We start from the raw sequence: 66076 nt of genomic DNA on the forward strand, positions 1-66076 counted from the left end.
CTTTCCCGGCCTCAGTTTCCTCATCCGTACAATGGGGCTAATGACACCAATCATCTTTATAAACAGGCCTTGGTGCAACTTGGTTTTTATTTTTTATGTCGGAAAATATCCGTGTTTGTTTTATTTTCAATTCTTCCCATTGAAATTATGGGGTTTACATGTTTTCCCCCATTTTTATCTATTTAAATTTTCATAGTTGCAGAGACTTATAGGGGAAGGATGAAATGATCCTTATTTAAGACAGCAGAGGTTTGATTGAAAGCGTTAAAGCTTTATAAACCATCAAAACAAATTGTCAGTGACATATGTCAAAGTCTGCAGAGTAAATATTTTTAAATCAAACTCTAATACATCCAAAACCAGCATTTTACTCGTTTTGCTTAGCTGTACATTTTGATTATTCTTGATGGAAATATTTTTCCTCGGTTGGTGTGTGTTTGGTGAAACTGACATGTACCAGCATTCACCGATAACAATGTAATATATGAAACATTTTGATTTTACTTTGAAACTTATTTCATTTTGTGTGATTAAATTATAATAGCAAATTTTAAATAGTCAAAATTGAAATGAAATGATTTTATGTAAATGAAACATTTTCGATTGGCCTAAAATGAAATGTTCTCAAAAATTGCTTTTCATGGGAAATGTATTTTTTTTTATTTTGTTTTTACTGATTTGGAATGAAAAAAAATTCCCAAATCACAGATTTTTCCACAAAACAGTTTATTCGGGTTCCCACACATCGTCCCGCAAACCTGCAGACCTCATTGCCAACAGAAATTGCCAACTAGAGTTTAATAGGCATCATAGGGGGGAAATAAATAAATAAATAAATAAAAATCAAACTAGCCAGAGTTAGACAGGAAAGGATTAAAATGACTGGCAGTGGTTTAACACTCATGCTTCAGAGCTCAGAATAACCGATAGCTGAGGGAGGTCAGGAGCCAATTTTTCCTGGCATATTATGCCAGAGCTGTCCACTAGGGGGGCCCATTGTACATTCCTCTGAAGCAGCTGGGACTGGCTACTGTGAGAAACCAGATACGGGGCTAGATGGGCCCATGGGTCTGATCCCGGGGGACAGGGAGGAGGTGGGATACCAGCATAAATGGCCCTTGGTTTTTTAGCCCATGAGAGTCGCAACTGATGAAAGAAAGAAAGAAAGAAAGAAAGAGATTTGGGATGTCAGTTATCCATTGGGGGAACACATGGCAAAGTGGTGCTATGAAAGGGTCGAAAGAAAGGCCAAAAAGTGTGTGTGGGGAGCTTTCACCCCCAAAATTTTAGAACAAAATGACAAGAACTAGGAGGTTTGCCACACACAAAAACAAGAGCGAAATGACCACAATAGATTTGCTTCCGGCAACATTTATAAAGAAAAGACAAAAACTGGATATTTCTCCCTCATTTTTTTTTTTTTTTTTGTAGAAAGAATGACAAAAATCAGCCTTTCCCACAAAAAAAGTAGAAAAGATTGACAACAACTGGTGTTCGTCCCCCAAATTGTATTTAGAAAGAAATGACAAAAAATGGATATCCCCCCTCCCCCCGAAAAATGTGGTTAGAAAGAATGGCCCAAATCAATTTTTTCCTGCAAAAAAAAAGAAAATAAATTAGCAAGCTTTCCACAAAAAATTTTTAGAAGGAAATTAACAAAGTAGGTTTGTTCCCTCCAAAATTTAGAAAGTAATGGTTCGTTTTTAGCCACTGGATGGCGCTATGACCACATGCATTATGGGTGGGAGCCAACGTCCACTGAAGCCAATGGGAATGCTCCTGCAGCTCGTCTGCCCCTACCCACAATCCCCTGGGTGAGGTGGCCTCTCACGCCTACCCCCAGTCTCCCAGCAGGAGGAAAACGGACTCACTGCTGAAGATTGGTGTGAATCGTGTCAACTGCTCTCCCAAGATGGCTTCCTTGTCCGCTCGCAATATGGCTGCCTTTGCCGTCTCCTAACCCTTACCATCTCCGACCCCCAGGCTGCTATAAGCCTCGGTGCTCAAGGTTGGCGTGAGTGGCATCAACTGCTCTTCCAAGATGGTCGCCCTGCCTGTGCCCAAGATGGCCGCCTTCACCGTCCCATAACCCTTGACGTCTCCAGCCTGCTGTAGGCCTTGGTGCCGAGGGTTGGCATGAGCCATCCCACATGATCTCTCAAGATGGCTGTCTTACCCTCACCCAATATGGCCGCCTTCACCTTCCCATGATTCTTGTTGTGTCTGGCCTCCAGGCTGCTGTAGGCCTGGCTGCTGAGAGTCACATCAACTGCTCTCCCAAGATGGCCGCCTTCGCCTTCCCATAATGCTCAGCACGGCCGGCCTCCAGGACGCTGGAGGCCTTGGCGCCAAAGGTTAGCGTGAGTCACGACAAGCTCCCCTCAGGGTGACAGGCAGGTGCGAGCCAGACGGGGCCCTGGTGCTGTCTCCTGGCCGATGTCCCGTCTCCCCTCTCACATTGGGTCTGCGGAACCTTCTGCCACTGGACCTCCCAGCACCGGGGCGTCTCCTCAGGCTGGGTCCGCCGTGGGGCTGCCCAGGGCAGGCCCTCCGCCGCCAGCAGGGCCAGCCTATCCCAGGGGTGGCGTCTCCGGCGCGGCTCTCATCTTGTCATGTACCTCGGGAACGTCCTTCCCAGCCCCTGGGGATTGTGGGTGACTCCCTGGAGGAGGAACTGGGGGACCCTGCTGGAGAAAGGTGGGAGAGATTAGAGGGTTGTGGAAATGTGAGCAGGACACCCCAGAATGAGCCCAGGGCCCCCCCAAGTACCACCCCATTCCACAGTTTTTAGCCTCAGCCCCCTACCTCCATCCAGCTCCTCAGAACTGGGAAAGAACCCAGGAGTCCTGACTGCCAGGCCCCCCAACCGCTAGACACCGCTCCCCTCCCAGAGGCAGAGAAAGAACCCAGGAGTCCTGGCTCCAAGCCCCGCCTGCCCCAAGGCCCACTCTGTTCACACTCTCTCATTAAGCGCTGTCTCTCTGGTGCCAGCCCGACAGGTCGGAGTTGCCCAACCGGTTCCTGGTGCCGGCGGGGTGAGGGTGGGATCATCGAAAGCCCCCACACAACCTCCTCCCACCATGCACTCTTCCCCTGGCCCCACCCCCACACCAAATTCCAGCTCCCCTCCTGCTCCCAGAGCCACGGAGAGAACCCAGGAGTCCTGGCTCTCAGCCCCTCTGCTCTAACCACTGGACCCCACTCCCCTCCCAGAGCTGGGGAGAGAACCCAGGAGTCTGGACTCCCAGCCCCCCTGCCCTAGCCCACCAGCCCCCCTCCCCTTCCAGAGCTGGGGAGAGAACCCAGGAGTCCTGGCTCCCAGCCCCCGTGCTCTGACTCACTAGACCCCACTCCCCTCCCAGAGCTGGGGAGAGAACCCAGGAGTCTGGGCTCCCAGCCCCCCTGCCCTAGCCCACCAGCCCCCACTTCCCTCCCAGAGCTGGGGAGAGAACCCAGGAGTTCTGGTCAGCACTGACTGCGAGGGGAGAGCACCCCCTCCCCTCCTGCGACCTCAGCCCTGGGTTCCCCACAGCCTGAAGGAAATTGGGTTTGGCTCCCAGCCCCCCCGTACACTGAAGAATGATCACCCTCATTTCTGAGGGGGTAAATGCCGCTGGTCACAGAGGCTGGGGCCACTGACAGGCGGTTATTTGGTGTGACCCTCAGATGCCGGAGGCCGGTGACCCCCAGCGACATTCCCCCAGGAGTCAGACCCCGGAGTCAGACCGGGGCAGGGCGGTGGCTTTCTGCATCCTTCCCGCCGACAGACCCTGGCCCGTGGGCACTGAGAACCTACTGGGCCCGTCTCCCCGGCGAGCCAGGACCCCGGGGCTGGGCGCTCCCGGGTCTCGGCCTGCAGGGCTCCCGAACCGCCGCGTGGACGGGATCTCCGGAGCCGCGACACGGCCTCTGTGTGGACGCACCCCTGGAGCCCATCGGCGACAAGACAAGGGAGTGGCGCCCAGCCGAGGGGCGCGCCTGGTTCACCCTGATCCCAAGGAGACGGGCACTGGCTGGGGGGATCTGACATCCTCCTTTCTGGGACTAGGATGGCCACAGCCCATCTTTGATCCTGGTTATTTCTCAGCAGTTCCTCTACGGACATGTGGGGTAAGCGGTGAGATCCCCCCAGCAACCCGACCGAACAGCCCCCCGCCCCTCTCACCTCACGGCACTGCCTGGCGTGCGACGCCCCGGGGGGGGGGGGGCGGGGATCACCCTCCGGCTCCCAGAACCAGAGGGGAAAATGTCTCAGATGGGCTTGGGCCCAGCAGCTGGCTTTGTGGCTGCTCAAGGCCCCGCTGCTCTGACCCACCTGACCCCACGCCCCTCCCAGAGCCCGGAGAGAACCCAGGAGTCCTGGCTCCCAGCCCGCCCTGCTCTGACCCACCTGACCCCACTCCCCTCCCAGAGCCAGGGAGAGAACCCAGGAGTCCTGGCTCCCAGCCCCCCCTGCTCTGACCCACCTGACCCCACTCCCCTCCCAGAGCCAGGGAGAGAACCCAGGAGTCCTGGCTCCCAGTCCCCCCTGCTCTAACCCGCCAGCCCCCACTCCCCTCCCAGAGTTGGGGAGAGAACGGCCTCCTCGGAGCCTATTCTGTGGGCTCCGAGGCCTGGGAATTAAGTCGCAACGTCGCTCGGGGGTGTGAGCCCCTCTCCCCCCCCCCAGAAGACATAGATTTACCGACCTGAGCCCCGGTGCGGACGGCGCTCGGTGGACACCAGACCCAGCCGCTGCTTGCCGACGAGGCGGATTCACTCCACCAAGCAGCCCGGCCGGCCCCAGGTGCGTCTACATGGGGCTGGAGCGTTTTGTGTGTAGACAAGGCTGGCGGCGGATCGGAGACATCTCCGGGGGGGTGGCATGGCTGGCGTGGGGTGGGATGGCCAGGCGGTGGGTGCCCGCAGCCGGCAGGGGGCAGCAGCAGTGAGGTTGGGGGGATGGGTATGAGATTGTGGGGAGTGGGGGCTAGTGGTTAGAGCTGGGTGGGGGATGGGCTGGGAGCCAGGACTCCTGGGCTCTCTCCTGGGGGTTTGTGGTTGACTCTCCCTTCATCGCTCTCCCAGCTCCCACCTGCAACCCCCACCCCTCACCCCACCCTGCCCCAAGGGATTCTGGGGCCTCCATTCCCAGAACAGGTTCCCGCAGGCCCTGACTCCCAGCCACTCTGTTCTCCCTGCGCGGAAACCCCCGGACACCGATCGCTCAGACAGGGACGCCCCGGCCCTCCCCCATCCCCCCGTCCCCCAACCGCCCAGCCCTGCCGGTGCCCCTCACTCCCGACCCGCAGCCCCTGCTAGCCCAGCCCTGCCCCCCCCTCCAGCTCTGCCGGTGCCCCTCACTCCCGACCCGCAGCCCCCCGCTAGCCCAGCCCTGCCCCCCCCAGCTCTGCCGGTGCCCCTCACTCCCGACCCACAGCCCCCTGCCAGCCCAGCCCTGCCCCCCCTAGCCCTGCCGATGCCCCTCACTCCCGACCCGCAGCCCCTGCCAGCCCAGCCCTGCCCCCCCCCAGCCCTGCCGGTGCCCCCACTCCCGACCCGCAGCCCCTGCTAGCCCAGCTCTGCCCCCCACAGCTCTGCCGGTGCCCCTCACTCCCGACCCGCAGCCCCTGCTAGCCCAGCCCTGCCCCCCCCCCCAGCTCTGCCAGTGCCCCTCACTCCCGACCCGCAGCCCCTGCTAGCCCAGCCCTGCCCTGCCCCCCGCAGCTCTGCCAGTGCCCCTCACTCCCGACCCGCAGCCCCTGCTAGCCCAGCCCTGCCCTGCCCCCCCAGCTCTGCCAGTGCCCCTCACTCCCGACCCGCAGCCCCTGCTAGCCCAGCCCTGCCCCCCCACAGTTCTGCTGGTGCCCCTCACTCCCGACCTGCAGCCCCCTGCTAGCCCAGACGGGATCCGACCAGGGTCTAGTGGGTTAGAGCAGGACGGCTGGGAGCCAGGACTCCTGGGTTCTCTCCCCGGGCTCAGAGGGAAGTAGGCTCTAGTGGGTTGGGGGGGCAGGACTCCTGGGTTCTCTCCCCAGCGCTGGGAGGGCAGTGTGGTCTAGTGGGTTTGGGGGGGGCAGGACGCCTGGGTTCTCTCCCTGGGCTCGGAGGGAAGTGGGGTCTGGTGAGTTAGAGGGGGGGCAGGACGCCTGGGTTCTCTCCCCGGGCTCGGAGGGAAGTGGGGTCTAGTGGGTTAGAGCGGCGGGGGGGGGGCAGGACGCCTGGGTTCTCTCCCCGGGATCGGAGGGAAGTGGGGTCTAGTGGGTTGCGGGGGGCAGGACGCCTGGGTTCTCTCCCCGGGCTCGGAGGGAAGTGGGGTCTAGTGAGTTGGGGGGGGGGCAGGACGCCTGGGTTCTCTCCCCGGGCTCGGAGGGAAGTGGGGTCTAGTGGGTTGGGGGGGGCAGGACGCCTGGGTTCTCTCCCCGGGCTCGGAGGGAAGTGCGGTCTAGTGGGTTGGGGGGGGGGCAGGACGCCTGGGTTCTCTCTCCCCGGGCTCGGGCCGGGCGGATGGCTGCCGCTCCCAGCCGCCTGGCCGGCATCCCAGGCAGGGCTCGGGTTTCAAGGGCTGCGGGAGATGTGAGGCGGCCTGGGCCCTCCCCGTGGGGGCGGAGGGGGGGAGCTGGGACGTCCCGGGGGGGCGGGGAGACTCCGTGTCCCAGGACCGGGGCTGGAGACGGGCGAATGGAGCAGGCAGAGCCCAGCGGGGAGCTGCGCGCCCCTAGTGCGGGGCATCGGACCCTGCCCGCCCCCTAGCCCGGCACTCGCCACCCCCCCGCTCCCCCATCGCGGGGCAGGGCAGGTGGGGCAGGGGCTCCGGAGCGGAGCCGGCGCGGAGACCGTTTCCACGGGGCTCCGGACCAGAACCAGCCTCTCCGCATCCACGGGGCCGGGATCCGAGCCGCGGGGGCTGAACCGGACCGGACCGGACCCAGCACAGGATCCAGTGGGTCCCCGACCCGCTCAGTGGCTGGGAAACCACAAGGACCCGAGCTCCGATCAGCACGTAGCCCCGGGGCCAGGCTCACCAGGAGTGGGATCCCCGGACGGGATCCACTGGGATCCACTCATGAAAGGATCCACCTGGGACCCGAGCCCACCTTCCCTTCAGCTCCCACCTGGGGCTTGATCAGTCCGGTCACGGGATCCACTGGGACCGCAGCCTGGCCAGGACTCGGGATCCACTGGGATCCTGGATCTCCCAGGACCGGCCCCGGGGGAAGTAGATCCCACTCCTCCCCCAGCTACGGGATCTGCCCTGGGAATCTGCTTCCTCCCCCCCCTGCACTGACCTGGGAGAGGCTCCCCGGGGTCACCGGATCTGTTGGGATCCCAGGAGCACTGGATCCACCCTGCCCCCGCCCTGGCGGCCCCATTGGATAAGGGGGCAGATCCCTGCGCTGGCTCCCCCTTCTGGCGGGGCCGCCTGGAGTCGAGATGTTCTGGATTCGTGGATTCCTTCTTCTGGTCCTCCGGAGCTCGGCTGGGCTCCAGGGAGAAGGTGAGTCCCTGCCTCTGAGCCCAGGACTCCTGGGTTCTCTCCCCGGCTCTGGGAGGGGAGTGGGGTCTGGTGGTTAGAGGGGGAGAGGCTGGGAACCAAGACTCCTGGGTTCTGGCTCTGGGAGGGGAGTGGGGTCTGATGGTTAGAGCAGGGTGGGTGGGAGCCAGGACCCCTGGGTTCTGGCTCTGGGAGGGGAGGGGGGGTCTGGTGGTTAGAGGGGGGGAGGCTGGGAGCCAGGACTCCTGGGTTCTCTCCCCGGCTCTGGGAGGGGAGTGGGGTCTGGTGGTTAGAGCAGTGTGGGTGGGAGCCAGGACCCCTGGGTTCTTTCCCCAGCTCTAGGAGGGGAGTGGGGTCTGGTGGTTAGAGCAGGGGGGGCTGGGAACCAGGACTCCTGGGTTCTCTCCCTGGAGATCTCTGTGCGTCAGTTCCCATCCAGGGGTTGACCTGGGGGCATAGATGAAGGGCAGGGGGGTAGCGTTACACCCTGCAGGGGGGCATTGGGAGGTGAGGGCCGTAACCCCCAAAGTCCCCGCTCCCCAGAGATCCCCTCCTGCGTGGGCGCCCCTGGAGGAGGAGGAGGGCAGGGCTGGGCAGAGGGCTGTCAGCTGTGGAAGGAGGATCCCCGGCCTGCCAACCTCCCACCAGCCAGAGACTGGCCAATTTCCCCTCCTCCCCACACGGCTGCCAGGCCCCCCAGAGGGGACAGGCCCCAGCCCCCTGAGACAGCCAGCCCCTGCCTTGGGGCCCGACGGGACCAGACAATACAGGCTCTGCAGAGGGTGTAGCCGAGGGCCAAGGCACCATGTGCGGAGCGAAAGAAACAGGCTAAGCAGGGCTGGGTGGGGTCACGACTTGGCAGGCAGATGGGGTAACACACAGTGCTGTGGGGCTGGGAAGGGGGCGCCGTGCTGCAGGGAGCAGGGGAGGGGTCCCCCCCCGCTCTCTGTGTGAGTGGCAGCTCCGGCCTGCCGAGTATCCCGAGGGAGTGGGGGCTGCCAGCCCCTGGCGGCGTTTGGGGAGTCCCCACAAATCGATTTGTCAGGCAGCCCAGGCAACGGAAACTCAGACCCCATCCGCCCCGGGGAGAGGGCAGCCCAGGATCCAGGAGATGCCACATTTTATAACCCAGAACCAATGTCTGGAAACGGTGCCCAGTTTGGGGAATCTCTGCTTGGCACAGACCAGAGCTGGCTGCTCTAACCCATTAACTGGGGAGAGAACCCAGGAGTCCTGCCTCCCAGCCCCCCTGCTTTAACCACGAGCCCCCACTCCCCTCCCAGAGCTGGGGAGAGAACCCAGGAGTCCTGCCTCCCAGACCCCCCCTGCTTTAACCACAAGCCCCCACTCTCCTCCCAGAGCCAGGGAGAGAACCCAGGAGTTCTGGCTCCCAGCCCCCCCTGCTCTAACCACTAGACCCCACTCCCCTCCCAGAGCCAGGGAGAGAACCCAGGAGTCCTGGCTCCCAGCCCCCCCCTGCTCTAACCCACTTGACCCCACTCCCCTCCCTTCCCAGATCTGGGGATAGAACCCAGGAGTCCTGCCTCCCAGCCCCCCCCTGCTTTAACCACGAGCCTCCCCTCCCAGAGCCAGGGAGAGAACCCAGGAGTTCTGGCTCCCAGCCCCCCCCCTGTTCTAACCACTAGACCCCACTCCCCTCCCAGAGCCAGGGAGAGAACCCAGGAGTTCTGGCTCCCAGCCCCCCCTGCTCTAACCACTAGACCCCACTCCCCTCCCAGAGCCAGGGAGAGAACCCAGGAGTCCTGGCTCCCAGCCCCCCTTGCTCTAACCACTAGACCCCACTCCCCTCCCAGAGCCAGGGAGAGAACCCAGGAGTCCTGGCTCCCAGCCCCCCCTGCTCTAACCCACTTGACCCCACTCCCCTCCCTTCCCAGAGCTGGGGATAGAACCCAGGAGTCCTGGCTCTCAGCCCCCCCCTGCTCTAACCACTAGACCCCACTTCCCTCCCAGAGCCAGGGAAGGAACCCAGGAGTCCTGGCTCCCCCTTCCTCTTTTTCCCTCCCCTTCAGGGTGAACCCCATTTCTTACCACTGCCCTGCTCCCTGATGGGAGTTAAGGCTGCAGACAGCTGCCTGGACCAGCTGCCAGGCGCCAGGAAACCTATCGCCTCCTGCGGCAGGCTCCGCGCCCGCCCCACAAAGCCCCTTGTGAGGGATCCGAGCCCCCCATGGCGCCGCCCCCCCAACCACCTGTCCATCATAACGCCGGCTATTTTCATGCATGACAACAGGTGGGACGGGTCCCCAGAGCCCTGTGTCTGCTGCGGAGGCGCTGAAACGGGGAGGTGTGTGGGGGGGGTCTGGTTACAGGACTAGGGGGGCTGATCCTGCCCCAGAGGGGAGGAGGAATGGGCTAGATGGGCCCCAGTGGGGCATCTCCATCTTTGCTGGGGAATAGATTGTTGATAGAACCCAGGAGTCCTGGCTCCCAGCCCCCCACCTCTCCCTGTTCAAACTCCCTAGACCCTACTCCCCTCCCAGAGCAGAGGACAGGATTCCCAGCTCTGGGAGGGGTGGGAGGCTGGGGGGTCAGAGCGGGGGGACTGGGAGCCAGGACTCCTGGGTTCTCTTCCCGGCTCTGGGAGGGCAGTGGGGTCTGGTGGGTCAGAGCAGGAGGGGCTGGGAGCCAGGATTCCTGGGTTCTCTCCCCAGCTCTGGGAGGGCAGTGGGGTCTGGTGGGTTAGAGCAGGGGGGGCTGGGAGCCAGGACTCCTGGGTTCTCTCCCGGCTCTGGGAGGGCAGTGGGGTCTGGTGGGTTAGAGCAGGAGGGGCTGGGAGCCAGGATTCCTGGGTTCTCTCCCCGGCTCTGGGAGGGCAGTGGGGTCTTCTTCACCTTGTGCTCTAAGGGCTGTCATGGCCCCCACATCCTGTTTCCTGTGCTGTTGACGTGGTGTGTGGCAGGGCTGCCCGCCCCCACGCCCTCCCAGACCAGCATCTCTCGGGAAGGGAGGCACTCCAGCTGTTCCAGCAGCAGCTGTCGCAGCCCTTCCAGATGTGGCAGGCCATGAAATGGGCCTGGATCCCTCCCCGCCCTGCCACAGCTCTGCTGTCAGACACCTGCCCTGCTCTAGCCACCAGACCCCACTCCCCTCCCTGAGCCAGAGATGGAACCCAGGAGTCCTGACTCCCCCTGCTCTAGCCACCAGACCCCACTCCCCTCCCTGAGCCAGAGATGGAACCCAGGAGTCCTGGCTCCCCCCTGCTCAAACCAGTAGATCCCACTCCCCCCCAGAGCTGGGGAGAGAACCCAGGAGTCCTGGCTCCCAGCCCCCTCTGCTCTAACCATTACCTGGTAATCACCTGCTGTTCATATGCTGATCTACCTGTTCGCTATCAGGACAGGATCATCCAGACTGTCTGTTCTCCCAGCGGAGATGGAGCCAACCCATCGGGGCCTATCTCACCCGGGGCTGGATCCTCCCTGACAAAGCGCTCTGTAATCCGGTCCCGGCACACCTAACTCCGCCACCGCCCCACAGCTAGATGCGTCTTCTGATTCATCTTGGGGCAAGCCGGAGCCCTGAGCCCTGGCTCTCTGCTGGGCAGCGTCGTCACGCCCAGTCGTTAATTATAACCCCCCTGGGAAGGTCTCCCCCCAACTTCTCGCGCCTTTGAAGGGCTCCGGCGCTGATGCCAGGTCCTCGGCTGGGTTTTCCAGAAGCGCCGTCCGGAGACGGGAGCATGTCTCCAGCTTGCCCGTCCCTCCACTCCCCAGACCTCTGAGGTGTCCTCTCTGGGATGAACCTCTTCACCGATGGTCCATCCTTCCCTCCAACTTCTAACATCTTTCATCTCAGGGGGAGGGAGAGCTCAGTGGTTTGAGCATTACCCTGCTAAACCCAGGGTTGTGAGTTCAATCCTTGAGGGGGCCACTTAGGGATCTGGGGCAAAATCAGTACTTGGTTCTGCTAGTGAAGGCAGGGGGCTGGACTTGATGACCTTTCAAGGTCCCTTCCAGTTCTAGGAGATGGGATATCTCCATTAATTTAATTTAATTTTTAATTTAATCTTCATCTCCTGCTCCATCCCCCCATCTTCCCCATCGTCCATTCTCCATGCAAACCCTCATCTTCCATTGATTTCAAACGTCTTAAAGCCAGAAGGCACCATCTCATCTGACCTCCCAGATAACCCAGGCAGGAGACGTTCGCCCAGTGACCCCCTGTATTGAACCTAATAACGTGTGTATTGACTAAAGTATCATCCACCAGGAAGACCTCCAGTCTTGAGTGGAGTCTGGTGGGTCAGAGCAGGGGGGGCTGAGAGCCAGGACTCCTGGGTTCTCTCCCTAGCTCTGGGAGGAGTGTGGGTAGAGTGGGAGGGCTGGGAGTCAGGACTCCTGGGTTCGCTAACCCCTCTCTCTTTCCTCCCCCAGCGCCCTCCGAGTGCTTCACGGTGAACGGCGCCGATTACCGGGGGGCCCAGAACCACACATCCCCTGACGGCCGGGGCCAGCCCTGCCTCTACTGGAACCAGACCCAGAAGCACGCCTACAACACGGCCAAGTACCCCAACGGGGAGTGGGGCCTGGGCAGCCACAACGCCTGCCGGAACCCGGACGGGGATGTCCAGCCCTGGTGCTACGTCCTTGAAACCGAGGAGGGGATCTACTGGAAATACTGTGACATCCCCAGCTGCCACAGTGAGCGGCGGGGGGGCGCCGGGCCCTGCCGTGGCAGGGAGGGAATGGCAGGGGTGCCGGGCTGCAGCGGGGGTGGGGGGGGGCTCGTTACACCCTAACCCCGTCTCTCCTTCCCTCAGTGCCTGGATATATCGGCTGCTTCCTGGACTCAGGCAACCCCCCGGCACTGAGCGGCAGCAGCGGCACCTCCAGCAAACTGACCATCCAAGTCTGCATCCGATACTGCCGGAAGCGAGGGTACAAGGTAACCCCCCCTCCGGCCCTCCCCGAGCCAGCCAGGCCCCTGCCCCGGGGTCGGGTGGCAGCCGGCGCCCCCTAGAGGGGCGGTGGCCGGGCAGGTGGATGTAACCCTTTGTTCCCTGCAGTTCGCCGGCGTGGAGGCCGGATGCGCCTGCTTCTGTGGCAGCGAGGGGGACCTGCGGTGGGCCCAGCCCGTGGGGGCCGTGGAATGCGACCAGGTCTGCTTCGGCAAGGCCAGCGAGCTGTGCGGGGGGGACGGCCGCATCGGGGTCTACGACGGTGAGCGGGGTCTGGGGAGGAGGGAGAAGGGGGGGAATCTAGGGAAGATGGGGCTGTGCTGCAGGGAGCGGCATGGGATCAGCAGGGGGCGCTCTCCCCTGGCGGTCAGGGCTGGCCCCGATGCCCCAGTGCGGCGCTAGGGGGCGCTGTGCTGCAGGGAGTGGGGGATCAGCAGGGGGCGCTCTCCCCTGGCAGTCAGGGCTGGCCCCGATGCCCCAGTGCGGCGCTAGGGGGCACTGTGCTGCAGGGAGCGGGGGATCAGCAGGGGGCGCTCTCCCCTGGCGGTCAGGGCTGGCCCCAATGCCCCAGTGCGGCGCTAGGGGGCGCTGTGCTGAAGATCACCATCCTCCCAGATCATTAACCTTTTCTGCACCTCAGCCCGGTTGGCCTCCCCTCCACGGCTCACCCCTGCTCTCCCCCCCTCCAGTGTCTGTGGGGGCCTGCCAGGGGAACTTCAGTGCCCCCTCCGGGGTCATCTACTCCCCGGATTTCCCAGACGACTACGGCCCCGACAGTAATTGTTCCTGGGTCCTGCGCCCGCCGGGCTCCAGCGCCGTGGAGCTCCGCTTCCAGATCTTCGAGATCCGGGACCCCAACGACCGGCTGGAGCTGCGGGATGGGCGCAGCCACCGACTCCTGGCTCAGTTTGACGGGCATCACCGCCCCGGCCCCGCCCTCCTCCTCCCCACCGACGTCCTCTTCCTCAGCTTCCGCTCCGACCAGCTCCTGCACGCCCAGGGGTTCGCCGTGGCCTACCGGGGTGAGTGGGAGCTGTTCCTACGGGGACCCCTCGCCCGGCGCTGAGATGCGGCCCCTCTGGGGTGGGGCGGCTGGGTTCATAAGCTGTAGCCACCTCAGGCTCTTGGATTGGGGGGCGGGGGAGAGCTGCCTTTGAACTCGGATCCTCAGCCCAGGTGCTGTTAATGATGCCCTGGGGGCTGGAGCCGGGGTCTGTAATTAGGCGCTTGAACACCTGCATGGGAAGGGGGGCTGGGGCGCGGATGTCACTGCTTGGCAGCAGATATGCGGGAAAATTCCCTCCAGGGAATCCCCTCCCGTCTAATCCCCCCGGAGAGCGCCAGGGCGGGGGGCTCCCTAGGGGGCGCTCTCTCCTGGCCGTAAGGGCTGGCCCCGGTGCCTCGGTGCGGTGCTAGGGGGCGCTGTGCGGCAGGGTGTGGGGCAGGGGGGCTCCGTAGGAGGCGCTCTCCCCTCGCAGGGACTGCTGGTCCCCGGGGGGCGCTAGGGGGCGCTGTGCGGCAGGGAGTGGGGCAGGGGGGCTCCGTAGGAAGCGCTCTCCCCTGGTGTCCCTACCTGCTGGTCCCCGGGGGGCGCTAGGGGGCGCTGTGGGGCAGGGGGGCTCCGTAGGAGACGCTCTCCCCTCGCAGGGACTGCTGGTCCCCGGGGTGGCACTAGGGGGCGCTGTGCGGCAGGGTGTGGGGCAGGGGGGCTCCGTAGGAGGCGCTCTCCCCTCGCAGGGACTGCTGGTCCCCAGGGCGGCGCTAGGGGGCGCTGTGCGGCAGGGAGTGGGGCAGGGGGGCTCCGTAGGAGGCGCTCTCCCCTCGCAGGGGCTGCTGGTCCCCAGTGCGGCGCTAGGGGCCGCTGTGCGGCAGGGAGTGGGGCAGGGGGGCTCCGTAGGAGGCGCTCTCCCCTCGCAGGGACTGCTGGTCCCCGGGGGGCGCTAGGGGGCGCTGTGCGGCAGGGAGTGGGGCAGGGGGGCTCCGTAGGAGGCGCTCTCCCCTGGTAGGGACTGCTGGTGCCCAGGGCGGTGCTAGGGGGCGCTGTGCGGCAGGGAGTGGGGCAGGGGGGCTCCGTAGGAGATGCTCTCCCCTCGCAGGGGCTGCTGGTCCCCGGGGCGGCGCTAGGGGGCGCTGTGCGGCAGGGAGTGGGGCAGGGGGGCTCCGTAGGAGGCGCTCTCCCCTCGCAGGGACTGCTGGACCCTGGGGGGCGCTAGGGGGCGCTGTGCGGCAGGGAGTGGGGCAGGGGGGCTCCGTAGGAGGAGCTCTCCCCTCGCAGGGACTGCTGGTCCCCGGGGGGCGCTAGGGGGCGCTGTGCGGCAGGGAGTGGGGCAGGGGGGCTCCGTAGGAGGCGCTCTCCCCTCGCAGGGACTGCTGGTCCCCGGGGGGCGCTAGGGGGCGCTGTGCGGCAGGGAGTGGGGCAGGGGGGCTCCGTAGGAGGCGCTCTCCCCTGGTAGGGACTGCTGGTCCCCAGGGCGGTGCTAGGGGGCGCTGTGCGGCAGGGAGTGGGGCAGGAGGGCTCCGTAGGAGATGCTCTCCCCTCGCAGGGGCTGCTGGTCCCCGGGGCGGCGCTAGGGGGCGCTGTGCGGCAGGGAGTGGGGCAGGGGGGCTCCGTAGGAGGCGCTCTCCCCTCACAGGGGCTGCTGGCCCCCGGGGCGGCGCTAGGGGGCGCTGTGCGGCAGGGAGTGGGGCAGGGGGGCTCCGTAGGAGGCGCTCTCCCCTCGCAGGGACTGCTGGCCCCAGGGCGGCGCTAGGGGGCGCTGTGCGGCAGGGAGTGGGGCAGGGGGGCTCCGTAGGAGGCGCTCTCCCCTCGCAGGGACTGCTGGTCCCCAGGGCGGCGCTAGGGGGCGCTGTGCGGCAGGGAGTGGGGCAGGGGGGCTCCGTAGGAGGCGCTCTCCCCTCGCAGGGACTGCTGGTCCCCAGGGCGGCGCTAGGGGGCGCTGTGCGGCAGGGTGTGGGGCAGGGGAGCTCCGTAGGAGGCGCTCTTCCCTCGCAGGGGCTGCTGGTCCCCAGGGCGGCGCTAGGGGGCGCTGTGCGGCAGGGTGTGGGGCAGGGGGGCTCCGTAGGAGGCGCTCTCCCCTCGCAGGGGCTGCTGGTCCCCAGGGCGGCGCTAGGGGGCGCTGTGCGGCAGGGTGTGGGGCAGGGGAGCTCCGTAGGAGGCGCTCTCCCCTCGCAGGGGCTGCTGGTCCCCAGGGCGGTGCTAGGGGGCGCTGTGCAGCAGGGAGTGGGGCAGGGGGGCTCCGTAGGAGGCGCTCTCCCCTCACAGGGGCTGCTGGTCCCCAGGGCGGTGCTAGGGGGCGCTGTGCGGCAGGGTGTGGGGCAGGGGGGCTCCGTAGGAGGCGCTCTCCCCTCACAGGGACTGCTGGCCCCCGGGGCGGCGCTAGGGGGCTCACGGCTGACTCTCTCTGTCCAGGGGTGAAGGGCCCCGTGTTGGAGACCTCGGAGGGTGACTCCCAGACGTTGCCCAGTGACCTGCTGCATCCAGCCTTCACGGACCAAGTCAACTCCAGCTGGACCCGCAGCGCCGACGACATGGCCATCGGGGCAGGAGGTGGGGAATGGGACCCGGGTCTCTCCCCTCCAGGGGGCGCTGGCTCCCATCCCACCCCAGGGCTGGAGACTGACTGGCTCCGGGGGCAGGGAATGGGGCGGGGTCCTCTCCCCTCCAGGGGGCGCTGGCTCCGATCCGGACCCAGGGTCGGGGACTGGCTGGCTCTGGGGGCAGGGGAATGGGACACGGGGCCTCTCCCCTCCACTGACCCTTATTCCGGCCCTGCTGCACTTCCATACCCTGCCAAGGGTCTCCCCCACCAGCTAGCATTCAACTGCCCGTACTCACAAACACTGTGCTTTGTCAGCCATTTTTGTAGGTCCTACATAATCTCTACCTATTCCTTCTCTCCCAGGCTGGATGATGTACACAGCTTCAGGGGCCTTCCTCCTCATGCTCCTCATCATCTCATACCACCTGCGGAAGAGGTGAGATCCTGGGACGGGCATGGTGGGTCAGAGCAGGGGCGACTGGGAGCCAGGACTCCTGGGTTCTCTCCTGGTTCTGGGAGGGGAGTGGGGTCTGGTGGGTTAGAGCAGGGGGGACTGGGAGCCCGGACTCCTGGGTTCTCTCCCAGCTCTGGGAGGGGAGTGGGGTCTGGTGGGTTAGAGCAGGGGGGACTGGGAGCCCGGACTCCTGGGTTCTCTCCCAGCTCTGGGAGGGGAGTGGGGGCTGGTGGGTGAGAGCAGGGGGGACTGGGAGCCAGGACTCCTGGGTTCTCTCCTGGTTCTGGGAGGGGAGTGGGGTCTGGTGGGTTAGAGCAGGGGGGACTGGGAGCCCGGACTCCTGGGTTCTCTCCTGGTTCTGGGAGGGGAGTGGGGTCTGGTGGGTTAGAGCAGGGGGGACTGGGAGCCCGGACTCCTGGGTTCTCTCCCAGCTCTGGGAGGGGAGTGGGGGCTGGTGGGTGAGAGCAGGGGGGACTGGGAGCCAGGACTCCTGGGTTCTCTCCCAGCTCTGGGAGGGGAGTGGGGGCTGGTGGGTTAGAGCATGGGGGGCTGGGAGCCAGGACTCCTGGGTTCTCTCCCGGCTCTGGGAGGGGAATGGGGGCTGATGGGTTAGAGCAGGGGGGACTGGGAGCCAGGACTCCTGGGTTCCCTCCCGGCTCTGGGAGGGGAGAGGGGTCTAGTGGGTTAGAGCAGGGGGGGCTGGGAGCCAGGACTCCTGGGTTCTCTCCCTGTCTCTGGGAGGGGAGTGGGGCTTGTGGGTAGAGTAGGGGGGCTGGGAGCCAGGACTCCTGGGTTCTCTCCTTGGCTCTGGGAGGGGAGTGGGGCTGGTGGGTAGAGTAGGGGGGCTGGGCACCAGGACTCCTGGGTTCTCTCCCCAGCTCTGGGAGGGGAGTGGGGTCTGGTGGGTCAGAGCAGAGGGGGCTGGGAGCCAGGACTCCTGGGTTCTCTCCCGGCTCTGGGAGGGGAGTGGGGTCTGGTGGGTCAGAGCGCGGGACTGGGCACCAGGACGCCTGGGTTCTCTCCCGGCTCTGGGAGGGGAGGGGGGCTGGTGGTTAGAGCAGGGGGGCTGGGCACCGGGACGCCTGGGTTCTCTCCCTGGCTCTGGGAGGGGAGGGGAGGGGAGTGGGGGCTAGTGCTTGCTGCACTGCTCCCTAGTGGCAGCCGCCAGCACTGCAGCACCCTGTCCCACCTGCGCCCGGTCTCTCTCCGCAGGACCTGCCTGTTTGTGCAGAAGAAGAGCGGGGGGCTGCCCGGCTCCTTCTCCTCCGCTGCGGGCCCCCGGTGCCGATGCCAGTGCCTGGGCGGGGAGGCCTGGGCTGTGGCCTATCGGCACACGGGGGTGCTGATCTGCTCCCGCCACCCCCGTCCGCTCCCCGGCTCCGACGACGAGACTGTGTCCGACTGCACCTGCCTGTGTCACAGCTACGAGAACCTGGCGCCCAGCAGCCAGTCCTCCCTCAAGTCGCTCCTGTCCCCCAGCTGAGCTGGGTGGGCGGGCGGACCCCCGCAGGACTCCCCTCCAGAGCCGGGGGCAACCGCAGAACCACTGCTTCGGAGGAGAGCTGGGGGGACCCCGGAAACGAGCATTCGTGCCCCCAGTGTCTGCTGCCCCCTGCAGCCCCCAACTCCACAGAGACCCCAGAACTGGGGGTTCATGCCCCTCCCACTGTCTGCTGCCCCCTGCTGTCCGTGAGCCCCACAGAGAGACCCCCCAGAAATGGGGATCACAATTCCCAGCGTCTCATGCTGCCCTGGAGCTACGCAGCCCTACGAATGGACCCCGCCCCCCAAAATGGGGTGTCTGCTTCAGGGTCTGAAACAACCACTGCCTCGCCATACCACCGGAGACGGCATCTTAGGTGGGGTGGGTGGCCCTGTCTAATGCTGTGCCCTGGGCCCCACAGATGTACCCCAAAATGGGGTTTGTGCCCTCCCAGTGCCTAACGCGACGGCCACCCCTTGACGATGATGCTGGTTTGAGCCCCTGAAAGAAGTGGCTCCAATCCAGCCCCAGGGCAGGGGACTGGCTGGGTCGGGGGGCACGGGGTGGGACACGGGGCCTTTCCCTCCAGCAGATGGCGAAGAGCAGCTCTGTGCCATGGGGCACCTATGGACACGTGGGGAGTAGGGGGCAGGGATCTGTGGATGGGGTGTAGCTCCCCTGCAGGGGGTGCTGTGTCCCATATGGGGTGCACGAATGCCCCCCCGGGGGACCCGCAGCAACATGCCCTGAACCAGGAAGAAAGATGATATGAGAATGATCCAGATTAAATTATTTTACATATGGGAATGTCTCTTCATTAGCATCGCGGGGAGGGGGCTGGGAGCCAGGATGCCTGGGTTCTCTCCTGGCTCTAGGCAGGAGGTAGGCACGGGGCTGGGAGCCAGGACGCCTGGGTTCTCTCCTGGCTCTAGGCAGGAGGTAGGCACGGGGCTGGGAGCCAGGACGCCTGGGTTCTCTCCTGGCTCTAGGCAGGGGGTAGGCACGGGGCTGGGAGCCAGGGTGCCTGGGTTCTCTCCTGGCTCTAGGCAGGGGGTAGGCACGGGGCTGGGAGCCAGGACGCCTGGGTTCTCTCCTGGCTCTAGGCAGGGGGTAGGCACGGGGCTGGGAGCCAGGGTGCCTGGGTTCTCTCCTGGCTCTAGGCAGGGGGTAGGCACGGGGCTGGGAGCCAGGACGCCTGGGTTCTCTCCTGGCTCTAGGCAGGGGGTAGGCACGGGGCTGGGAGCCAGGACGCCTGGGTTCTCTCCTGGCTCTAGGAGAGGGGTGGGCGTGAGGCTGGGAGCCAGGACGCCTGGGTTCTCGCCTGGCTCTAGGAGGGGGGTGGGGTTGGCTGGTTGGGCGAGGGCGGCGGGCTGGGAGCCAGAACTCCTGGGTCCCGACCCTGATGGCATGTTGAGGGAGGTTTAGGCTGGGCACAATTCAGTGTGGGCTGAGTCGGGTCCAGGAGGTCTTATGCTAATGAACTGCTTTGCGTGACTATTTTATGCTAATGAGGTGAGCAGAGGCAGTTGGCTGTATAATCTGTTCTTCCGCTGGGAGGGGCATTTATGATGCTATTGAGCCAGTTGTTACATCAGAACATGAGAACGGCCAGACAGCGTCAGACCAAGGGTCCATCCAGCCCAGCGGCCTGTCTGCCGACCGCGGCCAAGGCCAGGTGCCCCCAAGGGAATGAACAGACCAGGGAATCATCAAGTGATCCATCCCCTGTCGCCCATTCCCAGCTCCTGGCAAACAGAGGCTGGGACACCATCCCCGCCCAGCCTGGCTAATAGCCATTGATGGACCTGTCTCCCATGAATTTATCTAGTTCTTTTTTGACCCCCGTTATGGTCTTGGCCGTCACAACACCCTCTGGCAAGGAGTTCCACAGGTTGACTCTGTGTTGTGTGAAGAAATACGTCCTTTGGTTTGTTTTAATCCTGCTGCCTGTTACTTTCATTGGGTGACCCCTAGTTCTTGTGTTATGAGAAGTAATAAACAACACTTCCTTAACTACTTTCTCCACACCAGTCATGATTTTATAGACCTCAATCATATCTCCCCTTTGCCGTCTCTTTTCCAAGCTGAAAAGTCCCAGACTCATTCATCTCTCCTCATACGGAAGCCGTTCCAGACCCCTCATCATTTTTGTTGCCCTTTTCTGAACCTTTTCCAATTCCACTAGATCTTTTTTGAGATGGGGCGACCACATCTGCACGCAGTATTCAAGGTGTGGGCGTCCCATGGGTTTATACAGAGGCAATATGATATTTTCTGTCTTATTCTCTATCCCTTTCTTAATGATTCCCAACATGCTGTTCGCTTTTTTGACACCACTGCACATTGAGGGGATGTTTTCAGAGAACTCTCCACAGTGACGCCGAGACCTCTCTCTCGAGTGGGAACACTTCCTTTAGACCCCATCGTCGTAGATGTATAGTTGGGATCATGCTTTCCAATGGGCATCACTTTGCATTGATCAATGCTGAATTGCATCTGCCATTGTGTTGCCCGGTCACCCCATTTAATGAGATCCCTTTGTAGCTCTTCGCAGTCTGCCTCGTCAGCAGTTTTCTATCAGCTGCAAAATTCGCCCCCCCCCCAATGTTGACCCCTTTTTCCATCTCATTTATGAATAGATTGAAGGACTGGGCCCAGTACAGACCCCTGGGGAACCCCACTATCTATTGCTCCCCATTCTGAAAATGGACCTACCCTTCGTTCCCTGTCTCTTAACCAGTTCCCGACCAGTGGGAGCATCTTCCCCTTATCCCATGGCAGCGCCCTTTGCTTCAGAGCCTCTGGGCAGGGACCTTGTCAAAGGCTTTCTGAAGATCTAAGTACATTATATCTGCATGATAGATTTGCATATGATATGCTAATAAGGGGCGTGGCCTGCTGCTGAAATGCCCGGGTGAGCAGGTTTTACCCAGGGGGCAGCAGGGGGCATGAGGCTAATTAGGCGAGCCTATTTGCGGCAAGGTTCTGGGCTGGCTCTTGGGGCGTGGCCTTTACGTATTATGCAAATGATGCAAAAGGCAGCAAATGAAGCTGTGGGCGTGGCCTGTATAAATAATCGAACTCTTGGTTTCTGGGGCCGGCATCCAGTGAGGGGGCGGGGCATATATTATGCTAATACAGGGGAATTCCGTCGCGCCCCTGCGGAACTTCGTGGGCGTGATCCGCATATATTATTCAAATTATGGAATTCCGGCGATCCTGCCGCTACGACCCCGCTGGCAGTATCAAGCAAAAGAGGGCGCCGCTGTTGTCCAATAGGCAGCGGCCGGCAGGCTTTATGCTAATGAGGAAGGACTCTATTTGGCCGGAAAGGCTGTGGGGCGGAGGATGTGGGCGCGGCCTGCATATGTTATGCAAATAAGGGCACTCGGGGACTTGACAAGCTGCGCGCGCGGCCACTTCCCTGCTACTGAGGAAGGCGGGGCGGGCCTGTTTTATGGAAATGAGGGGGCGTGTATTTATTATGTAAATAAAAAAGCTCCCGGGAGTCCTTGCAGCCCGAGCTCGGCCACTTTCCCTGCCGCTGAACGGCGGCGGCGGCGGCGGGGGGGTATGCAAAATGTATGCACATGAAGGGGCGGTGCACCACCATGCAAATCGAGAGTGAGCATTTCTCATGCAAATAAAGGCACCTTCACGTCCCTGCTCCGGGGAAGGCGGGGAAGCCCAGAGGCAAGCGAGGGGGCGGGGCAGCGGCATGCTAATGAGGGCGGTGGGCGGGGCGAGTGAGCTCACAGCGGGCGGGGGCGGGGCGCGGCTGCCGCTGGCCGGGCGGGCGGAGGGAGGCGGCGGCGCCGGGATGCGGCGGAGCTGACCGCGGGGGGGGGGCCCCGGGCCATGGCCTACCTGGGGGGGCCCCGGCTGCTGGACTGGGCCAGCTCCCCCCCCCACCTGCAGTTCAACCGCTTCGTGCTGACGGGCTACCGGCCGGCGAGCTCGGGCTCGGGCTGCCTGCGGAGCCTCTTCTACCTGCACAACGAGCTGGGCAACATCTACACGCACGGTGAGCCCGGGCCCCGATCCCCCCCGGGCAGTGCCCGATCCCTCCCCTGTACCCCGATCCCCCCCGGCCCCGGGTACCCCGATCCCCCCCGGCCCCGGGTACCCCGATCCCCCCCGGGCCCGGCCCCCACCGACACCCCGATCCCCCCCCGGGCAGTGCCCGAACCCCCCCGGGTACCCCGATCCCCCCCGGGTACCCCGATCCCCCCCGGGTACCCCGATCCCCCCTGTACCCCGATCCCCCCCGGGCAGTGCCCGATCCCCCCCGGGTACCCCGATCCCCCCTGTACCCCGATCCCCCCCGGGTACCCCGATCCCCCCCGGGCAGTGCCCGACCCCCCCTGTACCCCGATCCCCCCCGGGCCCGGCCCCCACCGACACCCCGATCCCCCCCGGGCAGTGCCCGATCCCCCCCCGTACTCCGATCCCTCCCGGCCCCCCGATCCCCCGTACCCCGATCCCCCCCAACACCCCGATCCCCCTGGCCCCGGGCCCCCGATCCCCCCCCCGTACCCTGATCCCCCCCCCCGGACCCCCTGATCCCCCAGGCCCGGGCACCCCGATCCCCCCCGGCACCCTGATCCCTCCCCAGGCAGTGTCCCATCACCCCCATGTACCCCTGGCCCCCCCGATCCCGCCCCGGGCACCCATATCCCCACGGCCCGGCCCCCCCAATCCCCTCCGGCACCCCGATCCCACCCCAGGCCCAACCCCTGGCAGTGCCCGCATGACCCAATCCCCCCCGCCCGAGCCCCCCAGCAGTGCTCCAATGCACCCTGATCCCTCCCGGCACCCCGATCCCGCACCCTGATTTCCCCCCGGGCCTGATCCCCCCCCCCCCCCCCCCAGGCAGTGGCCGCATCGTCCTATCCCCCCAGGCCCGATTCCCCCGGCAGTGCTCCAATGCGCCCTGATCCGCCCCCCCGCCCGATCCCCCCAGGCACCCCTATCCCATCCCCTGGTAGTGTCCGCATGTCCTCATCCCCCTTGGCCTGACCCCCCGGGCAGTGCCCCAATGCACCCCAATTCCCCTGGCCCCAGGCACCCCAATCCCCCCGGGCAGTGCCCCAATGCGCCCTGATCCACCCCGGCCCCGATCTCCCTGGGTATCCTGATTTCCCCCCCCCTGAGCACTGCGCCCTGATCCCCCCTGGCCCAATCCCCCCCGACCCCCAGGCACTCTGATTTCCCCCCCTCCTGCACCAGCCACCTACACCCACTGCGCCCCAGTTCCCCTGCACCTTGATCCCTCCTGCACCGGCCCTCTACATGCCCTGCAGGTTCATCCGCCCACATGCGCTGGCACCCTGCCCCCCGACCCCGCTGCACTGACTCCATACCCACTCCCCGACCCGTTGAGCATGCCACGGTCCTATATACCCCAGTCCCTGAGCCCCATGGACTCAACCCCAATCCCCCAGCTCCTACAACCCACAGCACCAAGACTCCCTGCCCATGCACTGAGACCCGCCCTGGACCGCTGTCCCCAATTCCCCACCGATGCACCGGGCCCCTGAACTGGTCGGTTCCCTCTCCTGGGCTCCCCAGCAGCCAGTCCCCACATCGGGCTCCTATGCCCACGGGGGATCTGGAGAGCATGGGGGTTCCCCCCAGCAGGAGAAGAACCCGGGAGATTGGCTCTGCTGGGGCTGGGAGCCAGGACTCCTGGGTTCTATCCCAGCTCCGGGTGGGCAGGGCCTCTCTGACGTGTGATAAGGCCCTTGACTGCAACCATGCCAAGTGAGGCCTAAGTTCATGAGCAGAAACTGCTTCCTGGGTCCCCACCCAGCCTGCGCAGGAATGTGCCACCTGGCTCCCCTGGGAGCCCAGCTGACGTCAGTTCCCCCTCGATCTGCTGAGCGGAGCACAAAATCAGCCCCAAGGTGCCATTGGGATCCAGGAGGCCTGGCTCCTACCCAGCCCCCGCGCTCTGCCCCACCAGACCCCACTCCCCTCCCAGAGCCAGGGATGGAACCCAGGAGTCCTGGCTCCCAGCCCCCGGGGAATGGGATGTGGGTGGGGCATCCCTGGTCCTAGGAGATGGGTTTGGGCAGTTCCATCCTGTTACCCCGCAACCCCACCTAATGGTCGGTGGCAGAGGAATGCGCTGGGGATGCCCCAGATCAAGTTAATAGCTTCCTAGGACTCCTGGGTTCCATCTGTGCCTCTGGGAGGGGAGGGGAGTGGGGGCTGGTGGGTTAGAGCAGGGCGGGCAGGGAGCCAGGACTCCTGGGTTCTATGCCCAGCAGGGTCTCTGTGTTCTGCATCCCCTGCTGAGCTCACCCCTGGCCTTCAGGGACCTTGGTCCTAGAGCCTATGGGGCCAGGTGGGACCGTTGGCTGGGGCAGGAGTGACAGTGGATCCCTGTTGAGCCGTGACCTTCTCTGCCTCCTCCAGCATCCCCGCGGCCCCCCCTTCCTGGTGCCTGAGACATCTCCTGGGATTAGCTGGGATCAGCTCAGCTCAGGGGCAGATTCACCTGAAGAGGCAGAGGCAGCCGGATGGTTTAGAGGTCAGATCAGGACTCCTGGGTTCTCTCCCTGGCTCTGGGAGGGCAGTGGGGGCTAGTGGGTTAGAGCAGGGGGGGCTGGGAGCCAGGACTCCTGGGTTCTCTCCCTGGCTCTGGGAGGGCAGTGGGGGCTAGTGGGTTAGAGCAGGGGGGGCTGGGAGCCAGGACTCCTGGGTTCTCTCCCTGGCTCTGGGAGGGGAGTGGGGTCTAGTGGTTAGAGCAGGGGGCTGGGGGCCAGGACTCCTGGGTTCTCTCCCCAGCTCTGGGAGGGGAGTGGGGGCTGGTGGTTAGAGCAGGGGGGGCTGGGAGCCAGGACTCCTGGGTTCTCTCCCTGGCTCTGGGAGGGGAGTGGGGTCTAGTGGTTAGAGCAGGGGGCTGGGGGCCAGGACTTCTGGGTTCTCTCCCCAGCTCTGGGAGGGGAGTGGGGGCTGGTGGTTAGAGCAGGGGGGGCTGGGAGCCAGGACTCCTGGGTTCTCTCCCTGGCTCTGGGAGGGAGTGGGGTCTAGTGGTTAGAGCAGGGGGGCTGGGGGCCAGGACTTCTGGGTTCTCTCCCTGGCTCTGGGAGGGCAGTGGGGGCTAGTGGTTAGAGCAGGGGGGGCTGGGAGCCAGGACTCCTGGGTTCTCTCCCCAGCTCTGGGAGGGGAGTGGGGGCTGGTGGTTAGAGCAGCGGGGGCTGGGAGCCAGGACTATGCATGTGTCTGAACTGGCATAGATCATCCATTCAGCCCCCAGTTATGTCCCTGCTGGAGGATATGGGGGTCCCTATTCCTGGGTGAGGATCTGGGGCTGTGTCATTGGCCGGTTTACCAATACGCCCTGCTTAGATCCCTGCCTCGTTCATAGCCCTCAAGCCCTTTCCTCCAGAGTCAGGGCGTGAACCCTGGCGTCCGGGCCAAACCCCAGCTCCCGTCTGCATTCCTCAATCAGATTAAATTGGATACAGGCTTCTTCACGTCCTGTCCCATACCCTGTGGTGGTGTGTGTGGCTTTTACTAGTTGCCCTGCCCCAGAAGTGGCTGCGTCTCAGGTTCAGGGATCCCTTCACTGAAGGAGGTGGATGGCTCAAGGCCAGGAGCCAGTTCTCTGGCGCCAGTTCCTGCTGTTGTTCTCCGCCTGGCAGTGCCAGGATCGATGCTTCCTGCCATGTGAGGGGCCGGGGAACTGCCCCCTTGACACACAAGCTGTGGGGAGGGATGGATTGATCCTGTCAGGGCAGGTGGGTCAGGGGAGTTGTGTTTTGGGAGAGAAGGGATATCGAGGGAGGGGGCTTGGAATGTGAGGGGCAGAGACCAGGAGGATTTGGGGGAGATGTGTATGGGGGGACAGGGATATGGGGTTCTGGTAATGTGGGGAGACATGGGGGGATCAGAGGAAAGTGCAGGCTGGGGCTATACGGAAGGGGCTGATAATTTGGGGGGGGAACTGTGGGGGGCTGGAGATTTGGGGGGCTGGGGCCCCTGCGCAGGGATGTTGGTGGGGGGAATGGGATCCTGCCTGGCGGAGCCCTGTTGGGAGTGGAGGCCAGAAGGAATTGGGGGGAGACATGCAGGAGGGGATCGTGTGAACTGAGCTGATCTCTCTCATCCCCGATGATTTTGAGAGCGGGGAGCCCAGGCGGGACATGGTTCCATGAGGGGAAATGGCCTCCCCTTCCCTGGTGCTGTGATGCGGCCCCCTCTGGGGTGGGCAGCGGGGGCTGGTTACACCGGGACCCCTTGTGTGGCACTTAGACACGGCTGTTCATACGGGGACCCTGCGCCTGGCGCTGAGATGCAGCCCCTCTGGGGTGGGGCACTCTCTGCAGCACCCTGCCCCCTGGCAGATCCTCCCTCAGCTTTTAGCTCGCTGCTCCTGCTAACGATGATCTCGTTAAGGGCTCAGGGCTGAACCTGGGGCCCTGACGTCAGGGGCCAGTGCCTGCCTCCCCCACTTAGCTCCCTGCCTAAGTGGCTTAGACCTGGGTGCCCTACAGGTGCCCCTGGCAGGACCGAGCCCATCCTGCATCACCCATGGCTGACACAAGTTGTGTGTTTCTCTGCGTAGCACCCAGGCAGACACCTGGGCTCAAGAGACTTCCCAGTCTCCAGGACTCCTGGGTTCTGTCCAGGCTCTGGGAGGGGAGTGGGGTCTAGTGGGTCAGAGCAGGGGGGCTGGGAGCCAGGACTCCTGGGTTCTCTCCCTGGCTCTGGGAGGAGAGTGGGGGCTAGTGGGTCAGAGCAGGGGGGCTGGGAGCCAGGACTCCTGGGTTCTCTCCCTGGCTCTGGGAGGAGAGTGGGGGCTAGTGGGTCAGAGCAGGGGGGCTGGGAGCCAGGACTCCTGGGTTCTATGTGAAGTTGGCGTTGGGAAGTATCTCTGGAGTGTAAATCATGATTATTTAACGTCTCACTTGGCCTTAGATGCCGAGGTCGTTACCTGAGCTCTGGCGCCACTCATGAGAGAGCAGTGGGGATCCCGCTCTGCCCTGCCCCAGAGCTGGTTGCCTCTAAGCACCAGGCAAGCCACCCCCCTGCGGCATTGTGTGTGGCTGTTCTCCAGCTGCCCCGCCCCAGAGCTGGCTGCATCTCTGCTGGTTCATATTCCCTCTGCAGCCGCTGGCAAGCTGGTGCCATGGGCTCGGTGCTCCCACCTGTCAGCAGAACAGCTCAGCGTCTGATTTCTTTGCTGATTCTGCTCCCGGTGCCCTTGGCGCTGGGGAGGGGAGGGGAGGGAGGGGTCACCTCTAGACATCTGGGCCTGGCACTGGGGGGTCGGATAGCCCTTTCCAGCAGGATGTGGGAGACCCCTGCCCTCAGAACCAGGACACCGCAGGCCCTTCAGAGAGGCTTAAAGCAGGGGTGTGGGGTAGAAGGGCTGGAAAAGCTCAAGGGGGCTGTGAACTAGGGTGGGAATGTATTCATACACTATCGTTATCTGCAAAGGGCTTATCGATCGTAACTGTCCTGCCACGATCAGCAGGAGAGGGGGGGCTAGTGGGTTGGAGCCGGGGCCGGGGGGGGGGGGGGGGGGAATTGGGAGCCAGGACTCCTGGGTTCTCTCCCCAGCTCTGGGAGGGGAGTGGGGTGTGGTAGGTTAGAGCAGGGGGGGCCAGGAGCCAGGACTGAGAGGCACCGGCAGAGCTGGGGGGCAGGGAGCTCCGGGCTGGGACAGCAGGGGGCTGTCGGTCAGGTCACCTCACTGTCCTTGGGGCTGTCCCTACCATGCAGAGCAAATAACTGATAAAGTGATGCCAGGTGCATCTTCGCTCCTCGCTCTCTGCCCTCCAAGGACTTTTTTTGGTGGGGGGGGGGCTGTCTGCAGCTCTTCCCATCTCTGCCTGTTGTAGAGCTGGGGATAAACCCAGGAGTTCTGGCTCCCAGACCCCTCCGCTCTAACCACTAGACCCCACTCCCCTCCCAGAGCTGGGATAGAACCCAGAGATACTAAGACAATTGGGGTCATCCTGGGGGACCCTAAGATGCAGCCTGGGGGAGGAGTGCAGTGCCCGTGCAGAGGGGGGTCTGGGTCTGGGGCGACTCCAGGGGAGGGAGCTAGCTTGTGGCACTCGGGGGGGACGGGACACGCTGCCTGGATTGGGTTGCCCAAGGGGAGTGGGGTGCCCCATGGCCGATCACTGCCGCTGAGCCTCCCCGTCTCGGTCTCAGGCATCCCCCTGTTGGGCTTCATCTTCCTGCTGCCCCTGTCCATCCCGTGGGCGCGGATCTCGGTGGGCTGGCTGGCCGTGGTGCACTACCTGGCCTGCGTGGTGCCCCAGCTGGGCAGTGTGCTCTACCACCTCTTCATGAACCACGAGGGGGGCCCGGCCGTCTACCACACCCTGCTGACCCTCGACATGTGCGGGGTCTGCATGGTCAACACGCTGGGTGAGTGGGGGGCTGGGGAACTGGTTGGGCGGTTATGGAGGGGCAGAGCTGGGGGGGACTGGTTGGGGGGCGTGGCAGGACTGGTTGGGGTTATGGGGAGCAGAGCTGGGGGGGACTGGTTGAGGGCAGAGCCGGGGGTGTGGGGGGACTGGTTAGGGGTTATGGAAGGTCAGTGCTGGGGGCTAGGGTAGATCCGGTGGAAGGGCAGAGGATCCCAGGGTGGAGGGGAGGGTAGTGGCACTGTGGGGCAGTGCAGGGACAGGGTGGGTTGGATGGTGCTGAGAAAGGGCTGGTTGCCCCCCACCTCTAACCCCTTTGCTTCCCCCCCTCCCTGCAGGTGCCCTTCCCATCATCTACTGCACCCTTGCCTGCTCCCCAGTTCCCCGCAGCGCTGCCCTGCTGGCCTACACGGCGCTGTCCAGCTACGCCATCATCTGCGCGGTGACGGCCCACTCCAACGTGCGGCGCCTGCGCTCCTTCGCCTGGCAGGCCCTCTTCCGCTTCTTCTTCTTCTACCTGCGCTGGGTGGGCCTGGGCACAGGCCACCCCTCCTCGCTGCGCTCGTATCTCATCATGGATGGCCTGGCCCTGCTGGGGGGCGTCATCAACGTCTCCCGCATGCCTGAGCGCTGGCAACCCGGCCGCTTCGACTACTGGTTCAACAGCCACCAGATCATGCACGTGCTGGTGGTAGTCAGCATCCTCTACCTCCACTGGGGGGTGGTGGCCGACTTGCTGTGGGTCACCAGTTATGCCTGCCCCCAGGACTGACCGGGCCCGCCAGCCAGCGCGGAATGGTGTGGTCTTGTGGCTGCATCCCTCCAGGTCACCACACGATGGATTCCCGTTGGCCAAGGGGTCTTCTGGGTGGCCGGTGGTGGATTCTCATTGGCCAAGATGTCTTCTTGATCCACTCCCGTTGGCCAACAATGGATTCCCATTGGCCAAGGCGCCGTCTCCAGTCCTTTTGGCCAAGGGGTCTTCTGGATGGCCAATGATGGATTTCTGGTGGTTTTGGTGACTTCTGGATCAACTCCCATTAGCTAAGGGGTCTTCTGGCTCAGCAGAGCAGGGCTCCCACTGGCTGAGAGTCATTGTGGATCACCAGGGTTGGATTTCCATGGTCGAGGGCTCTTCTCAGTGCCAGCAATGACTTCCATTGGCTAGACTCTGGATAGACTCCCTTTGGCTGATGAGGGTGCTTCTGGGTCACTAGCCACAGACTTCCATTAACGAAGCTCCAGCCAGATGCCCACTGTCCGTGGGTCATGCTGGACCACCAGGGATGGATTTCTATTGGCTGCGATCCTTTGGATCCTTCTGGATCACCAGCAGTGCTCGCCCGTAGGGACTGGGGGCAGGGTGGGGGGCTGCGAGGGGGCACTATTTTGAGGAGCTAGGGGGTGGAGAAGCCCCTCTCCCCCTTTTATCCAGGTATCCTACAGACTTTGAGACACCATGCAATACTTTCTACTTTTTAAAGGGCTGACGCGGTGCCTGGATGCTGGGGTCTGCACTGACTAGGGGCTCGGGGGAGGCAGCCCAGGAGAAACTGTGTGCATGGGGGGAGGTGGGGGGGGGGGCGGGGGAAGGAGGCAGTGGAATCTAAGAGCTACAGTGGGACTCCTGGGTTCTCTCCTCAGTTGTTGCCATCATCCTTGGGCCAAGCGGCTTCAGCTGCTTGTGCCTCAGTTTCCTGTTGCTCCCTGCTCTGGGCGTGGGGTGGGGTGGGGGGGTGTTTCCTGTTACTGAGCCCTGGTCTGCACTCTCCCCCTGCAGAGGAACAGGTATTCCCCTTTCTGCAGCAGTCACGGCTCCTGGTGCAGTAACAGCCAGCAGGGGACTGTGTCCCCATCAGCCTGTTTTTATACTACACGTCCCATCTGCTGCTAATCCTATGGTGCTCACCGGGAGCCCCGGGTGTTGAGTGCCAGGGCTCTCCTTCCACCCTCTGCTGGCATTGGGGTGTACCTACTGTTCCCCTTCCCCTTACGTAACTTAGGGCCACTCAACACAGAGGCAGCGCTGGATCATTGTTTTCCAATCCCTGTTCACTGGGCCCTGGATAGCTAATCTGGATCCTGAGCAGGGAGGTGTGTGTATGAATGAAGCTAAACTGGATTCAGAAGCCACAGGTGTGGGAGTAGCTGAACTGGTTCTCAATCTGGATTCCAGTTAGCCGCATGCATACATAGCTAAACTCGTTCTCAGTCTAGATTCCTGTCCAGAGGCCAGGTGTGAATGTAGCTAAACTTGTTCTTAATCTGGATTCCAATTGCCCAAGTGTGAATGAAGCTACCCTGGTTCTCAATCTGGATTCCAATTGGCCATGTGTAATGTAGCTAAACTCATTCTCAGTCCTGATTCCTATCATGAGGCTGCATGTGTGAATATAGCTAAACGGTTTCTCAATCAGGATTCCAGGTGGGAGGCCGTGTGTCAATATAGCCAAATTAGATTTTTAATCCAGATTCTAAGCTGGTTTTACCAGGAAACGTATATGGGGTCAAGCTGGTTCTTAAGGTGGAAGCCAACTTACAGAAGCAGTTCTTAAATTCCATCTTGTTCTCCAATTGTTTTGCTCAGTGTAAATGGGGCCCGCTCAGCCTCATTCCTGGCGGGCAGCCACACTGGTTTAGAAACCAGATCAGTATTAGAAACTTGCTTGAATTGCCATATAGACAAACTTTTAAGGAAGCAGTACAAAGGGTAGTAGAGGTAGAGTAGGACCGTGGGTGGACAAAATGGACAATTGAGACAGCTGTGCTGTGCCAAGACAAGGAGTCAAGCATCAGCGGGTAACCAACCACACAGCATGATGTGGATTACAGGAGGGAGAGATGGGAGCAAGGACTCCTGGGTTCTATCCCTGTTCAGGGAGGCGAGCAGGTTCTAATGGTTAGTGTTGGGGTTCTGTCCCCAGCTCTAGGAAGGGGATAGGGTCTAATGGTTTGGGGACAGGGGAGAGGAGACATCAGGCTTTCTGGGTTCTGTGTCTCTGTTGTCCCACCCTGTAACTGAGGCCAAAAGGAAAGCTAAGAAGTGGGTTGCAGGCTGTGAACTGTTCTCCCACGTTGAAGGGATGGCTGTATTTCTCTGGCCTCCCTCAGAGGGGTGCTGTTGGGTGGGTTCTGCTCCCCCCCCCACCCCCCAATCCAGTCTTGTCTCCGTTATCTCAGGGCACATGAACACAGCTAGTGTTCGCGGCTTAGTACCGAAGCAACATATCTTTTTAAATTAAAAATGCAAAACTGAAAAGTAAGAGGCTAAAATCCACATTGTGCCAGGGTGGGGGGAGCAGGGGGATGGAGGTTCTTACGGGCCACTGCCTCCCTCCAGGGTCCTGTTGGATGGTAGCTCTAGGCTTCAATAAAGCAGAGACAGAGCTCATGTGCGTGTGGTTCTTAGTCCTCCGGCCATAGCTGGCTCCAGGACCTCCGTTTCCACTGGCAGAAGCGTCGCCTTGCTCCATTGAAGGCTAGGAATCTGCTGCAGAGACGGTAGAACAGAGGTGAGACCTCTGGAGGAACAAGCAAGGATGGTGCTGCTGCATGCTTCCACCCTGGGATCTCCAGCACCAGTTGGGCATGGACCTTCAACCCTCCTCTGTCCCCAATGGGCATGAGTCTTCTCCACTGATGTCCCACCTCTTCAATGTTCTTCTACCCCTGTTGGCCGTGGATTTTCTCCAATGATGTCCCACCCCTCCCTACCTTCTCCATAGCTGTCACCCCACTAGAATTAACTGGATTGTTCTGTGCTCCTCACACCTTCCACTACCTCCTCCATCCTCAACCCAAGGTCTCTAAAAGAACACATTCTTACCTCTCTTGACCACCCCCTCCTCTAAACATGAGGATTTGTCTGCATTCAGCGTCACTCCAGTTATGGAAACAAATTGAGAGGATGGCCCAGTGGCTTGAGTGTTACCCTAGGACATGAGAGGCCTGAGCCCAAGTCCCTACTCTACCACAAACTCCTTGAGCTCATACATAGTCTGTGCCTCAGTTTCCCCAGCTGTAAAATTAGATAATAGCATTTTCCCTCCTCACAGGGGTGTGTGAGGATAAGCAGAGATTGCGAGGTAGTCTGATACATAGGTGATGGGGCCCAGATAAGTACCTTAGCTAGACAGACACACCAGTGCAGACTATCTTAATTCAAATTGAAGCCTCGCATCTAGCTCTTTGTCTTAAGCAGATTCCTGGCCCCAAATTTAATGTTGATTAAGAGTGTCTACACTGATTTAACTAGATCTGGTTTTAAAGTCAGATTGGTTAAAATTGGGCAGCTTTGAAGACAGAGAGCTGCCTATTATAATCTGTGTGGCACTAGCCCTGTGGAGCCTTAGTCATTGATCACAGCTCATGGGGCCAGGCACAGTACAAACAGAACCAAGAGCAGCTCCCTGACTCAATAATTTCATTTTGGGCCCTTTGGCTTCTAGTCCCAGCTCTGGAAGGGGAATGGTGTCCAGGGGGTTAGAGGAGGGGAGCTGGCAGCCAGGACTCCTGGGTTCTGTCCTAAACTTAATGTGTGTGCTCAGAGCGCAATTATTTCCCTTCCCTGTGCCTCAGTTTACTGTGGAGGGAAGGGCAGTAGGGGAGTCAGCCCACAAAGCACACCCAGACCTCTGCATGAGAGAAACCCGCTAAGAACAGAGAAAGGTACATGACTGCCCCTCCCAATGTGTGTGTGGTAGGATACCCCACCTGCTGCAGGGCACATGGGGTGGCTGGGGAGAAGCCCCTGTGCACCCCCTGTAGGTGTTACATAATCAAGGTTTGTAGGGTGCCAAGGAAGTCCCAGCTTGTCAGCCCTGCTGAGGAGGGGGTGAGGTAGTGGTGCTAGTGGTCAAGATGGAGGTAGAGTGGCAGAGATCACCCCACACAGCCAGGGGATCCCAATTCCCTCCAGCTGGGGGCAGTGCTGCCCACACCCCAGACACAGGCTCGACCCTGACAATCTATTTCTCCCTCAGCCTCGGGATCATTTCAAAGCACTTTTTATTAACACTTCTCATAGTTGCTGCCTTCCCTTAAAAAGGGAAAAACAAAAACAAAAGATCCACAAACCCCGGTTGGTCCTGGCCTGGGGCAGAGCCACAGCGACCCCTGGTGGGAGGGGATGGCAGCACCTGTGTCCCTCCCACCAGTTCATGAAGAGGTTAAAAAGCTTAAAAAAAGGAAAAGAAACGAAAAAAAAAATAAAGTAAATTGAGAGTCAACCCCCAACTGCTCCTCCCAGCAGCCCCCCTGCTGCCAGCAACAGAAGCAGCGTCAGGGAAGGAGGGCTCTGTCCCCACCCCACCCCCAGCAGTGTGGAGAACAGAATGGGGGTGGCGAGGGCCCCCGGGGGGTCATTACCCCAGTGCGGTTCACTCACCCTCCCCACCCCAGGAACGATCAAGCGGAGGGCAGCTGATGGTTGGCGCCCGGTCACTTCTGCTCCGCCGTGGCATCCTCGAACATGCTCAGGAGGTTCCTGGGCTCGAAGGAGCCATGCTGGCCTGCATCCTGGGGGGCGCTCTCCTCCCTCTGTGCTTCCTCCTCGTCGTCCTCCTCGAAGGCCAGGGTGCGGCGGAGGTTGGGGGAGCCGGGGCTGCTGGGGGGGGAATCCGGGCTGATGCGGCTCAGGTTGGGGCTGCCCTGGACGGCTGAGGACCTAGGATGGGGGAACCAGGGCGGGATCAGGGCAGTGGGAGATGGAGACACCCCCTGGGGGTCCATCTAGACCATCCCCACCCAGGGCAAGATTGTCTCCAACTGTCTGTCCCCCAGCTAGCTTTGGGAGGGGAGTGGGGTCTAGCGGGTTAGAGGAGTGGGGGCTGGGAGCCCGGACTCCTGGGTTCTCTCCCCAGCTCCGAGAGGGGAGTGGGGTCTAGTGGGTCAGAGCAGGGGGGTGGAAGCCAGGACTCCTGGGTCCTCAAGTGTGCAGGAGCAAGGGAAGAGGCCCGCAGGACAGGTTGCAGCCCTGCCTGACACCCAATGTCTCACCTCGTCCTCCTGCTGCCAGTCTCCGGTGGAGAGAGGTGGCGCGGGGTGGAAGTGCTGCCCACGGAGGGACGCAGGTTCAGCGGCGGGGAGCTCGGGGGCCTGCCAGGGAAGCAGAGGCGTGAGGGAAGCCCCTGTGGGTGCAGGAGGGGCTGGCCCTGGGACCCAGCATTCCCCAGAGGAAGCTTGGGGAGACCACCATGTCCCCCCAGAACCTCCAAGGAGCCACCCCAGCTATCCCACCCCAGGAGTACCCCATCCCTTAGAAGGGCCTCCATGCACCTCCTTGCTCAGGTAAGCTTGGGTACTCTCCCACGCCCCATCATCCCTATTACACCCCAAAGGGAGGAGAACCATATACCCCTGCCCCCTTGCCTCCATATGGACCCTTTTGTCCACTTGCCTCCATATGGATTACCCCATATTCTTAGCCCCCAAGTGCCCCACCCTGGCTTCCTCCTGCATTCCTACCTGCCACAGATATCACCCCCCCCCCCCGCAACTCCTCCACATCTCATATTTTGTTCCCCCCACCTTCATACACTCCCAGTCGTCCCCCGCCATGTTCCTACCCCTCCCTAGTCCTAGATTCACCCCCATATCCTCCCTGCCCCCCAGAAGTCCCTTCCTGCCCTGTGTGTGAGAGCACACCTGGGCAGTGCTGCCCTCTGCTGGAATGGATTAGGAGAAACAGTGCTGCCCCTACTGGAGGGGACGAGGGCCCATGGGTAGATGTGGGTGTGTTGTCCCCCCACTCACTTGTCCTGCGATAGCAGCTCCCCGGGGCAGGTCCGGTTATGCCGCCCACAGACCCCCGATACCTCGAACACATCCTCCCCCAGGCTCCCATCTTCCTCCTCCTCCTCCTCCTCCTCCTCTTCGTCCCAGGAGAAGCTGCTATCCAGCAGGGTGGCAAGTAGTGGGGAGCAGGGCGGGGTGACGGGCACACTGCGACGCCAGCTGGAGAGCCAGCGCGCCGGCAGGCACAGGGCAGCCCACAGCCAACGCACAAAACTCCCAGCACCCTGAGTGGGGGAGGGAGAAGAGAAAGTTCAACCAACAGGGTTGAAAGGCACCAGCAGAGCTGTGGGGGGGGCAGGGCTGGGCTAGCAGGGGCTGCGGGTCGGGAGTGAGGGGCACCGGCAGAGCTGGGGGGGGGCACCCAGGGCTGGGCTAGCAGGGGCTGCGGGTCGGGAGTGAGGGGCACCGGCAGAGCTGGGGGGGGGCAGGGCTGGGCTAGCAGGGGCTGCGGGTCGGGAGTGAGGGGCACCGGCAGAGCTGGGGGGAGCCCAGGGCTGGGCTGGCAGGGGCTGCAGGTCGGGAGTGAGGGGCACCGGCAGAGCTGGGCTGGCAGGGGCTGCGGGTCGGGAGTGAGGGGCACCGGCAGAGCTGGGGGGAGCCCAGGGCTGGGCTGGCAGGGGCTGCGGGTCGGGAGTGAGGGGCACCGGCAGAGCTGTGGGGGGGCAGGGCTGGGCTGGCAGGGGCTGCGGGTCGGGAGTGAGGGGCACCGGCAGAGCTGGGGGGAGCCCAGGGCTGGGCTGGCAGGGGCTGCGGGTCGGCAGTGAGGGGCACCGGCAGAGCTGGGCTGGCAGGGGCTGCGCGTCGGGAGTGAGGGGCACCGGCAGAGCTGGGGGCTGCAGCTCAGGGCTGACGTGCTCCCCGCTCCCAGGACTCACCTGGCACAAGGAGGCAGCTCTCAGGAGTCCGTCCTGCAGCAGCAGCGTCAGCTTGCGCCACTTCTCCGTCTTGCGCATGATGCTTGAGTTGAGCAGCGCCTCCGCCGAGGGCCGGAGCCGGGGATCGGGGTCCAGCATGGCAGCCAGCAGGGCCCGCAGCTCTGAGGAGAGACCTGGGCCAGGGAGAGATGTCAGCAGCGCCCGTACTGAGTCCCACCCTCCCCTAGGGCCCTTCACTTGGGGTCCTGCCTTCTCTAGTGGTTCTCAACTCGGGGCATGCGTACCCCTCGGGGGTGCACACGTCTCCCCGGGAGTACACCAGCTCATCCAGGAATTTACCTGGTTTTACAGCAGGCTACATAAAGAGCACTAGCAAAGTCTGTCCAAACTAAAATTTCATACGAGGACTTGTTTATTCTGCTCTATCGACTAGACATGGAAACGCAAGTACAATATGGATATTCCAGTTAGGGCTGTCGATTAATCGCAGTTAACTCACACGATTAACTCAAAAAATTCATCACGCTTTTAATCGCACTGTTAAATCATTTAATACCAATTGAAATTTAATACATTTTGACATTTTTCTACGTTTTCAAATACGTTGATTTCAACACAGAATACGAAGTGTACAGGGCTCACTTTATATTATTTGTATTACAAATATTTGCACAGTAAAAATGATAAACAAAGAAATCATATTTTTCGGTTCACCTCATACCAGTACTGTAGGGCAATTTCTTTATTGTGAAAGTGCAACTTACAAATGTAGATTGTTTACAAGTCCACTCAGTCCTACTTCTTCTTCAGCCAATTGCTCAGACAAACAAGTTTGTTACATTTGCAGGAGACAATGCTGCCTGCTTCTTGTTTACAATGTCACCTGAAAGTGAGAACAGGCATTCGCATGGCACTGTTGTAGCCAACATCGCAAGATATTTACCTGCCAGATGCGCTAAAGATTCATACGTCCCTTCATGCTTCAGCCTTCCAGAGGACACGCGTCCATGCTGATGATGCTCGTTAAAAAAAATAAATGCATTAATTAAATTCGTGACTGAGAACTGAGGGAGAATTGTAGGTCTCCTGTTCTGTTTTCCCCGCATTCTGCCATATATTTCATGTTAAAGCAATCTTGGATGATGACCCAGCACATGTTGTTCGTTTTAAGAACACTTTCACTTCATATGTGACAAAACACAAAGAAGGCACCAATGTGAGATTTCTAAAGATAGCTACACCACTCGACCAAAGGTTTAAGAATCTGAAGTGCCTTCCAAATCTGAGAGGGACGAGGTGTGGCGCATGCTTTCAGAAGTCTTAAAAGAGCAACCCTCTGATGCGGAAACTACAGAACTGAACCCCCAAAAAGAAAATCAACCTTCTGCTGGTGGCATCTGACTCAAATGATGGAAATGAACATGCGTCGTTCGTACTGCTTTGGATTGTTATCAAACAGAACCCATCATCAGCATGGACGCGTGTCCTCGGGAAGGCTGGTTGAAGCATGAAGGGACCTATGAATCTTGAGCGCATCTGGCACGTAAATATCTTGCGATGTTGGCTACAACAGTGCCATGCAAACGCCTGTTCTCACTTTCAGGTGACATTGTAAACAAGAAGCGGGCAGCATTATCTCCTGCAAATGTAAACAAACTTGTTTGTCTGAGCGATTGGCTGAACAAGAAGTAGGACTGAGTGGACTTGTAGGCGCTAAAGTTTGACATTGTTTTATTTTTGAGTGGAGTTATTTTTGGTACATATTTCTATATTTGTAAGTTCAACTTTCATGATAAAGAGATTGCACTACATTATTTGTATTAGCTAAACTGAAAAATATTATTTCTTTTGTTTTTTACTGTGCAAATATTTGTAATAAAAATAATAATATAAAGTGAGCACTGTACACTTTGTATTCTGTGTGATAATTGAAATCAATATATTTGAAAACATAGAAAATATTTAAATAAATGATATTCTACTATTCTTTACCAGTGCAATAAATCACAATTAATTTTTTTACATCACTTGACATCCCTAATTCCAGTTGTTTTATAATTATATGGTAAAAATGAGAAAGTCAGCCATTTTTCAGTACTAGTGTGCTGTGACACTTCTGTATTTTTATGTCTGATTTTGTAAGTAAGTCATTTTTAAGTGAGGTGCAACTCGGGGGGAGGCAAGACAAATCAGACTCCTGAAAGGGGGACAGGCGTCTGGAAACGTTGAGAGCCACTGCACTAGACCAGTGATACTCAGACCTCAGTGGTTCAGGAGCCAAATTAGGAATCAACATTACCCTGAAGAGCCACAGTCGTGTGAATTCATGGTTTCATTTATTATAGATTCATATTTAAACAGTGTGTCAGGGGAAATATTTAGTTTTTACACATACACACACATACACACCACACCCCCCAACCTCAAGGGAATGGAAGTTGTTCGTAATTCTGAACAAAACATTATGGTTGTTCTTTCAAAAGTTTACAGCTGAACATTGACTTAATGCAGTTTGAAACTTCACTATGCCATAGAAAAATGCTACTTTCCCTTTAAGTAATTTACATTTAACACAGTACTGTATTGTATTTACTTTTTTCCATCTCTGCTGCTGCCTGAGTTGTACTTCCAGTTCCAAATGAATTGTGTGGTTTACTGATCAGTTTGTAACTCTGGTTTTCATAACTCTGAGGTTCTACTGTATTTTAGTCTCACAGCAAAATGACTGATCAAGTATTATTTTATCAACTACAATCGATTAATAACATTGTAAAAGCATCCTGATTGGTTAATAATTAAATCAGTGTTTTAATGTCATGAGCCTCAAGGAGACACATTAAAGAGCCACTTGTTGCTTGCAAGCCTCAGTCTGAGTATCACGGCACTAGACAGATACAGTGGAACCCCGCTATAACGCAATCATTGGGGTCCAAAAAATTCAATCGTGGTAAATACAGGGTCGCGTTATAGCAGGGGTTCCACTGTACTTGTGTTCAGCTTCTGCGCCCTGGCTAGGGGGAGGGAGGAAGCGGGGGGAGAAAGAGAAGGGGGGTGGCCAGGGCTTCCTTCAGCTGGGGCGCTGGCCACTCGGCCCCTCCTGCCGCCAGGGCCAGCGGGGCCCAATTCCTGGGGCGGCACTTGGGATTGCCGGCTGGGGGAGAGGCGCCACAGGGTTGGTTGCGCTCCGGCCGGAGGCCCTGCCGGGAGAGCGGGACCAGCCGCGCTCCGGCCGGGAGAGCGGGGCCGCGGGGCTGCCGCACTCTGGCCGGCGCTGTGGCCAGGGGAGCGAGGCCCCCAAAGACGACCGCCACCAGCCTGCCTGCCGCACTGACTGCCGGGAGGGCTCTGCGCCACTCTGCAGCCTGCTCCCAGGAGGGTACTCCCCTCCTCCACGCTGCCGCCCCCTACATCGGTCGGCGGGGAGGGAAGGATGCGGGCTGGAGTGGGTCTTGCCGGGGACAGAGGTGAGAACCCCAGGGGCGCGCCAGGGATGCAGGGAAAGTCGCTCCTGCTGCAGCCGCTGGGGCATGGATCCCAAACGCCACGTGCCTGCCAGACTCGCCCCGCGTTATAAATGAATTTGCGTTATCACGGGGAGAGTTATAGCGGGGTTCCAGTGTACTACTCTGTGGTGATAGAACCCAGGAGTCCTGGCTCCCAGCCCCCTCCCAGCTCGACCACCACACTGAATGCCAATTCCAGCAGGTTTCCATGTGTGAAGCAGGGTCCATGGCACACTGGGTAGCCATCAGCAGCCCCATGTGTGCCAGGAGAGGGGACCCCCACTTACCGGCAGTGAATTCAGGGGGCAAGTAGCCCTGCCGGAGCTGCTGCCAGCCCTCCCCTCCATTGGGAAGCTCCATATTGCAGGCGATTTCCAGGATAGTCATGCCAAGGCTGGAAGAGAGATGTGCACGCTGGGTCAGCCAGGAGCCGGCCTCCCAGAATCCTCTGCTCCTTGCCACATGCCAGGGTGCCCGGACTCTGAGCACATGGGGCAGTGACGGGGTGGCGGTCAAGAAACAGGGTGTGCGGACTGAAAGCCAGGGGATGGGTCTAGTGGATAGAGGGGTGGGGCTGGGAGTCAGGACTCCTGGGTTCTATCCCTGGCTCTAGTGGGCCCACCTGAAGACATCAGCCGCCTCACTGTACTCCCCCTGCAGCAGCTCGGGCGCCATGTAGCGCGGGTCGCCCTCCTGGGCGTCACTCAGGTCTCCACGGTCCAACTCCAGCACCAGGCCAAAGTCGCCCAGCTTGCAGACCCGGCGCTCGGTGAGGAAGACGTTGGCCGGCTTGACGTCCATGTGCAGCAGCCCGCAGGCGTGCAGGTGGCGCAGCGCCTGCAGCAGGTCCCAGAGGCAGGCCCGCACCTGGCCCTCGGGCAGCGTCCCGCGCCCCTCGCAATGCTGCAGCAGGCTGGCTGGGCACAGCTCCGTCTGGATGTACAGCTGCCCCCGCTCCTCCCAGGCCCGCACGAAACTCACGCAGTTGGGGTGGCGCCCCACCCGCTCGTGCTTCCGCACCTCCGCCAGCTTGCGTTGCCGGTCGCCGGCGCCCCGGAACGGCTCCACCGAGCGCTTCACTGCGTACAGCCGCCCGTCCTCCTTGCTGCGCACCTGCAGGGGACAGGTCAGATGTGGAGGGTAGGGCCAGGACCCAGCTCCCCCGACAGATTCCCTCCTTTCCCCACAACTCTGCCCCACAGAATAGCTCCACGCTCATCCTCCTTACTGCACACAGATCAGCCACCAGTGGGGGGCAGGCTCAGCTTGAGAATCACACTCATCCCCCAGCTGGGATCCCCCTAATCCCCCACACCCCACACGCTTTCCCCAGCTGGGATCTCCCACCCCAGGTGTCCCCCCCCTTACCTTATACACCTCCCCGAAGGAGCCGCGCCCCAGCCGGCCCAGCAGCTGGAAGCACTGGCTGAAGAAGGGCTCTCTGCGGGCAGGGTCGTAGAGGCGGCTGCGGGGGGCCAGCGCCCGGACCTGGGAGCCGCGGAAGGAGACGCTGCGCGGCCGGGGCTGGCTCCAGGGCTGTGGTTGGCGGCCGGTGAAGACCCGGCTGACAGTCAAGGTGCCCTTGTGGCGCGGTCGGGGCGGGAGGGTGTAGCTGAGCGGCCGGCCTGGCCTCTTCGCCGAGAAGCTGCGCTCGGCCTCCTGGAAGAAGGCCGGCACAGGCACCGGCAGGGGCGTGCGGCTCAGCTGGGACTCGGCCCCCGCGCAGTCCAGGGGCAGCGGCATGGCCGGCTCTGCCAGGGGGAGGCGCTGCAGGGAAAGGGGAAAACAGCACCCGGGGTCAGCAGCGTGGCTGGGCACCGCTGGGGGGAGCGCCCAGGGGCTGCTGATGGGGGGTCTGGGGTTTCCCGGCCAGCACCCATTGGCATGGGGGCGGGGGTCACCCCGGCACAGCTCCCGCCTCGGCTTGAACGGGAGAGTTCGGGTTGTTACCCCTTGGCGGGGCGGAGGGGTCAAGTGGGGGGCCCCTTGGTGGGGGGGAGGGGTGTGGTGAGAGGGGGTGCTGGAGTGGGGGGAGGGGTCCGGTGTGGGGGTGTTGGCGTGGGGGGCTTGGCACGAGGAGAGAGGGGTCTGGTGAGGGGGGGTTGGTGGGGGGGAGGGGGCCCCGCTGGCAGGGGGGAAAGGGGTCCAGTGATGGGGTAGCTTGGGGGGGGGCTGGTAGGGGGGAGGGGGTCTGATGGGGGTGGGGCCCGGCAGGGGGGCTGGTAGGGGGCGGGGCTGGTGGGCGGGGAAGGGGGTCCGATGGGGGTGGGGCCGCCCCTGCTCAGCCCCCCCTTGGCCTCAGCGCGGGGGACCCCGCCTGGCGCGAGCGGGGTGGGGGGGGGCCTCACCTCCTCCCCGGTCCCCACGGGGCGGGGGCGCCGCGCTCGCTCCCCTCCGGGTACCCGGATGTGACGGGCTCCCCCGCAGCCCTTTCCCGCGCGCGCGCCCCGAGCCAGCCCAACCGCCGCTCCGCCTGGCGCCAAAATCCCCACCGGCGCGGCGCGAGCCGCCAACCGCCTCCCGCCAACACCTCGGTAGCCAATCAGAGGCGAGAGGCCGGCATGGTCCCGTCTCCCCGCTCGTTCACCACGCCCACTCCAGCTCGGCTCTGCCGGGGGGAGCGCGGCCCAGTGACGTTCCCGCCCACAATGCACTGGGGCAACCAAAGTGTGGCCAACCCTTCCCCCGTCTCGCCCCCCGCCGCCTCAGGCGCAGCCCCCCCACAATGGCAGCCCCCCTCTGCCATCCAACCCCCACCCCACAGGGAGGGGACAGGCCCCAAGCCCCAGCCACTGCCCATAGGGGACAACACCCCCTGGAAACACCCAGCCCTCCACAGGGGCAGCTCCTCTCCAGCCCCTCCCCCTCCTCAAACAACCCCAATAACCTGGGAACCCCCAGCCCTCCACAGGGGCACCCCCTCTCCAGCCCCTCCCGCTCCTCAAACAGCCCCAATAACCTGGGAACCCCCAGCCCTCCACAGGGGCAGCCCCCTCCAGCCCCTCCCCCTCCTCAAACAACCCCAATAACCTGGGAACCCCCAGCCCTCCACAGGGGCACCCCCTCTCCAGCCCCTCCCGCTCCTCAAACAGCCCCAATAACCTGGAAACCCCCAGCCCTCCACAGGGGCAGCTCCTCTCCAGCCCCTCCCCCTCCTCAAACAACCCCAATAACCTGGGAACCCCCAGCCCTCCACCGGGGCACCCCCTCTCCAGCCCCTCCCGCTCCTCAAACAGCCCCAATAACCTGGGAACCCCCAGCCCTCCACAGGGGCAGCCCCAATAACTACCCCAGCCCCCATCTTTCGGTCAGGGGGAGATCCAGAACCTCCCCAGGGTGTCCCATATCCAGTTCCCCCCACTGGGCAAGCCAGCAGCCTGGGGAGTGTGGAGACGACCTGCATGGGTGGTTTGCATGTGGGGGGCTGAAAACCAAGGCCGCACATTTCATTCGGGAGGGAGGATCCCTCCCCTATGTTAAATACCCCAGAGAAAATAACCCATCATCTCCCCTTGGCCGGGGTAGGTAGGACTAGCCATGGTTGTCTGGACAGCCCCCCCTCCATTGTTCCCGGCTTTGATTTTTATTTGTAATTAAGAATCTAGCTGCTAGGATGGCAAAGGAAAGCTTCGAAACACGACTGGAGGAGAACCAACATCTGCCTGAGTCTTCTGAGAGCCTGCGCCGATTGCTGGGAGAGGTGTGAACTGCCCCCAGTGTAACCGGTACGGCATACAAAGATCTTGAGACTTCAGCTTTGTGTGGGATCTTTATTACAAACACTCCCACACCCCACCCTCCGGCTACAAACGAATATTTGCTGCCTATCCAGGGAAGGGGAGTTAATAACTGAGTCACCCCCCTCCGTGCATCCCATATTCCTGGACTGACCTACCCTTAAAATCCTTCTCACCTCACTGGCCAAGACCAAAGAGGCAGGGAGGTCGGGTAGGGTGACCAGATGTCCCGATTTTATAGGGACAGTCCAGATATTTCGGGCTTTTTCTTATATAGATGCCAATTACCCCTCACCCCCGTCCCGATTTTTCAAACTTGCTATCTGGTCACCCTTGTCCGGGGTCACCAGAAATGTTGCAGCCTCACTTTCCAAAAACAAGTTAAATTGATAGTCACCATTTGTTTTTCTTTTAAAAAGACAGATCTCGAGCCATTAAAAATAAAGAAAAATAAAAAGAAAGATGATAATTTATATCAGGAGAAATTCTTGGTTTTTTTAGCACCAGAAGTGGCCGGCTCATGCCATCCTGTGGTGTGGAGTTCCCCAGGTGACGGTCCGGCATTCAGCACTTCCCGGAAGGACAGCGACCTGGAATAAAGAGAGACATGGGGTCAGAGCTTCAAGAGAGCGTCACAGCTCCAAGAGTGAGTGGAGGCTGGTGCATCTGTAAGGGATGCCCACATACAGAGTGATAGAAGGCCATTCCCTCTGGGAGTCCCTGCCTCCCCCCTTCACTAGAGAAGAGGGCATGGATTCTGCATGGGACATACCATCATATATCTTACCTGCTGCACCCCCTTCCCTGAAATAACCCCCCTGAAATTCACACTGCTGTGACATTTGCAGCCACTTCCTGCCTCAAGCCCTTAGCCAAACTGCAGAGATTCGGCTCCTTTAGCCTATGCCCTCCCCCCAGAAAACCCCCTCCAAGACTCACACCTCTCCCCTATCTCTGAGATTCACACCCCACCGATACACATGCCTTCCCCAATTCTTACCTCTGTATCCATTCCCCAGAAAGCCGTTCAGGCCATACTTGGCCTCCTTGCCTCCTAAAAGGGGATGAGAGCAGATGAGAACCGGTCACAGGCCGTCCCGGTCTCTGCTGCCCAAAGGAGAATCGCTCTCCGTGGACAGCACTAGAGGGCATAGGACACACACGCAAGAGCAGTTTTGGTTGCATCATCAGACAATAGGATGCAATGTGAATCTCCCCCCCGCACACTCCTACCGTATGCTGTTGGGGTTAGTCCGTAGCCCCCGGGAGCTTGCCCTGCTGTGAGTGGCCCGTATGCCCCTGCAACAGAGACAAGAGTTAGCAGGGGGCGCTGAGGGGAGTGGGGCAGGAGCACTGGCTGTGGGGGAAGCTCCCGCTACTCCAGTCCCAGGGGGGGATGCTGGGGTCGGGGGGGATCTTACCAGCAGCCAGTCCGTTAGCCTGCAGGTCCCCTCCGTTCGTATATCCTGGTCCGTTCCCGTTGCCTGCAGTGGTGGAAGGAGGAAATTAGCACAGGGAAGGGGCTTTGAGCCCCTGGGGATGGGCACCCATGTGTCCAGACACAGGAGGAGAGCGGGCACCAATCTGGGCAGCCCCTGAGCATTTCTTACCATCCAGGGCACTGGGCCCAGCCAGTTGTGCCCCGTACATCAGCTGCCCCATGCCACCTGGAGGAGGAAACACAGTGGTGGCGGGAGATCAGCAGGAAAGCAGGAGATCCCACCAAGGGCTGGGAAGGAGAGTGGTGCTGAGACCCCAGGGAGCTTTTTCTAGGACTCTGGGACCCCGGCGTCCGGGTGGCCCTCATCCACTGGGGGCAGGGATGGGAATGGATATCCCAGCAGGGCTGCTGCACGGTTTCCTGCCAGCACCCAGCCCGGGGCACTGCAGGCCATAGGGGAAATGCCCGGGGTCTCCTGGTTAGTTTAGGCATGGCAGGGTTAGCGGGGGCCATTCTGGCACCCCACCCCACATCTCTGCACAGGGTGCGGGGGCTAAGATATTGGGCAGCCTAGCACAGACCCCTGTGCCCCAAATAACACTCCTGGAGGGGTGACTGCCCCCTACAATCTCCTCTATAACAACCCTCTGGACAAGTTCCACCCCCCATACGAGCCCAGAGTCCCTACCCACACCTACCGTATTTCCCAGCGCTGTAGTCTCCCCCTAGACCGGTGGGCATGGCCTGTTGGGGCTGCCCATTATATGGGAGCTGGCCCAGGCCTGCAACATAGACAGAGTGTCAGGATGGGGGGATAACTCCCCTTTGTGTCCCCCTTGAGCCAGCCAGTTCCCCACACTGGGGCTGGATTGGAGCAAAAGGCCCCATGGCCCATTTCCTATCCCCCCAAACCGGGCAGTCCCCTGCCCTGCGGTCAGGACTCACCAAATTTAGCAGCCGAGAGATCTGTGCTAGGGCCAGCGAAACGCCCTAAGTATGCGGCCTGGGCACCTGGGGATGGGATAATATAAGGCAGTTAGCTTGGCCAGTGCCCCTCACTCCCGACCCGCAGCCCCCTGCTAGCCCAGCCCTGGGCCCCCCCCAGCCCTGCCGGTGCCCCTCACTCCCGACCCGCAGCCCCTGCTAGCCCAGCCCTGGGCTCCCCCCCAGCTCTGCCGGTGCCCCTCACTCCCGACCCGCAGCCCCCTGCTAGCCCAGCCCTGGGCCCCCCCCAGCCCTGCCGGTGCCCCTCACTCCCGACCCGCAGCCCCTGCTTGCCCAGCCCTGGGCTCCCCCCCAGCTCTGCCGGTGCCCCTCACTCCCGACCCGCAGCCCCCTGCTAGCCCAGCCCTGGGCCCCCCCCCAGCCCTGCCGGTGCCCCTCACTCCCGACCCGCAGCCCCTGCTAGCCCAGCCCTGGGCCCCCCCCCCCAGCTCTGCCGGTGCCCCTCACTCCCGACCCACAGCCCCTGCTAGCCCAACCCTGGGCTCCCCCCCAGCTCTGCCGGTGCCCCTCACTCCCAACCCGCAGCCCCTGCTAGCCCAGCCCTGCCCCCCCCAGCTCTGCCGGTGCCCCTCACTCCCAACCCGCAGCCCCTGCCAGCCCAGCCCTGTCCCCCCACAGCTCTGCTGGTGCCCCTCACTCCCGACCCGCAGCCCCTGCTAGTCCATCCCTGGGCTCTCCCCCCAGCTCTGCTGGTGCCCCTCACTCCCGACCCGCAGCCCCCTGCTAACCCAGCTCTGTCCCCCCCCAGCTCTGCCAGTGCCCCTCAATCCTATCCCTCTGTCATTGGACACACCGTTGCCGTATCCTGACTGGACTCCGGCTCCAGGGTGACTGTTCCCTCCTGCACTGTAGCCTAGAAGATAGATGGGAGATCAGCCAGGCTCAGCCTTGGTGTGTGTGAAGGGGGTATATTTTGGGGTATATCCCCTTACCATTCCCATAGCCGGGCTGTGCTCCGTTGACTAGGTACCCACCGCCTACTCCGGGATAGCCTACAGAGCCAAGAGAATCCAGATCAGCCACAAATTGGGGTGCACTGCTCCAGTCCCGGCCTCTCCCAGCAGGGGGCGCTGTGGGGAGTGGGGCAGGGCGCTGGCTGTGTGGGGAGCAGCCTCTCTATTCCAGCCCTGGCCTTAGCTTATGCCCCTTACCTTGTTGAGCTGTGGGGTAGCTGCCAGCTCTGGGTCCTGCCCCAAAACCTGTGGGGAGGAGAACCCAGAATGAGATCAACCCAGACCCTGAAGAATCTGGCTTCCACACTGTGGGCTCTGGCATTTGGGGGTGGGATCATGGGGGGCGGAGAGGGATAGAGTAATGGGGGGGGGTTGGTTAGCAGGGGGTTGGGACCTGTGGGGGGAGGGCTTTCAACCCCTTCAGGGCCCCCACAGCCCAGTGAGCCCTTCTCCCCCCAGGGAGTTGGAGGGTGCTCTCCTCAAGGTGTCATTGGTGTGAGTGGTGGGATCTCCAGTGAGAAAAGAAACAGGTGGTGGGGGATGGGGAAGAGGACACAGGACGGGGCGCACATCAAGAGGGATGGAGACACTGCAGGGGACACCAATGGGGGGTGCATGGGAGGGATTCCCTGCTTTGGAGGCTTTGCCAGCCACCCCAAGGCCTGTTGGGGAGGAAAAGCAGAGGGGTCAGGGTGCGTGGGGGTGGGGGGCGTGTAGTGGAGGGCCAGGCACTGATCTCCCTGAGAAGGGGCAGTTGGAGGAGCAGAGTGGGTATGAGAATATAAGGGGCAGTGGGGTCCGACTCACCTCCCAGGGGCAGCGCAGCATGGAAGTACCCTGAAATAGACACACAGAGTACAGGGGGAACCCTCAATCCTGACCCACAGCCCCCTGCTAGCCCAGTCCTGCCACCACAGCTCTGCTGGTGCCCCTCAATGCTGACCCACAGCCCCTGCTAGCCCAGTCCTGCCCCCACAGCTCTGCTGGTGCCCCTCAATGCTGACCCACAGCCCCCTGCTAGCCCAGTCCTGCCCCCACAGCTCTGCCAGTGTCCCTCAATGCTGACCCACAGCCCCCTGCTATCCCAGTCCTGCCCCCACAGCTCTGCCGGTGCCCCTCAGTGCTGACCCACAGCCCCCTGCTAGCTCAGCCCTGCCCCCACAGCTCTGCTGGTGCCCCTCAATGCTGACCCACTGCCCCCTGCTATCCCAATCCTGCCCTCCACAGCTCTGCCGATGCCCCTCACTCCTGACCTGCAGCCCCCTGCCAGCCCAGTCCTGCCCGCCCCCCCAGCTCTGCTGGTGCCCCTCACTCCCGACCCGCAGCCACTTTGTTTACACTCACCTGGTTTTTGTTTTGCACCCTGGGGATAACCACCTAATCCTGGAAAAAGGATAATGGGAATCTATGAGGATACTGGGAGGGGTGTGGAGCCTTATGGGTTAGAGCAGGGGGGCTGGGAGCCAGGACTCCTGGGTTCTATCCCCTGCTCCGAGAGGGGAGTGGGGACTGGTGGGTTCAGCCGAGGGGTAGCACCACGGATACCCACGGCCCATTTTTGTGGCTGGCGGCTGGGCTGCGGACACAGATGTTGTACCCGCGCCGCTCACGCTCTGCACCCAGCCCTCGGGCTCCAAATCCTGCCCCGCTCTCTCCATCCCGCAGCAGCGCATGTGGCTCTGCGGGATTCTGGGAGTTGTAGTCCCAAGCTGCCTCGGCCTGAGGGGAGCGCACCAGGCGCTATTTTGAACAAGGCGTGGTTGTGCTTTAAACTCCCGGGCAGCGGGCGCTGTGAGCAGAGTACGTCTGTGCCCGGGTGTGGGGGTGTTCCAGCCACTTGGGAGGACGGTGCTGCATGCCAGGGCCCCAGAGGGGAGGCAGCCCCCAGCCCCAAGTGGGGCCGGAGGTCCATGGGGCAGGGCAGGTGGGGTGTCTGTGGGAGGCTGAGGCTTGACACAGCCCTGTCACTGCTGTGTGGTGCCCTGCAGAGCTGTTTGTGTCCGCGCAGGGCTCAGCAGTCCTCGATGTCAGGACTCCTGGGTTCTTTCCCTTGCCAAGCCCCAGCCCCGTGCCTCAGTTTCCCTCTCCATACTTGAGGTTCACTATGGCCGTTCCCTCACCAACAGCCAGATGGGGGCAGGCTGGGGGCGGACAAGTTTCCCCCCATCCGCAGTGTCCTGGGATGTCTCTAGTTGTGCGATTGCACAAGGGAGCAGGCTTCCCCAGCTCTGCGGGGAAAGCCGGGACCCCTGCGTCCAGCCTGCACCAAATCGCCGTGCTTTGGATTCCAATCAGCCGGTGAGAGAGAGCCGTGAGCTCTCCCACACACTAGAACCCCGGCCCTCTGTCGCCCAGGTTTGGGACTCGGGGCAGTGAGGACTGCAAAGGGGACATGGGGGCGCTCCTACCTGCACCATAACCAGCGGGGACCCCATAGCCTGTGCAGAAAGAAGGAGAGAGGGGTTAGAGCCAGACATGTTTGTGGGAGAGTGCACAGTGCTGCCCACTGCTGGAGGGGATCAGGACTGTGTGTGTGTCAGGTGCCCTATAGTGCTCGGAGCTAACAGGGATTCTCCTTTAGCGCCACACTCCCCAGAGAGGACTCCAGTATTTCTATGCCCAGTGGGTCAGGGATTCACCCTGCCAAGGTGGGCAGAGAAAGGAGCCTTTGCCCTCAGTGGGGCACTCGATCTCCACTCACCTGCTTTGCCCGGCTTCACCCGTACACCTGGTGCTACTCCAAACCCGTTCTGAGTTCCTGCTGGGAACAGAGAGGAAAGGGATTAGCTGGGAGGATCAGCGGATGAGATGGGCTCCATCTCTGCTGGGGGAACAGTCCCTCTCAGATGGAGCTGGCCAGGTCTCTGCCCTGGGTGGGACGGATCTGGAAGGATCTCAGGGTGTGGGGTCTCATGACTGGAGGACATGTCTTCTGGAATCCCACCACCCAACCGTCCCTGCTCCCGACCAGCACAGTTTGGGAAGGAGCTGAGACCAGACGTCACAAGCACAGTGGGCAGCCCCCAAACCACCCAGCAACTTCCGCCCCTAGCCTCCCACCCCCCCAGCCCCACACCCAGGGCTCACCCGGTCCCGGCTGCAGTCCTTGGGGTCCATAGCCGGTGTATGGTCCTGGAAGGAAGGAGCAGACACTAGGGTTGAAGGATGCAGCAAACGCACCATCACAGTTCGCTACATGGGAGTCGGACCTAGTGGGTTAGAGCAGGGGGGCCTGGAGCCAGGACTCCTGGGTTCTATCCCAGCTGTGGGAGAGAAGTGGGGTCTGGGGTAGGGGCTGGGTGTCACCCACCTGCCTTGGCTCCGGCTGGTCCCAGTCCAGCTCCAGGGTGAACTCCCCCTTCGCCTGCAACCCATATAGCACATGGGGTGAGCCAGTCCCCTGTGCGGGCCCCCCGCCCCGCTCTCCTGTTGGGAGACCATCCCCCCTCCCCTGAGAATGCTGGGTCCAGCTCAGCCAGCTAGCCAGGGACCCCCTGGGCAGCCCTGTCCCCTTTCCTCCAGCCCCTCTCTGGATCCTTCATCCAGCCTCGTACACACCCCTTCCCTCTCTCTCTCCATCCACGCCCAGTGCCCCCTCTCTTCCCCCTAACATCACGGTCTGCCCGCTCAGGAACACCTCCCCCTGTGCCCGGCTGGGGGCGCCACTTACCCCGGATCAGCGATGGCAGGTAGAGACGCCCTAGGGCTCCGTTTGCCTGCGGTTTCACTCCTGGGAGGGGGTACAGAGTGGGGGGCATAGGGGAGCTGTCAGAGATAGGGTATCCCTAGAGAAGCGCTGAGGTACAGGGTGGTCAGGGGACACCAAGAGGCTGGGATTCCTGGGAGATATGAGGGGATTGTGGGTTGAGGGTCCCTGCAAGAATGGGGTGGGGAGTTGGTGACCCTGGCAGAGGGGGGCACTGAGGACGGGGGGCGCTTTGGGGCAGGGACCCATGGGAAGGGAGGCTGGGAGCAACTCCAGAGCAACAGGTAGAACCCAGGAGTCCTGGTTCCCAGCCCCACGCATGGGCGAGGACAAGGGCGGCTGGCAGCACCTGAACTGGGACTTTGTGAACCAATCCAGGACTCCTGGGTTTTCTTCCAGCTCTGGGAGGGGAGTGGGTCTGGTGGGTGAGAGCAGGGGGAGCTGGGAGCCAGGACTCCTGGGTTCTCTCCCGGCTCTGGGAGGGGATGGGGGTCTGGTGGGTGAGAGCAGGGGGGGGCTGGGAGCCAGGACTCCTGGGTTCTCTCCTGGCTCTGGGAAGGGAATCAATCTAATCTCATCCTTAATTCGACCCCCGTCTCAGTTTCTCTCCCCTCAGCCAGGGGCTAGACACCCCTCCCCCGAACTGCAGAGCTGCCCCCAAGTGTCCCCTCTGGCCCCCAGGACCTGCTGCACCCCACAGGGGCAGTGCCATCATATGAGGCAGCCCTGGCCCCCCCCACTATCCCGTCCCGCCCCAGCCCCCCTGCCCTGCTCACCCCCCTGCAGGCTGCCCCTGGCCAGGCACAGCAACAACAGCAGCATCAAAAGCAGCCCAGCGTGCAGGGTCCCCAGCCCCATGGCGATGTGAGCTCCCCCTCAAGCCCTGGGCCCCTATATACCCATGGCCCCGCCCCCCCAGGGAACGGCTCTGCCCCTGGCCCCACCCCCAGCGACCCACTGCCGGGAGGGGGGAGCCCCTGCAAGGGAATGTGTGTGATACACCCGCACACCAATAGACACACTCCATGGCTCGCAATGAAACACACACACACTGATACCCTTGCAGCGATACACACACACATAGAGACGTACACACTGTTACACTGATACACACACACCTTGAAACACACACTGATCCACAGAGACACACTGATCCCCACACACAGGCACCCTGATCCACACACAAATATACACCCCCATCGACACACATACTGATACACCCCCACACCCTGTTCCACGCACACACTGATACAACCGTTGATAGACACCTATCCACACACACATACATTGATACATGCAAACACAACCGGAGACACACACAGTGATCCACACAACCTCACGCACCATCCACCCACGCAAACAGACACACACCCCACATTGTGCACACACCATCCGCGGATACACTAACACACACACTAACATCCCACAGGCGTGCACACAGTTGCAAACAGTCACACAACACAGCTGTGTGTGCACACGGAGCAGGGGTCAACCCCTCAAGCAGGAGGTGGCACTAGGGACGCCCCCCCACAGGCACACAAACGTTAACTGCAGCTTGTCAAAACGGGGTGTATGATTATGTAATTGTGTCTGCAATGTTGGAGTGGGGCTGCGGGTCGGGAGTGAGGGGCACCGGCAGAGCTGGGGGGGTGCAGGGCTGGGCTGGCAGGGGGCTGCGGGTCGGGAGTGAGGGGCACCGGCAGAGCTGGGGGAGGCAGGGCTGGGCTAGCAGGGGCTGCGGGTCGGGAGTGAGGGGCACCGGCAGAGCTGGGGGGACAGGGCTGGGCTGGCAGGGGCTGCGGGTCGGGAGTGAGGGGCACCGGCAGAGCTGGGGGGGGGCAGGGCTGGGCTGGCAGGGGCTGCGGGTCGGGAGTGAGGGGACCGGCAGAGCTGGAGGGGGCAGGGCTGGGCTAGCAGGGGCTGCGGGTCGGGAGTGAGGGGACCGGCAGAGCTGGAGGGGGCAGGGCTGGGCTAGCAGGGGCTGCGGGTCGGGAGTGAGGGGACCGGCAGAGCTGGAGGGGGCAGGGCTGGGCTAGCAGGGGCTGCGGGTCGGGAGTGAGGGGCACCGGCAGAGCTGTGGGAGGCAGGGCTGGGCTGGCAGGGGCTGCGGGTCAGGAGTGAGGGGCACCGGCAGAGCTGTGGGAGGCAGGGCTGGGCTGGCAGGGGCTGCGGGTCGGGAGTGAGGGGCACCGGCAGAGCTGGGGGAGGCAGGGCTGGGCTCGCAGGGGGCTGCGGGTCGGGAGTGAGGGGCACCGGCAGAGCTGGGGGGGCAGGGCTGGGCTAGCAGGGGCTGCGGGTCGGGAGTGAGGGGCACCGGCAGAGCTGGGGGGGCAGGGCTGGGCTCGCAGGGGGCTGCGGGTCGGGAGTGAGGGGCACCGGCAGAGCTGGGCTGGCAGGGGCTGCGGGTCGGGAGTGAGGGGCACCGGCAGAGCTGGGGGAGGCAGGGCTGGGCTAGCAGGGGCTGCGGGTCGGGAGTGAGGGGCACCGGCAGAGCAGGGGGGGCAGGGCTGGGCTAGCAGGGGCTGCGGGTTGGGAGTGAGGGGCACCGGCAGAGCTGGGGGGGGGGGGCAGGGCTGGGCTGGCAGGGGCTGCGGGTCGGGAGTGAGGGGCACCGGCAGAGCTGAGGGAGGCAGGGCTGGGCTGGCAGGGGCTGCGGGTCGGGAGTGAGGGGCACCGGCAGAGCTGGGGGGGGGGGGGGCAGGGCTGGGCTGGCAGGGGCTGCGGGTCGGGAGTGAGGGGCACCGGCAGAGCAGGGGGGAGGCAGGGCTGGGCTCGCAGGGGGCTGCGGGTCGGGAGTGAGGGGCACCGGCAGAGCTGGGGGGGGGGGGCAGGGCTGGGCTAGCAGGGGCTGCGGGTCGGGAGTGAGGGGCACCGGCAGAGCTGGGGGGGCAGGGGCTGCGGGTCAGGAGTGAGGGGCACCGGCAGAGCTGGGGGGGCAGGGCTGGGCTCGCAGGGGGCTGCGGCTCGGGAGTGAGGGGCACCGGCAGAGCTGGGGGGGCAGGGCTGGGCTGGCAGGGGGCTGCGGGTCGGGAGTGAGGGGCACCGGCAGAGCTGGGGAGAGGCAGGGCTGGGCTGGCAGGGGCTGCGGGTCGGGAGTGAGGGGCACCGGCAGAGCTGGCCTAAGAGCCCAGGGCTGGGCTGGCCTCAGCCTCTTGTGATACAGAATTGTTAAGGGCCTCCGGTGCTGTGGGCTTCCTCCCAGCAGTGCCCTGGCAGCTGACGGCCGTGCTGGAAGCGAACGCCAGCGCGCGCCCTGCTGAGGAAGCCATAAAGCCGCAGGATAATTCGCTCTGTCTGTTGTCACCGGCCAAGGTAAACGCTGGGCCCCCGGCCCGGCTGGTAAAACACCGATCCCTGCGGTCGGCAAACAGCCCTCCAGCCAGCTCGGCAATGAGTCCGACCCGGTTGTGTCTGAAGAGTCTGGAGGTGTGGGGGATCGTGTGTCGGGAGGGGGGGCTGACCCCCAGATCCTGCCCTATGGGGAGACCTCTGTTAGGATGGGGGGAAATGGAAGGGTCAGGGAGAGGATTGGTGTGTATGTGAGCTGCACTGCCCCCTGCTGGAGGGACCATATATAGCATGGCGCCCCCTAGCACCAGGCTGGGATATGGGGCAGGGACCCCTGGGGGCACGGCGCCCCCTAGCACCAGGCTGGGATATGGGGCAGGGACCCCTGGGGGCACGGCGCCCCCTAGCACCAGGCTGGGATATGGGGCAGGGACCCCGGGGGCACGGCGCCCCCTAGCACCAGGCTGGGATATGGGGCAGGGACCCCTGGGGGCACGGCGCCCCCTAGCACCAGGCTGGGATATGGGGCAGGGACCCCTGGGGGCACGGCGCCCCCTAGCACCAGGCTGGGATATGGGGCAGGGACCCCGGGGGCACGGCGCCCCCTAGCACCAGGCTGGGATATGGGGCAGGGACCCCTGGGGGCACGGCGCCCCCTAGCACCAGGCTGGGATATGGGGCAGGGACCCCTGGGGGCACGGCGCCCCCTAGCACCAGGCTGGGATATGGGGCAGGGACCCCTGGGGGCACGGCGCCCCCTAGCACCAGGCTGGGATATGGGGCAGGGACCCCTGGGGGCACGGCGCCCCCTAGCACCAGGCTGGGATATGGGGCAGGGACCCCTGGGGGCACGGCGCCCCCTAGCACCAGGCTGGGATATGGGGCAGGGACCCCTGGGGGCACGGCGCCCCCTAGCACCAGGCTGGGATATGGGGCAGGGACCCCTGGGGGCACGGCGCCCCCTAGCACCAGGCTGGGATATGGGGCAGGGACCCCTGGGGGCACGGCGCCCCCTAGCACCAGGCTGGGATATGGGGCAGGGACCCCTGGGGGCACGGCGCCCCCTAGCACCAGGCTGGGATATGGGGCAGGGACCCCGGGGGCACGGCGCCCCCTAGCACCAGGCTGGGATATGGGGCAGGGACCCCTGGGGGCACGGCGCCCCCTAGCACCAGGCTGGGATATGGGGCAGGGACCCCTGGGGGCACGGCGCCCCCTAGCACCAGGCTGGGATATGGGGCAGGGACCCCGGGGGCACGGCGCCCCCTAGCACCAGGCTGGGATATGGGGCAGGGACCCCGGGGGCACGGCGCCCCCTAGCACCAGGCTGGGATATGGGGCAGGGACCCCGGGGGCACGGCGCCCCCTAGCACCAGGCTGGGATATGGGGCAGGGACCCCTGGGGGCACGGCGCCCCCTAGCACCAGGCTGGGATATGGGGCAGGGACCCCTGGGGGCACGGCGCCCCCTAGCACCAGGCTGGGATATGGGGCAGGGACCCCTGGGGGCACGGCGCCCCCTAGCACCAGGCTGGGATATGGGGCAGGGACCCCTGGGGCATGATGCCTGCTGTGTAGATCTTTGGGGCTCTCACCCTGCCCCGGCACATTTTGGGTGCAAGATCCATTCCCTACCTCTGTGGGGTGGGGGGGGATCAGACGTGGGGAGGACAATGCAGCTCTGTCAGGGAATGTCACATGGGGAGGGGGACGGCGGGACTGAAAAAGCAGCGGCTCCCTCCCTGGGCGAGGGGCAAATGCCCCACTCCCCCCCTCTCCCCACCCGGCCCGGTAGAGCCCAGGGGCGCGGTCCTGCCGCCAGGGGACATGTCTCCCCCTTTTGTCCCCAGCACACAAAGGCTGGAAACTGACTCTGGAGAGCGGCCCTGACCCGGGGAGCTGGGGATGAAGGGAATAGACTGAGACTGAGGGACCCAGGAGTCCTGGCTCCCCGACCTGCCCCCACCCTCTTATCACACTGCTCTTTTTCTTTCCTTCTCCTGACACATTCCTCCCGTCTGCCCCCTGACCCCCCCTTCCTATTCCCCAACTGACCCCCTGCCCCAGACATCACGGCCCCCTGCCAAATTCTCCCCACCCAGCCACTATTTGCCTTTCCCATCAGCCTCTCCGGCTGTCTCTGAGGGGGGGTGACCCCAGGTGACCCCCGTCCCATGATTCACAGGCCCTCCTTTGAAACACTGCCCTGCAGTATTTTACACGGTGAGGATACGGGGAGGGGCAGCTGGAGAGAACCCAGGAGTCCTGGTGCCCAGCCCTCCCGCTCTAACCCACCAGAGCCCACTCCCCTCCCCGCGAACCCAGGAGTCCTGATCTAGCCCGTTCCCACGTCCCTGCTGTCTGAAAGGACGGATTGGGCCCACCCAGGATTCAGGAGCCTTCGGGGTGTGGGGGGCAATAAGCTGATGGGAGAGGAAGTGTCCCTTGGCCGGCGGTTCCGCCACCGCGCCCTGTCTGGCAACAGAGCCCTGGCTGCCGGCTGTCTGTCTGTCCTGCCAAGGGCTGGGCTCCCCCCAGCTCTGCCGGTGCCCCTCACTCCCGACCCGCTGCCCCCCCCCAGCTCTGCCGGTGCCCCTCACTCCCGACCCGCAGCCCCTGCCAGCCCAGCCCAGCCCAGCCTCCCCAGCTCTGCCGGTGCCCCTCACTCCCGACCCACAGCCCCTGCCAGCCCAGCCCTGCCCCCGCCAGCTCTGCCGGTGCCCCTCACTCCCGACCCACAGCCCCTGCCAGCCCAGCCCTGTCCCCCCAGCTCTGCCGGTGCCCCTCACTCCCGACCCGCAGCCCCTGCCAGCCCAGCCCTGCCCCCCCCAGCTCTGCCGGTGCCCCTCACTCCCGACCCGCAGCCCCTGCCAGCCCAGCCCTGTCCCCCCAGCTCTGCCGGTGTCCCTCACTCCTGACCCGCAGCCCCTGCCAGCCCAGCCCTGCCCCCCCCAGCTCTGCCGGTGCCCCTCACTCCCGACCCGCAGCCCCTGCCAGCCCTGCCCCCCCCCCCAGCTCTGCCGGTGCCCCTCACTCCCGACCCGCAGCCCCTGCCAGCCCAGCCCTGCCCCCCCCAGCTCTGCCGGTGCCCCTCACTCCCGACCCGCAGCCCCTGCTAGCCCATCCCTGGGCTCCCCCCACAGCTCTGCCGGTGCCCCTCACTCCCGACCCGCAGCCCCCCAATGGGTTAAGATCTCCCAGCTGATCTCGGCCCCTCCCCAGCTCTGAACCCCGCCGTGTGATATTGACTTTGGGTGGTTCTTGGCTTGGTGCAGTAAATTTCCCCGTCTCCTGGCTCCGTGACCGGCCCTGGGGGGACAAAGCTGCGCTGGGACGTTTGCTTGAGGGTGGGGGGCGCACGTCGGAGGAGGAATCTGGGGGCTGGAAGCGTGACGGGAACGTCTCCGAGCCCCTTTGTTCTCCTGCCAGGGGCCTTGGGCGTCTGTGGTGGGAAGAAAGGGAGAGAAGGAAGGGCTCACCCAGGTGCAGGCTAGAGTGCAGGCAGGGTTTGGGGGGTGTTGCAGCTGTGGGGGGTGCTGTGCTGCCACTAGGGTGTGGGTCCTGCCTCATGGCGCTGGCGATCTCGGCTGGCTCAGCCCCTCCTGGGAGAACCCAGGTCTGATACCAGCATCAGCTAAACCTGATCCCTGGGCAGATACACGGAGGGGGGTGGATACAAACATTGAGGGGTGCAAATGGGGGGTGGAGAGGGAGAGAGAGACAGCCATAACCACTTGCTATAACCACTAGACCCCACTCCCCTCCCAGAGCCGGGGAGAGAACCCAGGAGTCCTGGCTCCCGGCCCCCCTTGCTCTAACTACTAGACCCCACTCCCCTCCCAGAGCTGGGGAGAGAACCCAGGAGTCCTGGCTCCCAGCCCCCCTTGCTCTAACCACTAGACCCACTCCCCTCCCAGAGCCGGGGAGAGAACCCAGGAGTCCTGGCTCCCAGCCCCCCCTGCTCTAACGACTAGACCCCACTCCCCTCCCAGAGCTGGGGAGAGAACCCAGGAGTTCTGGCTCCCAGCCCCCCTTGCTCTAACGACTAGACCCCACTCCCCTCCCAGAGCTGGGGAGAGAACCCAGGAGTCCTGGCTCCCAGTCCATCCTAAGCAAAACAGGAGCCCCCCCCCCCCCCCCACACACACACACACTCTCTCTCTCCCCCTGCGGGACAGGAGTGGGGGGCACCGGCAGGGCTGGCAGGGGGCCGTGGGTAGGATCGTTTAATCCCCTGTCATACATACAGGGGTCACTCCACACTGGCCGCCCCCACCCCCCGACTCTTGAGCCATGCGGGGACCCCGGGGTTGATGCTGCCCCAGGCCGGGGGGGTCCCGCCCATTTCTGTGTCCCAGCGATCCGTGCTGTGAGGGGGAGGGGGCTGGATGATGGACGTGTGCGTTGCGGGGGGGGGCAGCCTGCTCCCTGCTGTGTGTCATGGCCCCCGCACTGCGAACAGCCCAGGAGACTCCCCCCGGCATACAGAGCCTGTCCCCCACCCCTCCTATCGGCCCAGCCGGTCTGCGCACTGCCTGGGAATGGCCAGGAGAGGGCGCCAGACACCAACCGAACATCATACAGCGCTGCCGAGTCTGCCGGTGCCCCTCACTCCCGACCCGCAGCCCCTGCCAGCCCAGCCCTGTGCCCCCCCCAGCTCTGCCGGTGCCCCTCACTCCCGACCCGCAGCCCCTGCCAGCCCAGCCCTGTGCCCCCCCCAGCTCTGCCGGTGCCCCTCACTCCCGACCCACAGCCCCTGCCAGCCCAGCCCTGCCCCCCCCAGCTCTGCCGGTGCCCCTCACTCCCGACCCGCAGCCCCCTGCTAGCCCAGCCCTGCCCCCCCCAGCTCTGCCGGTGCCCCTCACTCCCGACCCGCAGCCCCTGCCAGCCCAGCCCCGCCCCCCCCAGCTCTGCCAGTGCCCCTCACTCCCGACCCGCAGCCCCTGCTAGCCCAGCCCTGCACCCCCCCAGCTCTGCCGGTGCCCCTCACTCCTGACCCGCAGCCCCTGCTAACCCAGCCCTGGGCTCCCCCAGCTCTGCCGGTGCCCCTCACTCCCGACCCGCAGCCCCTGCTAACCCAGCCCTGGGCTCCCCCAGCTCTGCCGGTGCCCCTCACTCCCGACCCGCAGCCCCTGCCAGCCCAGCCCTGCCCACCCCCAGCTCTGCCGGTGCCCCTCACTCCCAACCCACAGCCCCTGCCAGCCCAGCCCTGTCCCCCCCAGCTCTGCCGGTGCCCCTCACTCCCGACCCGCAGCCCCTGCCAGCCCAGCCCTGCCCACCCCCAGCTCTGCCGGTGCCCCTCACTCCCGACCCGCAGCCCCTGCTAGCCCAGCCCTGCCCCCCAGCTCTGCCGGTGCCCCTCACTCCCGACCTGCAGCCCCTGATAGCCGAGCCCTGCCCCCCCAGCTCTGCCAGTGCCCCTCACTCCCGACCCACAGCCCCTGCCAGCCCAGCCCCCCCCCAGCTCTGCCGGTGCCCCTCACTCCTGCCCTGCAGCCCCTGCCAGCCCAGCCCTGCCCCGCCCCCCCCAGCTCTGCCAGTGCCCCTCACTCCCGACCCGCAGCCCCCTGCTAGTCCAGCCCTGCCCCCCCCAGCTCTGGTGGTGCCCCTCACTCCCGACCCGCAGCCCCCTGTCCTTCTCAGTGGTTTAGGCCTATTAACAGGCGGCTCCAGAGGCCTTGCTCCCCAGGGAAGTGGGAGGTCTCAGGATTCCTGCATAACATATGCACAATGCCAGCGACCCATAGAGACAGGGGCATGGTGGTGGGAGCCCAGAGCTGTGGTGGTGGGGAGCCCAGGTCTGGGCTGACTGTGGGCCGTGGGTTGGGATTGAGGAGCATCGGCAGAGCTGGGGGGTCCCAGGGCACCGATAGCAGTGGGCCGTGGGTCGGGAGTGAGGGGCACTGGCAGAGCTGGGGGGGTCCCAGGGCACCGCTAGCAGTGGGCTGTGGGTCAGGAGTGAGGGCACTGGCAGAACTGGGGGGTCCCCGGGAACCGATAGCAGTGCGCTGTGGGTCGGGAGTGAGGGCACTGGCAGAGCTGGGGGTGTCCCAGGGCACCAATAGCAGTGGGCCGTGGGTTGGGAGTGAGGGGCACTGGCAGAGCTGGGGGGGTCCCAGGGCACCGATAGCAGTGGGCCGTGGGTCGGGAGTGAGGGGCACCGGCAGAGCTGGGGGGTCCCAGGGCACTGATAGCAGTGGGCCGTGGGTCGGGAGTGAGGGGCACCGGCAGAGCTGGGGGGTCCCAGGGCACTGATAGCAGTGGGCCGTGGGTCGGGAGTGAGGGGCACCGGCAGGGCTGGGCTACCAGGGGGCTGCAGGTCGGGAGTGAGGGGCACCGGCAGAGCTGGGAGGGGGGGCAGGGCTGGGCTAGCAGGGGGCTGCGGGTCGGGAGTGAGGGGCACCGGCAGAGCTGGGGGGGGGGGCAGGGCTGGGTTAGCAGGGGGCTGCGGGTCGGGAGTGAGGGGCACCGGCAGAGCTGGGAGGGGGGGCAGGGCTGGGCTAGCAGGGGGCTGCGGGTCGGGAGTGAGGGGCACCGGCAGAGCTGGGGGGGGGGGGGGGGGGCAGGGCTGGGCTAGCAGGGGGCTGCGGGTCGGGAGTGAGGGGCACCGGCAGAGCTGGGGGGGGGGCAGGGCTGGGCTAGCAGGGGCTGCGGGTCGGGAGTGAGGGGCACCGGCAGAGCTGGGGGGGGGCAGGGCTGGGCTAGCAGGGGCTGCGGGTCGGGAGTGAGGGGCACCGGCAGAGCTGGGGGGGGCAGGGCTGGGCTGGCAGGGGCTGCGGGTCGGGAGTGAGGGGCACCGGCAGAGCTGGGGGGTCCCTGGGCACCGCTAGCAGGGGCTGTGGGTCGGGAGTGAGGGGCACCGGCAGAGCTGGGGGAGGCAGGGCTGGGCTAGCAGGGGGCTGTGGGTCAGGAGTGAGGGGCACCGGCAGAGCTGGGGGGTGACACTTGGGCTGGGATAGCTGAGGGCCCCATTGGATGCAGTTCCCCATGTTGGCCACATGGCGTCAGTGCTGCATACCTGCAGGTGTGCTGGGGGAGGCGGTGGGATACCTGATACCAGGTGAGAGCCCAGAGCGCCAGATTCGGCTCAGTGACTGCTCTGTTCCCAGGTGCCCCCCCACCCTGGTCTCCCAGCCAACTGTTTCCCTGGCAACGGGCTCCTATCTCCCAGCTGAATCGGCCTGGGCCATGGTCACACATAGCAACGACCTAGAAAAGCAGTCACCAGTGGTGGTTTCCCTTTCCCCCCCATGCCTGGGTTTGGCAGTTTCAAGTTACCCCCTGAGCCAGCCAGTGCCCGCCCTGGGGCTGGACTGGAGCCAGCGCCCCCTAGAGGGGAGAGGCCCCATGTCCCATTCCCTGCCCCCCTGAGCCAGCCAGTCCCCGCCCTGGGGCTGGACTGGAGCCAGCGCCCCCTAGAGGGGAGAGGCCCCATGTCCCTTTCTCCACCCCGAGCCAGCCAGTCCGGCCCCCCGGCCCCTGGCTGGAGTCACAGGCTGTTTGCTCGGTAGTTAATTTCTTATCAGCAGATCTGAGCCGTGTGTGCCCAGCTCCCCCCTTATCAGCCCAGGGACCTGACCGGTTGCTAAAGGGACACAGGAATCCCGTTAGCCGGCCTTCCCTCTGACCCCAGGGCCCCAGCGTGGGGCTAGGGGTGCTGTGCTGTAGGGACTGTCACGGGTCCCCAGTGCCCTGCCTCAGAGCCGGCCCCGTCCCCGCCAGCCCCCTGCAGCAGCCTTTGGCAGGGGGAGTGTGGGGCAGCCAGGCATGTGTTTATTAGAATCTCTGTTTTCCCATGGCCTGGAGGAACAAGCTGCTGGTGATTCGCCCCCTCCGGAGCCCACCTCCTCCCCCCTCCAGCGTGGGGGCGGGCAGTGTCCAGGCACAAGCTAACAAAATAACTGTTCATTCTCCAGCACACCTCGTGCCCTGGTCGCCATAGAGAGCCCAGTGCCCTCCCACGCCTCCCCCGTCCCGCCCACTCACCTGTGGAGGCCTCATATACCCCCCCCACCTCCCCCGCTCACAGGATCAGTCCAGGGAGAGGTGGTGACGGCAGGGAGAGTGAGCCCTGGTGATAAACAAGAGCCTTGCCCTCTCCGGGGTGGAAGTGCTTCAGAGAGAGACCCTGGCACGGCTGGACCTGCCTCCCCAGCCATTCTCATCGGGATCCCTCTCCCGGACGTGTCTCCTCGGACGCTGCCATCCGAATCTGTCCCCTGGATGCTTCTCCCCGGCTGGTTCCTTTAGGATCCGTCTCTCACACGCGAGATCCGTCTCCCGGACACGTCTCCCCGGTGGGTCCACCAGGATCCGCCTCTCAGACACGTCTCTCTGGTTCCACCGGGATCCCTCGCCCAGACACGTCTTCCTGGCTGGCTCCTTTAGGATCCGTCTCTCAGACGCGGCTCCCTGGCCGGTTCCATCGGGATCCGTCTCCCAGAGCCATATCCTTCAGAGGGATCTATCGGATCTCATATTCATGCACCTCCCATAGGGACCCGTTTTCTGGACTCGTGTCCCCAGCTGATCCCACAAAGAACTGTCTTCTGGCCTTGTCTCTCCACTACAACCTACCTTGCCTTGGTGTCTCCAGCCGATCCCCACACACAATTATTTCCTGGGCTTCTCTCTCTGCTCCGACGCCCTTGGGTCCCTACTAGGATCCCTGCTTCGCTCCTGTTGGCTTCCTCCTCCTCCAGCAATGTCTTCTGCAGGGCTGGAGCTCTTGGGCATGGGGCTATGCATCTTTGGCTGGCTGGGCTCCATCATCTCCTGTGCCCTGCCCATGTGGAAGGTGACGGCCTTCATCGGCAACAACATCGTGGTGGCGCAGACCATCTGGGAGGGGCTGTGGATGAATTGCATTGTGCAGAGCACGGGCCAGATGCAGTGTAAGGTCTATGACTCTATGCTGGCACTGCCCCAGGACCTGCAGGCCGCCCGCGCCCTCATGGTCATCTCGGTGCTGCTGGCCGTGCTGGCCTTGCTGGTGAGCGTCGTGGGCGCCAAGTGCACCAACTGCGTGGAGGACGAAGGCGCCAAGGCGCGGATCATGATTGTTTCCGGTGCCGTCTTTGTGGTCTCCGGCATCCTCTGCCTCATCCCCGTGTGCTGGTCGGCCAACACCATCATCCGGGACTTCTACAACCCGCTGGTGTCTGAGGCCCTGAAGCGGGAGCTGGGGGCGGCGCTATATGTGGGGTGGGCAGCCGCCGCCCTGCTGGTTCTCGGGGGGGCTCTGCTTTGCTGCTCCTGCCCACCCCGCTCAGAGAGATACCCACCCCGGGTCGGGTACATGGCGGCTGCCAGGTCTGGGGTGGGCAGCGGGGTGGACAAGAGGGACTACGTGTGAGGGGAGTGGAGGAGGGGATAGATGGATGGATGAGCATGTGGGTGAACAGATGAATGAGTGAACGAACAGATGAATGTGTGAAGAGTGAGGGAAGGAACAAATGAACAAGGGAGTGAATGGATGAAGGTGTGAAGAGGTGAATGAAGGAGTGAATGGATGAATTAGGGAATCAGCTAATGGCTGAGGGAATGAATAAACCAGTGAAGGAGAGAGAGAATGCGTGAATGTGGGAGGAGATGAATGAATGAGGGAACGGAGAAACAAATGGACAAGTGGATGGATGAACAAAGGGACTAATAGATCATGAGTAGAGGAAAACAAGTGAACAAAAGCATGGCTGAAGGAGGAAAGAATGAGTGAGTGAAGGAACGGACAAGGGTGCGAACAAATGAACAAGCGGGCAAATGAGTGAAGGGAGGAGCAACGAAGAGGGCGAATGGATGCGGGAACAAGGGAGTGAATGAGACAACCGACAAATGAAAAAGGGAGGGAAGGAAGGAAATGAAATAAATAAAAGACAGGGAGGGGGCAGAGCAAACACATGGGGGACCAAACAAAAGGAAGGTTGAAGCCACAGAGGAAAGGAGCAAAAGGCGGCGTCAGCGAAGGGATGAACAAAGGGCTAATGGACAAAGAAGGAAGGAAGCAGCGGCCAATCCCCAGCGAATGAACAGATCGGGGGGCTGCGGGGCTTGGCCAGGGAGCCCTGACCCCATGGAGCCCGGCTGGACCTCACCCTGGCTTTGTTTGCTCGACGGTTAATAATTGTCCCAGCTCCCTGGACTGAGACCTGCTAAACCACCCCCTGCACACGGGGACTGCCTGAACCCCCCAGCCTAACGGCCCCTCTAGCCAAATCCGGGGGCCCAAGATTTTGGGGGTCTCACCCCCCACTGGGGATAGATCCAGGGCTTATTGGGTCATCACTGAGTGGGATTGGGGGGGGTCACAGGGAGTGGGTGATCCCTGGCTGTGGTTCTTTTGGGAGGACACTGAACCCCCATTTCCCGACCCCTCCAGGGAGGGGGCTCGGCCCATGTTCCTGGGGGCGTTATGGAGATAAAAGAACCAGACTAGCACCCACCGCCCTCGCCTCCTGCTTCTCATTTTGGGGCATGGGGGAGGTTGAGTTGGGGCCTGGCTGGGGAGGGAAAAGGCGGGGCGGGGCAGGGCTGATGGGAGAAATAGAATTGGGGGCTTGGTTGATGAGGGGAGGGTAAATTGGAGGAGGGGGGCAGCTTATGGGTAGGAGAATGGGGGTGTGGTTTATGAGGCAGTAAATCGGGACATGCGGAGTGGGGGTGTTGCTTGTGGGAGGAGGAGACTGCTACCAATCAGCCCCCGCCCCAGAGAGAGGGAAGAGCTGAGGTGTGTGTGTGGGGGGGCAGGGTATGGCTTTAGGGGGTGGATGCTGTATGTGTCCCTTCTCTCCCCAATCTTAGTCCATCCCCATTCCCAGGACGAGATTGGGGGTTCCCAGCCCATCTCCCCACCCCACAATAGCAGGGGAATGAAAAACACCCAGCTCCGTTCCCAGAATTCCCCTCACTGTCACCCAACCCCACCTGGCTGGCTCAGGGGGGCAGGGGATGGGACACGGGGCCTTTCCCTCCAAGGGGCGCCAGCTCCAAGGGGGGCCAGGGACTGCCTGGCTGAGAGAGGTGGGGGATGGGACACAGGGCCTTTCCCCTCTAGGGGGCGCTGGCTGTGACCCACCCTGGGGCAGGGGACTGGCTGGCTCCAGGGACGGGGCCTTTCCCCTCTAGGGGGCGCTGGCTGTGACCCACCCTGGGGCAGGGGACTGGCTGGTTGCAGGGATGGGGCCTTTCCCCTCTAGGGGGCGCTGGCTGTGACCCACCCTGGGGCAGGGGACTGGCTGGCTCCAGGGATGGGGCCTTTCCCCTCTAGGGGGCGCTGGCTGTGACCCACCCTGGGGCAGGGGACTGGCTGGCTCCAGGGATGGGGCCTTTCCCCTCTAGGGGGCGCTGGCTGTGACCCACCTGGGGCAGGGGACTGGCTGGCTCCGGGGAGGGGACCTTCCCCCTCTAGGGGGCGCTGGCTCTGACCCACCTGGGGCAGGGGACTGGCTGGCTCCAGGGACGGGACCTTTCCCCTCTAGGGGGCGCTGGCTCTGACCCACCTGGGGCAGGGGACTGGCTGGCTCCAGGGATGGGACCTTTCCCCTCTAGGGGGCGCTGGCTCTGACCCGCCTGGGGCAGGGGACTGGCTGGCTCCAGGGACGGGACCTTCCCCCTCTAGGGGGCGCTGGCTGTGACCCACCCTGGGGCAGGGGACTGGCTGGCTCCAGGGACGGGACCTTTCCCCTCTAGGGGGCGCTGGCTCTGACCCGCCTGGGGCAGGGGACTGGCTGGCTCCAGGGACGGGACCTTCCCCCTCTAGGGGGCGCTGGCTCTGACCCACCTGGGGCAGGGGACTGGCTGGCTCCAGGGACGGGACCTTTCCCCTCTAGGGGGCGCTGGCCCTGACCCGCCCATTTTGGCTCTGCTGTTTCCCTGGATCCCAGCCCGCCCGGCCTCTCTCCCACGAGCTGGACGGGCACCAGCACATTCCTGTGCCAGCGGAGCCTTCCCTGGAGCTGGGGGCGGCTGGCACCAGGAGAGAAATCTCACATCCTCTCCCCCTCCCCCATGGGAGGGGGCCATGCTGTGTGTGTGGGGGGGGGTTCATTCAGCAGGGAGGGAGGGGTCACTGCAGCCCAAAAGCCAGGCACACAGACCCCCTCTCACCCCCGCCCCAACTCTAGGCCTGTTGGCTCATGTACTAAGCCCCTTGTTCCCCCACCTGCATGCCCAGAGGGGCTCTAACCACTAGACCCCACTCCCCTGAGCTGCTGCTCTCCACCCAACAGGCTGTTCCCCTTCAAAGCTCTGGCCCCCAGCACAGGGGGAGGGATTCCTCACCGCCAGGCAGCCTTGCAGTGGAGCAGGGAAAACAGCACCCCCACTTGGAAATAAACCCACTTCTCTGCTGCTGAGATGCAGCCACCTCTGGGGTGGGGCAGGTGCATAACACTGTGTGGCAAGAGCACCCCCTACTGAGCTCCCCGCCACCATGCAGCACAGGGCCCCGCCCTGCAGCAGGGGAGAGCACCCCCTGTTGCTTTCCACCCATTCAGACCCCGCCAATGCCTCCCTTTAAC

The 66076-nt window shown here is 63.0% G+C and overlaps 5 protein-coding genes across 13 annotated transcripts; 3 read left to right on the forward strand and 2 right to left on the reverse strand.

Moving 5' to 3' along the window:
* The first annotated feature begins 6654 nt into the window (after nt 1-6654).
* Nucleotides 6655-18669, forward strand: LOC101937901 (kremen protein 2). The gene is made up of 8 exons (XM_065591170.1): nt 6655-7477; nt 11869-12135; nt 12255-12379; nt 12501-12654; nt 13082-13414; nt 15802-15939; nt 16295-16367; nt 17598-18669. The coding sequence occupies exons 1-8, from the start codon at nt 7414-7416 to the stop codon at nt 17866-17868; spliced, it is 1425 nt and encodes a 474-aa protein (XP_065447242.1). The 5' UTR covers nt 6655-7413; the 3' UTR covers nt 17869-18669.
* Nucleotides 18670-21624: 2955 nt separating this feature from the next.
* PAQR4 (progestin and adipoQ receptor family member 4) lies at nt 21625-31650 on the forward strand. Of its 3 annotated transcripts, none has more exons than XM_065591176.1 (3): nt 21627-21892; nt 28042-28260; nt 28598-31650. In XM_065591176.1, the coding sequence occupies exons 1-3, from the start codon at nt 21727-21729 to the stop codon at nt 29029-29031; spliced, it is 819 nt and encodes a 272-aa protein (XP_065447248.1). In that variant the 5' UTR covers nt 21627-21726; the 3' UTR covers nt 29032-31650. The 3 variants fall into 3 exon arrangements, with proteins under 3 accessions (XP_065447249.1, XP_065447248.1, XP_023968323.3); XM_024112555.3 differs by lacking the exon at nt 21627-21892 and adding an exon at nt 23913-24403; XM_065591177.1 differs by lacking the exon at nt 28042-28260 and having other exon boundaries at nt 21625-21892.
* A 1599-nt stretch (nt 31651-33249) lies between these two features.
* PKMYT1 (protein kinase, membrane associated tyrosine/threonine 1) lies at nt 33250-41975 on the reverse strand. 2 transcript variants are annotated; one of them, XM_065591172.1, is made up of 8 exons: nt 41781-41972; nt 40801-41199; nt 40055-40545; nt 39720-39826; nt 35930-36102; nt 35013-35278; nt 34257-34355; nt 33549-33924 (listed from the first exon to the last, which is right to left on the reverse strand). In XM_065591172.1, the coding sequence occupies exons 2-8, from the start codon at nt 41173-41175 to the stop codon at nt 33699-33701; spliced, it is 1737 nt and encodes a 578-aa protein (XP_065447244.1). In that variant the 5' UTR covers nt 41176-41199; nt 41781-41972; the 3' UTR covers nt 33549-33698. The 2 variants fall into 2 exon arrangements, with proteins under 2 accessions (XP_065447245.1, XP_065447244.1); XM_065591173.1 differs by lacking the exon at nt 35013-35278 and having other exon boundaries at nt 33250-33924; nt 41781-41975.
* Nucleotides 41976-43187: 1212 nt separating this feature from the next.
* Nucleotides 43188-51194, reverse strand: GREP1 (glycine rich extracellular protein 1). Of its 6 annotated transcripts, none has more exons than XM_042845892.2 (18): nt 51051-51194; nt 50239-50298; nt 49879-49932; nt 49656-49700; nt 49270-49326; nt 48977-49006; nt 47913-47951; nt 47376-47405; nt 46767-46814; nt 46548-46607; nt 46409-46468; nt 45556-45621; nt 45309-45392; nt 44780-44836; nt 44591-44653; nt 44403-44468; nt 44170-44223; nt 43188-43759 (listed from the first exon to the last, which is right to left on the reverse strand). In XM_042845892.2, the coding sequence occupies exons 1-18, from the start codon at nt 51130-51132 to the stop codon at nt 43734-43736; spliced, it is 981 nt and encodes a 326-aa protein (XP_042701826.1). In that variant the 5' UTR covers nt 51133-51194; the 3' UTR covers nt 43188-43733. The 6 variants fall into 6 exon arrangements, with proteins under 6 accessions (XP_042701826.1, XP_042701827.1, XP_042701825.1 ...); XM_042845893.2 differs by having other exon boundaries at nt 46415-46468; nt 49270-49329; XM_042845891.2 differs by having other exon boundaries at nt 49270-49329.
* Nucleotides 51195-61574: 10380 nt separating this feature from the next.
* LOC101935153 (claudin-9) lies at nt 61575-64000 on the forward strand. Its single transcript, XM_005312081.4, has one exon. It carries the CDS (start codon nt 62266-62268, stop codon nt 62914-62916), a length of 651 nt encoding a protein of 216 aa, XP_005312138.1. The 5' UTR covers nt 61575-62265; the 3' UTR covers nt 62917-64000.
* Nucleotides 64001-66076: the final 2076 nt, after the last annotated feature.

This window comes from Chrysemys picta, chromosome 4 (assembly GCF_011386835.1).
Source record: "Chrysemys picta bellii isolate R12L10 chromosome 4, ASM1138683v2, whole genome shotgun sequence".
Taxonomy (NCBI): Eukaryota; Metazoa; Chordata; order Testudines; family Emydidae; genus Chrysemys; species Chrysemys picta.

What these genes read in the sequence shown, in the direction of transcription:
- LOC101937901 (XM_065591170.1), top strand. Translation starts at nt 7,414, where the DNA reads ATGTTCTGGATTCGTGGATTCCTTCTTCTGGTCCTCCGGAGCTCGGCT. An exon ending in GGCTGGGCTCCAGGGAGAAG is followed by an intron (nt 7,478 to 11,868) that starts GTGAGTCCCTGC and finishes TTCCTCCCCCAG; the next exon opens with CGCCCTCCGAGTGCTTCACG. An exon ending in CCGCATCGGGGTCTACGACG is followed by an intron (nt 12,655 to 13,081) that starts GTGAGCGGGGTC and finishes CCCCCCCTCCAG; the next exon opens with TGTCTGTGGGGGCCTGCCAG.
- PAQR4 (XM_024112555.3), top strand. Translation starts at nt 24,208, where the DNA reads ATGGGGCCAGGTGGGACCGTTGGCTGGGGCAGGAGTGACAGTGGATCC. An exon ending in GGCAGCCGGATGGTTTAGAG is followed by an intron (nt 24,404 to 28,041) that starts GTCAGATCAGGA and finishes TCTCGGTCTCAG; the next exon opens with GCATCCCCCTGTTGGGCTTC. An exon ending in CTGCATGGTCAACACGCTGG is followed by an intron (nt 28,261 to 28,597) that starts GTGAGTGGGGGG and finishes CCCTCCCTGCAG; the next exon opens with GTGCCCTTCCCATCATCTAC.
- PKMYT1 (XM_065591172.1), bottom strand. Translation starts at nt 41,175, where the DNA reads ATGCCGCTGCCCCTGGACTGCGCGGGGGCCGAGTCCCAGCTGAGCCGC. An exon ending in CCTTCGGGGAGGTGTATAAG is followed by an intron (nt 40,546 to 40,800) that starts GTAAGGGGGGGG and finishes TGTCCCCTGCAG; the next exon opens with GTGCGCAGCAAGGAGGACGG. An exon ending in GCCCCCTGAATTCACTGCCG is followed by an intron (nt 36,103 to 39,719) that starts GTAAGTGGGGGT and finishes TCCCTGGCCCAG; the next exon opens with GTCTCTCCTCAGAGCTGCGG.
- GREP1 (XM_042845891.2), bottom strand. Translation starts at nt 51,132, where the DNA reads ATGGGGCTGGGGACCCTGCACGCTGGGCTGCTTTTGATGCTGCTGTTG. An exon ending in CCAGTCAGGATACGGCAACG is followed by an intron (nt 45,622 to 46,408) that starts GTGTGTCCAATG and finishes TCCCATCCCCAG; the next exon opens with GTGCCCAGGCCGCATACTTA. An exon ending in TCTCTCGGCTGCTAAATTTG is followed by an intron (nt 45,393 to 45,555) that starts GTGAGTCCTGAC and finishes TCTATGTTGCAG; the next exon opens with GCCTGGGCCAGCTCCCATAT.
- LOC101935153 (XM_005312081.4), top strand. Translation starts at nt 62,266, where the DNA reads ATGTCTTCTGCAGGGCTGGAGCTCTTGGGCATGGGGCTATGCATCTTT.